The following is a 72,089-nucleotide window of genomic DNA, read 5'->3' as shown; positions in this document are numbered from 1 at the left end:
CAGAATACTCTGAAATACCCCAGTAACACGGTGTGCAGGTAATCATATTTTTCAGTGCTCTAACACTCAAAGCAAGTGCACAGTCCTCCTTGTGAGCACCCTGGCCTTGCTCTCCTTATCCCAGCCCTGATCATACACCCAAAGATGAACACTGTGGGTAGCCAAAGGAATCTGGCCTTGGATACTGCACCTTAGCTGAAACGTAAAGGACAACGTTTGTATAACTATTTCACCGTCATCGACTCTGTGTTGTTACAATTTCCAGCATTTTTCCTATGTTTTTTTATGGCAAAGTAGTCTGAGTGTTCTGTGATTCTTCTCCAGGAACGGGAGTAATTGTTCTTCTGGAGCACTGAGGACACTCAGGAGGTGCTGCTGGCCCTCAGTGCTAAACTGAGTTGGTGTGCACCCTCCCTGCAAAGTAGACAAGCTAAAAATCCCAAAGTAGATTTAAAGAAAGGTGGCCAGTGTGGGTTGAATGAACCAGTAATACCCAAGTAAAAGCATTTTGAGTATTTGGGGGAAAGTAGCTCTATAACAGCACTTAAATAAACATTAGATTTCTTGCATCAGCATTTTTGGAACATAATTAATGAGACACGATGGAGAAAATTATTGTGGCTTGATCTTACTGTGTTTCAGATATTAAAGTTTACCTGACAATGAGTATAGTTGGGATACCTAGAAATTATTATCGGTTAGCTGGACTTCCTGTCCCTCTGCTAGAGTTTACTGATGGAGAAAAAATGAATTAATGGTATAAACTGTTGAATTCTATAAAGTTTTATAAAGAAGAGAATATTTATACAAACAGCTGGATATTTCAGTTTATATTAACACCTGCAAATACTTGCACATTAACTCTTACAAACCCACACAGAGATAAATCTAAAATGGAGATACAAGTAGTAAGACGTTTTACATGAACTGTGGATTAACCACAACTGTCTCCATATTGTGTATTTCCAGATACAGTTCCACAATGAGAACACAATCCAAGTACTCTAAAAAGCATCCTTATTTCTTTCCCCAGAGTATACTCTGCAACACCTTGGAAATCAAGATATATCAGATACACATGTATGTAGATGTTCAGCTTCAGTCTCTCCTTTGTTGTGATAAATTACATTTGTACGTTGTGCCCATCTCTCCCTATGAAGGCATCATTTGTTTTCTTCCCCTTGCTCATGCTGGGCCTCAATACAGGCATCCACAACGACACATGCTGGAGGAAACAAGGTGAGAACGCTGGTGCAGACCTCTTCTGCTGTATGTCAGTTATGTCATTATTGGCACTTGATCTAGTGGTATGCATTTGTTTAATGAAGCATGGTTGCTTTAACCTTCTAGGCTGTCCCTCCCTGAGAAGCATCAGCTCTCTCCTAGAAATTGAGTCATGACACAGTAACGTGCCAGTTATTATTGTAATAATAACTGTCCCCCCACAGCAAAGACTAATTTGATAATCTTCTATAACTAACTGTACATGTTACTCTTCACGTGAAATGTTAACCCATTAGTAGACTATATCAAGCATTAGTTTATTGGTAAATGCTGAAGAAATCCAATCCTAGACTTCTAAATTTGTTTTTCTTGCATTTATCCCTTACATTACTGGATTCACTAGAGAAATGAAGTCTCAGTCTAATAAATATAGTAGTAATTTTCTTAGCAAAGTCTGAACCTAAAATAATGATAGGAACAAGCTTCCTGGCTTAATGTTACCTTGCAAATATTAGCCTGAACAAATACATAATTTACATTAACTAGTCCAAAAATTTACATATATAATTAGAAGTTGAGACCTCAGTAGCTTGGTATTAAGCAAGTATAGCAGAACAGCCCTATACAGTTAACAGATAATATAAGGTTTGTGTTATTTCTATGTAAACATCAGAAGTTTACTGCAAACATCAAAATCCATAAGGATTTTAAAATACTTGAAACAAAGATGTGTTTGAGGCAAAAATATTATTATATTTTAGGTGTTCTTTTCCTCCCCTTTCTTGAAATTTTACTAATCAGAAGCTGACTACTACTTTATAGCTAAATTTTATTCTTAGTACTTCATTCCAAAACAGATGTTTGTCCCTCTGAAAGAGGAATTCATCTAAACTTTAGTTAATACTTCATTTGTATACTCTGGCAAGTCACAGAACTTCTAACTTGACTATTAACATAAACCGAAAGATCTTATGAAAACAGTAGGCTATCTAGGAATTGCTAATGCTACAGGGAATATGGACTTGGAAGTAATGCAAATGTTCAGATATTTGCCTACCTTTCCTTGTAATCCAGATATCATGGACAGAAAGATTACAAAATGTAAAAAATGAAAATAAGTTGTTGACTACTTTTTGGTGCACCTTTTTGAGTTGGAGGCATTTTCTAATAAGGTTTTTAATCAAAGGCTTTGTGATACATGAATACTACTGCTTGTGGTTGTGATGAAAGTTCAGTGTTACAAAAACTTCAAAGGCAATGATTCAGTGTGAATTTCTCTGATTTGAACATTGGTGATAACCTTTGTCTAAAACACTAGACTGGAACACTTATATTGTTAAACACTCGTGCTGCACTGACCTTTCTCAGGATTGTTTGCAGTTAAATATTTCAACACACCATACCTGCAACTGTATTGACTTGAGTATTTTGCCTGTCAGGATTAAGTTAATGTTGTTATCTTTGGCTGTAATGGGTTTTGAGCCTGCTGATGCCTGCCTGCAAATGCAACTGTAAATTACTTTGCAGTAAGACATGATGATTTGCTAAGTCTCTTGATATGTTCTTTAGTCAGATTTAGTGTAAAATATAAGGTGAAAAAGTTTTTGTGCACTGATGTTCTGTGTTGCAGTTGATGTTTTCACAACCTTAACTCTAATATACATGAGAAATTTCACTAATTACCCAGAAATTTTAATACCTTCCAGAGGTTGAACAAAGTAAGAAAAGAGTAAAGAAAAAATAGATGGTTATGTGATTTCAATGTTTTTATCTTCTAGGTTTCATGTAAAAATATTTCCATTCTTGTGACTGAGCCCAGTTGCACAGATAATTGGCACATTCTCTTCAAGCACTTACAGCAAGATCAACCAGTGATTTCATGCTTCCTCATGTTTCCTCTTCCAAATCATATGGGTGAGATAAAAACTCAGGTTGGTACAGAGAAGCTTACACTGCAGCTGTCCTATGGCTGATATACCAGCTATGTCTCCTGCCCAACCATGAATGGAAAACTCTTGTACAAATTCCTATAATTTGCATCTCACTTAGTGTAATATTCTTCTGCTGCTCTTGACAAATGCAGTCCTAGCTTGTTTATGTTTGTTCAGGACAATTCTGTAAAAATTGCTTTGTTAGGCAGATATCTTACAGTTCTGGTGCCTTTCAGCAGTTGCCCTTTGCCTATCACACCAAGCATCAAGCTCCTAGTTTCTGATCTGAGTGGCTATAGGAAGATATCTACATCTTACTGATCATGCCAAAATTAATGGGAGATGAGACAAAATGGGTACTGGAATACAGTGACCAGTGGCATCCTAGAGATCTGGAAGGACATATTTGTCCTCAACAGGGTGACACATTGGGAAACACTGGAAGAGGAAAAAGGAACAGTACTCTGTAACCCCCCTCGAAAAAACACCCCTTGACATTGACTATGGCAAACATGAAAATATATTTAAAGTGAAAGGCAAATTTGGCCTGGTTTGAGGAATAAGTAGTGTATTTGAAAGAGATGTCTAAGAATGAAGAGTTAAAACTTAGAAATTTAATGAAATAAAAGTTCAGATTAATTTGGTTTGGACTACTGAAAAATCTCATTTCTGCTTCTTCTGTTTAGACATAGAACTTGAATATGTTATCTCATATGTACAATTACATATTACATACAATTACACTGTAGTTTATATTAAGTTATTAATGCCAAGTTTCCTGAATCAAAACATTACTGTAAAGAAGTTTTGGATTTTGTTGGGGAAAATATGGTTGTTATATTTATGAGGAACTGTTAGTTTATAATTAAACTTTTTTACATGGAAGAAACTACAGTGGGATGCTTTGGACTGGGTTCACAATTTCTTTGCCAATCATATAGCAATTTTTATCTCAGGGATAGGGCAGGAAAGTGTGTTCCCATCAGAGCAGCTGTGGTACCAATCAGTTGAACAGAATTCAGGTTTTATTCTGCTTCCAGTTCTATGGACCGCAGCTATTGGGTTCAGCTCATCTGCTTTTCAACACCTACATTATAGATGTTAGATCTGGATAGTTTCTTTCTTTATAAGAGGTACCATGTAAGATGATTGCTCCTCTCTACAGAATACAACTGGAGTCTAATGATTAGGAGCGATGCAGAAGTCTAAGATGAGTTCAGGTCAATGCTACATAGTATAAGCAAATTCTGCACCAGTGTCATTACCTTTTTTTTTTTTTTTTTTAATTTCTATAAGTCATTGGAGCCAAAAGGCAGTAGAAGTTTAGGAGTTTTCTATGTTTTGCTAAAAACAAATAAATAAACTTTCATGCTAACTGATGGCTATAGTGGAATCTGAATCAGAACTGGACACAGGCTTCAGGACAAATTCAGGGACTTCAACCCATAGGTTAGCAAATATCCCTTCATATCCTGCCACAGCTAGGGAAGTATGAAGAGTTAAAAACATTAAGGTTCTCATGTCCATCCAATGTGTAACTCACAGACGCATTCACAGATTTTTTTTTTTTTTTTTAAAGAAACAAGCAGTTATATTGTCGGATGGTATATAACAAAAAAAAAAAAAAAAAAAAAAGAGAAAATGTGAAAAAGACATCAGTACTTAAATACGCTACAGTATTGTACAAAAAGCAGATACTGTATATATCTCTACTAATAATTGTCCTAGCAAGCTTTACACTCTATCTGGAAAAAAAAAATGGATGAAAAACACAGAGCGGAAGGAAAGGAAAGGACTGAAGTTCTAAATTCAGAAAGAAAGAATCAATAAGGTAACAGGAGAACAACTGTCTCTTAGCTGAGTGAACATTAGTCATGACCTATCACACTTTGTCTTGCCAGTGTTTCATAAGCATCACGGATGAGGTGAGGTAATTCATATATTGCCAGAAAAGTAGCAGCACATCCTTGAGTTTTAGGGTCATCTGTTGAAGCCAAAATACCTGTAACTAGGTGTTTAAGGAAAGGAGCCTTGATCTGTTCTTGTCAGCTATAAATATTGAAGTGTCTGAGCTGGAACACCATGGGAGACAGTTTGCATGTAACAAAAGTTGCAGCTGCTATTTCCCTAATTCCATCTGGATACTTATAGGACGGTCCATCAGGTTTCTGTCAATGAGGGCTCTATAGTGGCTTTGCTTGGGAGAAGAGAGCAGGATGTGTTCATATAGACTTGAATGTTATGACCTAAATACTTCTTTCATGTTGACTAGAAACAGAAAGATTTCTAATACAAAATTTTTTTGACATTTTTGAAAACAAATTTTTCTGACTATAATATACAGTAAAATAAATATGCAATATAAATTAAAGGCATTTTCAGAAAATTTGTTAAAGAATTTTGAAGACAGATTTAGCAGAGTATTCAGCATACATGTAAGGTACTACATGTCACTTAAAAAAAAATAAAATTAAGCAAATGGAAACTTTGGGTAGAAAGAGTATACAAACCTCCTTGTGATTAATATGAATTTTTACTCCAGCTGGCTGAACATCTTGCAACAAGAGCTGATTGTATTGTAATATTTTTAGAAACATTATAATCACAGTTCTTCCTCCCTACCTGTAGAGCCAGCTCTTAGTCTCCATCTACTGCTGAACTTGTTTCACTGTTACTCACACCATTGTTAAAGTGCATGCTAAAAATTGTAGATTATTTCTGTTCAATGCACACTACATTGTTTTACTATGGATAATGTTTTATTTATAAGGAAAATAAATTGTCAGAGTTAAAAAACGCAGTGCATTTTGTTCTAGGCAACACATTGCTTTTATCACACAAATAATTTATTGGTTCTGCTCCCAGACGAGTTCTGTGCTGACCTTTCCAGGTACATTGAATATTGGTGCATAATTCGTCTTGTTGGGAAAATGTATTTATTTTAGCCATTAATACATGCTGTCATAACCTCTGTGTTGAGCAGAAAGTTTGTTGCTTTAATTCTGAGACATATTGTTATAGAGGGACGTATGGAAAACAAATCTTCCTACATTAATGCTTCTGTATTCTGAGGAAGAGAGACGGATTTGAATCTGAACCTATCATACAATCTCTGGTAATGGATTGAAGCCAAAATTAGAACAGTCTTATTTCCCAGTCATAGGGCTGGAACAATCCCATTCCAGTTCAAAAACAGCCTCTGTGAATTGTGAGCCCAAAATGGCAGACACATCTTCAGAACAGCTTGCTTCATATTAGTAACACTGAATGAGAGCTTGAATAACCTTCAAATGTTGCTTCATAGCATCACCATCTTATGCTACCAGATCAGCCACTACATCGGCCCATCTCTAGGTGAATATTTGCTTTGCAAGGTCTGTAAAAGAAGGGTCTTCAGGACTGTATGTAGTAATAAAGCTGCACCAAGCTATTTCTGTAATTTGAAAACAGAATGTGTGTTTTAGCAGCAAGACACTACTGGAAGTTCATTCCAGAAGGTAAAACTCACCAGTTACAGGTTACCAAAACCCATCTGTTTAGTCTTAAATGCTAGGGGAAAATGGTCTTAAAACAAAGAAATACCAAAAGTACATTTTTCTTAGTCTCAGTTTACAATGAACATCGCACTTTGCAAATTAAAGTTACAGTAAAGATGTCCAAAACTAAACCCAAGCTAGAGTAGCAAAGCCATTTAGAGTAATGAAATACATTTTGACTATAATGCATGTAAAGTTTCATGAAGGTGTTAGGTTTGAAGTGCTACCTTTGTATATTGTGAAATTTATGTCTAATAACTCATTTTTAAATAATCCATTCAAATTTTGTTTTCCAAATATTCTGAAATTTGCATGATAAAAAATGGTTCATTACAATAACTGCAGAAAGACAGTGTACAAGCCTATGGCTTACACTTCTGAAAGAAATAAATCTCTGAAAATGAAGTGGCGTCTGGGGGATTTTTTAACTAAACATCAATCACTTAGTATGTGGTGTTTAATTTTTGTAGTTTTCAAGTCCTTCTTCTATAGACTGCTCAAATTCTGGACTCATGCTTGGTATTTACCCATTCAATCAGTATTGCTGAACGTATTATTTATTAGTTTGTTAGTTTTTTAAGGAGAGGGAGAAAAATATTCTGAAAGCAGAAGAATGTTCAGGGCTGGAAGATGAGCAATGTCTTGCAAACATTTCCCACTTGAACAGCTGATCCAAGAGTTTAACATCACTTTGTCTTTCCTTGATTTCAATACAATTTCTGTTTAGACAGCTGCCTGAATACATTTTCATGTGCACACAGAAGAGAAAACTCTCCCATAAAATGTGGCACTGGTAAAAAAGGGAAGACTATGAGTTGGAACAGGCCTACCTCTGCAATTCTTAGCTGCACTGTAAATAATTTGGATAGTTTCTGAAATTTACTGCCTGAGATTTGAAAAATGAGCAATGTTTCCCTTATATGCATTCATGTTCAGTTTTGTTAACTTATGATATAGTTGTCAGGAAAAATAATTTCATTTAAAATTTTTTATAATTATGATTTTATTCTTGAATTGTAGATAAAAAATGAGGCATTTCCCCTCACAAAAAAAAACAACAAAAGAAGTGAAAATGTTATGAGAAAGATTTTAGTGCCTGTATTTCTCCTGTTCTCTCTCTGGCCCATTTATTTAATATTTATTATTTAACAGTAATATTTAATTATTTATGTGAAGTGGAATAGCATCAAGAAAAGAAGCTGTGGGAAAAAAAAAGGCTGACTTTGTAGAGCAGTGGTTATTATACTTGCCCATGATTTGGAAGATGGAAGTGCGAGTTTATATTTCAAAGCAGGGAAAGCAAAACTTGAAGCTGGTGTGTTCCTATCATGTTCCTATCAGGAGATCAAGCTATTCTATGAGACAGCATTATTTTAATTTCTAAAATTTCAGGGAATGGAGTAAAATCCACCACTGCAATTTTTTAAAATGAACATGACATGTCAATATAGAGAATGGACATGATTCCCTTTGGCCTGGAACATCAACTTAGGTGTCTCAATAGGCAGCTTCAGGCATCTCAGTGAGGTAGTATGGAACACTTACTTTTGATATATGCATTCCCTATCCAATCAGTGGAGAACTTTAGCCACTTTCAAAGGGTGGTAGGGAAAGCCTGCTACTGTACTAGGAGATGACTTGAGTTAAAGTGCAGAAAACTCAGATATGTTTTTGACTATCTGCTCCTCTCTAGAGCAGGTAGCACAGACCTGCACGATCTAGACTGAAGATTTCTGTTATTTCCAGCTTGTGAGTGCATGTTTATTTAGAAAGAAACATGATAAAGTAGCAGACAGACCTTGACACACATTTTATGTCCAGTTCCTTCCTGGCCTATTGGGATACAAAATTAATACCACGAGTTTTCTGATAGGATAATTTGGCCTGGGAAAGTGGGACAAAGAGAGAGAACAAAAAGCTGCCACTCCCAATTAGTGCTGAGACATCCAGAGAAAAGTCTCTGAAATCTGAAATGGTTTCTAGTAGAGTTTGGTCCTTAGGCTAAGATCATCCAGCCTTGGCAGCTGCAGTATCTGGAAACGCACTATCCAACCACCTCCCCATCCCCATCCCCACCATAGATCACTGTGCTCCTTTTCAAGGAAACAAACATTTGCTTTTTCACACCAGCAGTAGCAGCAGCTGTCACTAAGAAATCTATCCCCTCCTCTACCTGTCAGCATGGGTGGGTGGAATGGTGAAGAGAAGAGAGTCGCAGCAGCTGAGGTGAATAGCTGCAGTCATTCCATGGAATCCAGCTGCTGCTGTAGGTGAGAAGGTGGAAGAGGGAAATGGAGAGAAGCAGAACTGGGAGAAATCCAGGGCTGGTACTTCAGGATGCTGAGCTCAGTCCAGGCCCTTCTTCCAGCTTGGGTGATTGTAGAAGGTTGGTAGAAGAAAGACCAGTCTGCTAAAAGGCTACCAGGCTAAAGAAATGTTTCAGTCATTCTGGCAGTGCTGGCTGATGGAATAACCATCCCTGTTTCCAGAAAGATGCAGCAGAGAGGATAGGAAATTCTTGTGGGCTAGACTGGGCCTCTGGTAAAGCGTGCTGTTAGGCAAGCAGGGACTAGAGCCCAAGCCCTGCCCTCTAGCAGAGGAATACCTGACAGCCGGGATCTGCAAGCTTCACAATCTCCATTCATCTCTAGAAATCAGGACATTCAGTACTCTTCTGATCTCTCATCAGCCTCTTAGTGCTTCATGGTCATGACATACTCTGACCTGAAATTATTTGTGCTTGGAGTGTGGATGTGTATGAGTGTCCCGTATTATTTGTTCAGCAATAGGGCCTCTGTTTCCATGCAATATAGAATTAAGAAGACCCACTTTTTTCCAGCTGTATCCAGAATCCCCTACACTTGTTAGAAAATTAGATCTACCTCATTGCTTTCTTTAGTTCCATGACTGTTGTTCCTGATTCTCTGCTCCTCATTGCCCATTCTGATAACTGGAAAAGTCTTGTGAGTAAATATTTTTTTTTAAAGACTTTAAAAATAAACTTATAAATAGTACATATTTTTTAATATTTCAAAGGGAAAAACTATAGAAACATATGTCTATCACAGAAGAATTCTGATAATTTGTCTTATTTTATTCTGTGTGGATAATATTTTTTTCAAAATTAAAATTTCACTGTTATTTTCGAATTCTTCTAAGTAGCTTTATTTTAAATCTTTGTCATGATTTATCATAATGCTTAGAGGGCAGTCTCCCCTACCTCCCTTCTAAAATCAGCTTTGCTGAGTCTTTGTCTTGCTTGAGGTTAGATGGGCCTTGAAAATAGTGTATCAAATCAGGCCAGTTTTAGCATACCATTGCATTTAAGAAATTCAGTGCAGCTGCTTTGAATCACCCCTAGAAGATACTTGCCTGTCTCCATTGACTACAGGTCACTTAGGTCCCTAAATTTCAGGAATATGAATTGTAATCTTAGTTAGAAGTCTAAAGTAAACTAGAGTTCCTAGTGTATGTATGCCTTAATTGACAAATGATTTGAAGTTGGCGTATTCACTTGTAGGAACAGGCCCAGTCAAGATGAGGATATATATTTGTTTGAATTTGACCACAGAATGAGGACATGCTCTAATTATAATGTTCACACAGCTGCTATGCTTCAAAACAATTCCAGGCCCCAATCTTGGAAAAAGATTTGTTGTGAGGTACTCTTTGGCCTTGCAAAGTTTTATTGACTTCAACGAGCCTACGAGTATGTATTGGTGCCAAGCATTGCAGCTGCAATAATTAATTAAGATTCAGCTGTGTAAGAGTGGGAAAAGGTATAGTCTTTCTAAATTGTTTAATCCAGATCTGCTTTGCTGTCATGTGAAGATCTAAAACTTTATAACATGTGAACATCATGATTTTCATTATCATCATTTTGATGGTCAGCACACTATGTACCCTGCAGTAAGTGTGCCTAAATGCCATGGCAATGTTAATTCATCATTGAAACAGTTTACAATTTCATTCCTTATTCCCATTTTAAGTATGTACACAGTGATGGATTGGACTTGAATATATGCACCTTGTGCAAAATCCCTGGTTATTTTCATAACTATTATTTGAAAAACTTGAAATATTTTTGGATCTCTAATATTCTTGAGCTGTAGGAAAGTGTCAGGACCTAAAATACTGTTAAAGAGAACCACCTCAGAACCTGTCTGTACCCTCCTCTTCACTTATTATTTTTCACTCATGTTTTTTTTTCCTGAAGTTCTTCTTCTCATATGCCATTTATCTCAACTACTTCCACAGTCATTTGTCACCATCCTTTCATACCTTTGCCCTACTCTTGGACCAGCAGTGCTGGAAATACCAGCTGTGTAATAAAATTTCACTCCCCCTTGTGGGAAAAAGGGGATAGGAAGCAGCAACAGGCAGAGGTGACTGAGAAGCAGGTAGGCAGAAAATAATACTGGGTGTTTGCTGTTAGGAAAATGGAAAACACCACAGATTTGCAATTGGTTTTCTAGACCCCACCATAAGGGCTAAGAACAAAACATTTTCAAATTGAAAGCTAACACTCCAGAACACATGTTAGTAACAAGAGTTAAATTCCATGACCAAGGAATCACTCAATCTTGCTGATACATCTGCCTTGTTAGTAATAAATCTCCAGGAGTCATTATCTAAGTCTGCTCCAAGCTACATCCCCTGTGGTTAAAGTTCCTTTATTTCTCACAGGCTTGGCCAGGACATGTCTGATCAGGACACGGGCAAGAAAATTTCAAGAGAAATTCAGGATACTTAAAGACATTTCTTCTTTGTAAAACAGTACTGAAGCCATGTCAGCTGGAGTGGTAGAAAACCATACACTGCTGCTAGAGAGGATAGTTTGTCAGGCTGCATGCTAAACTGGTTTGTTATGTAATCTTTATCTCCATATGCTTGTAGCATGAGGAACATAAAATGTGTGTTCCCATTGTGGTAGACAAGTAGAAAGAAATATCCCTGTTCTTACTCTGAATGTCTTGCAAACTGAGCTAAGGACAAGCATTAACAGATTAATATAGAAAAACATAAAAGTTAGAGGAATGATAGGACAATAAAAGCAATGGCAATTTCAAAATTATTTCAGAATTTCAGAGCTCCATCTATTTTACTTTTTTTTCTTCTTCTTTTCTTGGCTCTGACTGTGAGGGACCGTACAAATGGTATTCAAACAGGTTCTTCTGTGTAACATCTAAATCTTTTTGGCATTCCATCAGAATGAAAAACATTACAGAAGCATAATATTATTAAGATGAATTTTTTAGCTTACCGCATACGTTATTCCTATTACAGCATCTGGAAAGAGGAGATCTGCCAGGTAGTTTAGCAAGTGTAAATTACAGTTGACAAGGATAATTGATACTCCTGGGCTGTTTTTTCTCTATGGTCAACTGGGAGCTCTGGGGTTACACAAGTTTTTATACATTCTTCAGCTAAATTGAAAATCCAAATGTAGAATGTTGCACTAAGAACAGTATGTGGATTTGAGGAAATTCCTAAAAGATAGCAAATCCCACAGTCAGTGAATAGTTTACACTGTCTTATATCTGCAGGGTATCTGTACGACTTCGAGATATGGCACTTTTAAGTAAGGTACAATAAGCACCATGCCTGAGAATTATGGAATAATATTGCATATATAAAGCATAGCAACATTTCACAGCCCACTTCTCAGGGAAGTGGAAAGCAAGCAGTGAAATAGCATTTAAGAATAGCTGTCATACTCTAAATCTTACCTCACTGAAAGAATTTTTCCAGAGTGCTTGTGAATGCATGCTGATGTCATACATAGGAACTCTAGTGTTTTGTTTATAAAAATGGCCTTGCAGATTTGTGCCTAGGACTATCCTTGCATATTTTAATAGATGGCCCTGGTATATATGACCTGAGGGCAGGACTCAGGTCACTGGTCATACACGAAGAGAGCAGCTTGCAACTCTGAACTAGGTGCTTGACCTCTGCAAAATCGCAGGAGTTGAGACAACTGTATTTTGTGTTGGTTTTGGCTGGGTTTTAAGGATCATTTTTTTCAAGAATCTAACCTCCAGTTACTGAGTGGGAAGTTTAGGTACTGTACTCCAGATTTTAGATTCTTATCTCAGAGACCCTTTATAAACCCTCAGGTCCCTTATGTTTTATTGCCCTGTGTTGTTCAGAACTCTAATAATTGCTTTTCATATGTGAAAACTAAGGAAATTTCAATTTTCTTGTTTATATATATGTTACATTGTATTTTCTTATGTTTTGAACGATAATACAGGAAAACAATTTCCTTTATATCTCATACATCAGGACATCAGTTGAAGATTTTGCAGATCTCCTGAGAAGAATTTATGACATTTGCAAGTAAGACAAAAAATGAAGATGATTATTTGAGTCTTGGGTTTGTGCGATATTTTTAATGCTCACAGAAAATCCTCTAAGCTAACTTTCAAAAATGGTACATTTTTAAGACCCTTGGCACTTTCTCCTAATGATTTGAGATAGAAATATTTTAGTACTTATTTTAAGTACTTGCTTGGTCATACATGAAGCAGTGTTATCTCTTTTTTTTTGAGAAAAAAGTCCACTGCATATAAAGAAAGTTAAAAAATTAAAAGGGCATGTTCTGCTCTTTCTTCTCTTGGGAGAAATCTGCTGAGACTTTGATCTTAGCCATGTTGTCCTATTACTTGACATAACATCAGCATTTTGCATAGCATTTCTAAGGATTTATAGAAGGGTATAAATAATGATTTTTTAAGAGCCTTTGTCAGTTTTAATATTCATAGTACCATTTAAAAACTATAATCCAATTAACTGATCCAAAGATTGCTTCTCTGATATCCAGAACTGTTTCTCTCGTTATTTAAATCAATCAAAAAGTATTCTCAGGACTGTCTTTCAGTTAGCTTATTTTCATCCTATCCTGATCTCAGCTAGAGTCTAGGAAATTTTTGAAGTTATATTAAAATTGTCATTGATAAGATGTACAATAGAAGATGGATTTGCTACTTCAGATGTGGTTTTTACATTGTAAAAGATGGCAGTGCAAAAAAAAAGTGAACCAGCATGAAAAACCACTGAACACTTTATAGTTAACCTGTACGAACAAGACATTTCCCACAAAAACTACATTCCTCAGCTGTGTGGGCAAATTATAATCTTCAGTCTGTTTAGGAGAAGATTTAGGTCTTGGAGAGACTATTCTGTTTCTGGAACCTTATATAAAAAATGTGTGAGGATGTACTACAAACACTTTGCAGACATCCTGAGTTATCTAAAGGAGAATATTTAGAAGAATTTATCACTGGCCTAATTTCCCTTTCAGTGACTTTCAGAGGCAGCACAGCTTAAGTGGATCAAATTAATTCAGTGAGTTGATCAAAATACTTTTTTTTTTTTTTCATTTATTTTTTTTATCTTAATAGGACAAAAGCAACCAACATTTTGATGCTGTCTGGAAATCCAGAGGCATTCAGGCACTTCAAGGATGAGACACTGTGATTTCAGTAAAACAAATTTGCCACCAAGGTGTTGGCTGTGAACCGAACCTACCCCTAGCTTCTAAAAGGTGCTACTGCATAATTCAGCATAGCATGGAAGCACAGCAATCCAGTCTCACTGCGGCAAAGACACAAAGCATAGCAACAAGGTCTCTATTTGAAAGAAATCACTACAGTGTAAGGTTCAGGTAAATGTAGGAGAAAAGTCAACAGGCCTGGCTGTTATTTTCCTGGACCCTATTTCATGATCCTCTAGAACATGTGTTTGATGCACGAGATGCAAAATTGAATATTAATTGACTTCTTTACACCTTTGCTACACAAAATAATGTCCTTATGACCTTTACTGAATATGCTGACTTACAAATCAGAGCTCTTCTGGACACCTTCTGAGACAACCTGTGGAATACTGAAAATATGGCCACTTTGAAAATTGTTGACTAAACTATTTTCTCCTCATTTAAATTTCTGGCTAAACAAAACCTCTGCTTTTCACGCACACAGAGCTCTGTTTTGATTAATTTCAAATTCCATGTTTTGATAAATATCCTGAAACTCTTGGATTATATTATTTAAAACTTTTGAAGACTACAAGTCTGCTTTTCACATTCTGGAGAAACCTGGAAAATGGTGTCCTTTATTCTCTAGTTATTGACAAGTCCCAACTTTGTCTTCTGGGACAGCTTGAAAGAGGTAAAATAGTTCACAGTGGGATTTGCTATTCAACTGGAAGATCCTGGTGTCAGGCTCTGTGTACAAGATGTCCACTTGTAAGAGGTTTTTTAATACTTTATAATGATCCCTTATGTCAGCCCATCACTACATATGAAGCTCTTCATGTCAGGAATCTGCTGCAGAAACATTATTAATTTCTTAAAAGAATTCCCTCCCTTGGAAGTTATATGTGAATAAATGCTAGAAATGTGAATGCCATCACTATGGTGTCTTAAGCAAAGATCTATCCCAAATGCCACCACGTTGTTCTACAGAAGACTGACACCAACAGAAAGTGGAAAATTTTTGGCTTGAATAGTGAAGAGAGAGGGTTTTTTTTGTTGTAATTTTCTTTTTAATTTTCTTTTTTTTTTTTTCTCTTTTCCTTTTTCATTTATTTTAAAGACAGGTTAGATCTATCCAAGTCTAGCAAGATGGTCAGGAAACCACATGAACACTGCACAGCAAGCGTATACTTCTCCTCTTCAGCTGTAACACTGTTCCAGAGCAGAGGTGCTAGTCCAAATTAGTGTTAGCACCAATTAATTTGGATCTGAGCTGTGATGCCTGGTATGGTTTTACGTCTCATCTCTTTCCTCTATTGTGTAATAAATATTGTCTGTTTTCAGAGAAAGGAGAACCTGTGTATGACATGACCAGTGACTTCAAGCTTTTGTACAAAGCAAATACAAACGCTGACTAAAAGATTGTGAACAATATCTGCACTTGTTAAGTCTAAATTGAGAATATTTGCCATATCAAGCATAGAAATCTCTCCTACATTGTGCTTTTTGTAGAGATGAAAATTAAAGTAGCAAATTTTTTCAATGAAGAATAAAAGGAACAGTCTCCCTGCATATAATGCATATAAATACCAGTTGTCTGCTGCTTTTCACCAACATAACATTGTTAACTTGTCTTTTAATCACTCTATTTGATATTTGATATGTAGCAGTAAAATGTTTATGTTGCAAATTGTACAGTAAACCTTCAGTTTAGGAGCAAATTAATAGTCTGGAACCGTGAGAATCTGACTATATCTGAATATTGATGATCTCACTTTCTGAGTCTCTCTGGGATTGGGGGTGTGAGGTGTTGATCATTGCTTCTCACTGATAAGCAAAATATTTCCAGAGCGTGAAGAATTCTGTGGTGTGTGAGAAGGATAAACCATAATCTGCATCAACACACTAACTTCTCCTCTGCCATTTGCATTGAAAATCAGGTAGAAGTTATGCTAAGCTCTCTATTATAGCCTCATGTATGTGAAAGGTCTTCCCCTTCATTTGAATAAGGCCTCTTATGCATGTGAAAAAAGCACATTTAAAAGGAACGTTCCTTTAATTAGGGTGGCATTTAGAAGCAGAATCCTTAAATGTTCACTTTTTGTGATGCTAAATTGTGGAGTATTTTCAAATATGTTGTAGCAGTCGTTTTCATTAACCATTTTTATTTTTATTTATTTTTAAAAGGAAATGACATGCTTTACAATGTGAAGGAGTAGATTAATATGACTAGCTAGATTAAGGAAAATTTAAATCAGAGTGTTTGATGAAATGTAGGAAAATGTTTAAATATAGGATTAGACTTACAATATAGAAAGCAGTCAAGGAGATCAAAAGAACTCTGTTCAGAAAGTCCTGTTAAAAAGAGAGGAAAAAATCTATTGAGTGAATTCTTACAGCTAAATGATTAAAGTGTTTTTAATATATTACATTCAATCTGACTTTAAAATAAAAATAAACAGTACAAAGTGTGCATGAAGTAGAGATTGTATTCATTTTTTTTATAAAGATGAAGTGACTAGGCCTATATGAAACTGTCATAAAACATATATATGAGACTATGGAATTTAACTTAAAAGGAGTTCCCTGGAGAATAATTTTAAATCTGGCATGCAGCTTTATGGAGACAGAAGTTAACTGATTGGCATCTGTATGAATATGGATTTCTTTAAATCCATATTTGATTTTCTACCCTTTACAAAATCAAATGTAACCTAATAACTACATCTTAAGCAAACCTTTGGAAGAACATGCTTAATCCTCTAAGGAGTCAATAGAAATGCCTCTAACTTTGGTATCATACAATTAACCAAGATTATAGGACTGACTTCCATAGCTGTCAGTGTCTTCTTTATCTCAGCAATCTAGGTTTGTTTTGGTTTGTTTTTAATTAATGTTAGACTGGGTTCTTGAATCATGGTTAACACTCAGTGTTGACAGGACCCTGCATGCTTCTTTTATCCCCCATTGGAAAACTTTACAAGAAATACACAGTGAATGATTAGGATTACAATATACTGTTCACATTAAAATGAAGTTTTTTCCTATTTTTTAGCAATCTGAGACTTTAGTAGGTTTTCATTATATAGAATAAACAGTGGACACAAATATTTTACAGCTCTATGTGCAGTATAAATCACTTGTAAAACACACTTCCCACTCTACTGATCTACTTTCTGAATTGATTCCCTAGTCATTTATTTATTCAAATAAATATCATTATAACAGTGATGAATTTCAATCAAAATTAATACAAATTTGTATTTCAAAGTTGTATTTTAATTTGGCATGGTTATTCACTAGTAGATGTGGACTTCTTTTCCTAGTTTCCTCTGTTTCCAGGTGTATTTGCTACAATTAAAAAAGAAAAAAGGGGTCATTTCATCACAATCTCCATTCCCATTGGTTCTTCCCAATGACATTTACAGCCATTCTTTCCAGTATCGTCTACAGCAAAACACAGTAAAACTGTTGATTGTTTGAATACTGGTGTGTGGAATGAACAGCTTTTCCAGTTGCATATTAGAACTAACTCTGCTCACAGGACAAACAGATGACAATTTGTTCTAATGAGTCAACAGTAAATGGGATACATTCATCCCTTAGGTCAATAACTACAAAATATAGGATAGAATAATTTCCCCAAAACATATATATTTTGAAAATATTCAATATAAATGTGTAGTTCCAGGTTTCCAGTTTTATCTAATGAATTTCAAGCAGGATTGAGGCATGATCAGTTGATTAGTTTATTAGTGCATACTGACAGTACTGAAGGGCTGCATTCAGAATCTGGGATGTCCAGTAATCAGAGATGGAGAGCCTTGTGTCAGTAAAATTTCCAGTTGTTCCCACAACAGCTTTGGTTCCACAGATAGGAGTGAATGGTGAGAATATCTGTGTATAGTGCTACCAAGACTTTAATTTTTGTGCCCTTTGGTACTGCTGTGAGCGCAGTCTAGTAATGCTGCTATGATCTAACAGCTGGCAGTAAAAACTATTCAGCAGAATGGGAAACATGCTGCCTGCAAAGTAAACAGAAGCAGCAGTGTAAGAAGGTGGGAAGGATGGAAAAAGTCCTGGAGGACAAGTGGTTAAAAGGAGCTCAAGAGTGGAAGAAATAAAGGTGGAGAAAAACTAGCATCAGCTTCTGAAAAACATAGTTTGAAATAATGGAAGATATCATAAATTTAAAAAGTATGGGGGGAAAAAACATCAGCAAAGACTGTGCACCTAGCAAGCCTGAAAGAATAGGTGGCTACACAAATCTCTGAAGAAGCCAGCAGGCTCTTGGTTTACAGTTAGTAAACACGACCCATCTCTGTTTTACCAGCTGTCTCTTCCTGGTAGAAGCTCAAAGGCTGGCTTACTCTTTACTTCTATTTCTCATGCTTCACTACTCACTTTATCACTTTCTTTTGCATATCTGCAGAACTTTTGTTTTACTCTTTCCATCTTGGCAGTTGAGAAGAGACTCATGATTCAGGGTTTTATGCATTCCCTCCTCCCATCCCCAAAGTTATCATTGATATTGAATATATTTGGCGTCTAACTATAGTCAGACAGATCTGATCTGAACATGACATACTAGCACTTTATTAACTTCAAGCAGTCTCATCAGTAACTTCCTAGCTTCCCATATTGACAAGCATTCTTAAAAAGCATACTTAATCAATCCCTTACTTTTTTTTTTTTTCTTTATCCTGAAACAGCATTAGGGAGAGGCATTCATATCATGATGTTCAGTCAATATTTTAGTGAAAGTAAAGAAGATAGTAATTAGTAGAACTGGAAATTGGAAAGGTTCCCAGGGATCAGGCCTGGGACAGAATGTTTTCATACTGACATTAATGACTTAGCACAAAAGAGAGGGTACTGATGAAGTTAAATGAAAATACAAAACAATATTGAAATATCATCTAAGGAGAAACAGATGTCCTCAAAGACAGACATGGCAGAAATAGGATAACAACTGAAATCAGAACTATTGTTTTTTTTCTGTACAAACACGATCATTTGATATATCAGACAAGTTATTTCTGGACACAATATATGATTCCAATTATCTATTTTAAAGATGAATTACAGCAATAAAATGCAGAGGACTACTACAGTAATCAGGAGAATGGAAAGGACAACTGAAGAAGAGTTAAAGGAATAGGGTTGCTTGTCTTAGCAAAACAAGGAGTAAAAGGATATAAAATGGATCACCGCTTTCTATAAGTGCACCAGGAGAAGGATGAAACAGCAGAAGATAGGCTGTAAAAAAGATCATAGAATCACAGAATGATGAATTACATAAACTTAAATACAGTTTTGGTCGAAGAACTGCAGGGCCATGAACAAGATCAGGGCATTAACAGGATTAGGAAATAGAAGGACATATTTTAATTACCATAGAATAATCGGTGGAAGAGAACTGGGTTTGATGACCTAAAAGTCGTTTCATGCCTCCTTCCTTTGCTAAGAGGCATTATTTTCCAATGAAAAGCAGCATCTGCTGCAGCTATCCTATATTAATTTACATGTTGTTGACTAATTCACTTAAACATTCTGGCCCTTCTCACACAATAGTGTGATCCCCCAACAGTGGGATTTTGTGAGTTTATGTACATAAACTTAGTGGCAGAGGCCACAAGCAAGTACCTGTTGTCAGTGTATGAGATCTGTGTACTATGAGAGCTCATTCGTACACAGTAAAAGAGCATGTGCAGCTGAATCACACAATAAATTACTTCCATGTGGATCTTCACAGTCTGCAAGGTAACTTTGTCTACTTTCATCTCACAGTGTGTTAACATTGCTGACATGGCAAATTACTCCTGACTAGAAAGGATGCATTAAATTCATACCTGTTGTACATTACAAAAAAGTTTTCCATGTAGATGTGTCCTGAAGTTATGAGAAATCTAACTGTAGATAATAAAAGTGAAGGGAGCTGTCTCTTGGGAAAGACTTCCTATGGCAAGCAAAAGGGGCAAATCACGCTGGCATACCTGATACTTTAAGAACTGACTTTCTAAACATTGTCTTCCCTTTACAGTGAAGTCCTAGGTATGAAACTTCATTCCTGGTGTTCAACACGTAAAGCTTAAAAATTTATAACTTGATTCACTTTTCTATTAGATCAGTATGAAACAAGGGTCACGGCATGCTATAGCCCTTCTAATTCAAACAGTAGATATGGTATGCAGTTAATGAGCTTTCAGAGAAATTGCATGAAAACTTACACTGAATCTCAAAACAGTGACGATGATTCATGAAAGCTGATCAAAACCTTTTAAATTGTCCTGTTGTAAAAGTCACAGGGTCAGTCTACGAAGTTATTGGTTGACAGAATGGATGAAAGATTGAATTTAGCGCAGATCTTAATAATTTCAGGAGCCTTATTTTGAATGGCAGTTGTGAGTTTAATAATAACGCATGGAAAATCCTCTTCCTTATCCACCACACTTAGCCCAGCAGGGTGGAGCATGCAGGTAAGAAAGAAATTCTTCAAAGGAAACATTGGCTCTCAGGAGGTGTATACGTTAGCTGAGTTCATGTACAAATCCTGAACTCTACCTGCCTATAAAGTAAATAAAAACATGTTAATTTTAAACAAAACTACATTTATCCATATCCTCCCAAGTGTAAAGATGTGTTAAAACATCTCTAAAAATAGAGTTCAAAGACAAATGCCTTTCCTATGGGGATCAATGAGAGAGAATTTCTTTTCATCTCAGTAAAACCTCAATTCAAAAGGAAGACTGGAGCCTTTGGGGAAATACCTAAAACCAGTGTTAAGATGTTTCAAAAACTGTTTTCCACAGTTTTGAAACAAGCTCACCTGAGTCTAAATTTCTGAGGTATGACAGATCTTGTTAAGTAATTTTAAAAAACAAAACCAGAAGTAACAATACAAACACAGTAAAACTCTCAGATGTCTGTTTCCTTTCTATGCCTAAAATCAAATACATGCCTTCAGCCTTGTTCTACTCCTCAAAATAAAGTTCTATTAGGGAACAAGCCCCACTGTTCAAGGCACTGCCTGAAGCTGGTAGGAAAATCTTCAGCATACCTCCTGCACTCTTGGAAAAGTTCCTCCATGAAGTCAAATCTCCTCCCCCTGCCTCTAGACAAAGAACTACAAGTAACACAATGAACAGTCATTGTACTCTGAAATCACAGACATGCTCGCTGTTAGGAGCACTTTACATTTCATGCTTAGCTGGCATTAGAGTTAAACCTTTACGAGGCAGACCCACACTCAGAACTAGTACCAGGCCTACATGTGTGTCTTGTTTACAGACCAGCTCTTCAAGATTCTAGAAAACAGTTATATTAACTGAGGAAGAATTGTCATCGGTAAGTACGAGCGACAGAAAACGTTGCCTACATACCCTCTGTTCATTAGCTCCCAGGAGCATAGCTTCATGAGAGAAATTTTTGTCATAAATAAGTAAGTTCACTTCCATATATGAATACTTTCTATACAGTCCCAAACAATTTTGCATTGTGCACACTTGTAGGTCACCATTACAAGTTACTTAGCACTTTGCTGAAACCTAAGGTCAGTTTCTTCAACCCATTATATCACTGATTTTTAATGTAAATGGGATGCTTCTTATTTTTACAGTAGACTTTGTGACCTGTCATTGCAGACTGGCTTTGTTATATCAGGCATTGAGTAAACATGGAACAAATGCATAATCCATATATTTAAGAGCTTCCAAGCTAAGTAATTTTAAGAGCTATACTTCATTTTGAACATACAAACTCCCATTAAAAAATAAAAAAGAGCCAATGTTATTTGTTTGGACTTACGCAAGACCTGTGTCATAATTTTCCAGCTCATTTCTGTTTATTTGTTTACCTCTAACAATACTTCTTTATCATCCTCTTTCATATACTATCTTTCTGAAAAACAGATTAATAAAGACTTGTATTAATATGATGGAAGAGTTTATAGTGTGTGGCACTCAGCCTTATGTGAGACACATCTGACTCATGAGAAATATTGTAATTGCAATTTAGTCCCAAAATCTAGCTGCCTCTGGGTTGATATTCTCCAGGAGAAGAAGATGAAAGACTTGTCTGTATGGGTGTGGGTTTATGGAAGAAAGTTTAATTTCCAGGTAGCTACTTCTCTTCAAAAGTAAGTGTAATCCATACAAAAAAGCCTGGATGCCTTTGTCTCCTACACAAATTTAACGCTTCTAGCTCTTGACAATTAGATGGTATGCTTGCTCTCACTCTCCTAAAATCCATGAGTGAATGCCATAATATTCACATAAGCTTTTAGTAAATTACTTTTTAAAGTTAAATGTATGGGGGAAAAAAGCAAGATTTCACACTAAAATTACTGAAGGTGAAAAGAAGGAAATATGTATTCTTCTTAAATGTCTTTGATTAAAATGTAGACTTATTTTCTTTTGAAGAAGAGAGGAATTTGATTTTGATTTTAAGCCTCCTGAAGTGTCCATGTGTGTATCTCAACTGTAAGATATGAAAATGAAATACAGGACAGAAGATCTAAAACAGAAAAGAATCTTAGAGCAAGATGATAATATTTCAAGAAGATATATATTCTGGTATTTTTAAAGAGAATATTTCATTTTCTATGAAAATAATTCATTGTACTTTTTCAAAACCTCAACCTTTAAAATGGCTGAAATTTATTTAATGATTTAAACTATTCAGTATTTGATATAGGTAGAGACAATTTTTTCCTTGACAGAAATATGCTGAAAGTGTAAAGGAGAAAATTGCCAGGCCCTACAAAGCACATGGTTGATTTTAAGTATATTGAAGGAATTAAATATATGTGTATATGAAAAGGAAGTAAAAAAGAAAAGAAATGGTCCTGTAAAGAGGATAACAGATGGTTCCATTTGCTCAGAAAGCTGGCTAGGATTTCTTTGCAATCACTATTTGATAATTTCTAAGAATTATTTCCTTAGTTTATTTAACTTGTGGATATTAATTGTCTGATTTTATACATCACTTACTGAACGTTTGATTTAATTAAATGGTAAAACAAGACATCTGTTGACTATCTTTGATATTTATAAATAAGTAGACATAATATAGAATGAAGATAGTAAATTAGAAGAAAAGAAAAATGTGATAAGAAGGAAATGCCACTTGTTAAATTTACTCTTTTCCGCTTCCCTGGGTGATATATCATGGAAAGGTTGTCTGAGCTGTCATTGTGGCATCACTAAGAGGATGTACACAACATCTTCCATTCAAATTACCTTTCAAATCAATCACCCTCATCAGGCTGCTATCTTCATCTGATGGCTGTAGGACAAATGTTTTGGCTTATAGGTAGGAAATGTTAGCATTTGAAAGAGCTCTGAGAAAGAAGGTTCAATGGTTAACTTTGATAAATTGTGTTAAAAAAGGACAGTAAATAATATGCTTGTTGAAATACTTCATGCAACTGGCTTGCAATTTCTGAAATAAAAAGGCTGCTCTATACTTTTTTTTTTTTTTTTTTTTTTTTTTCTGAACTGAGTAAAAAATACGTTCCTGAAAAACCAAGAGTGAATACTTTCTGGGTTTTCTCAGAGATGTATTATTCAAAAATGCACTAATGTGGCACACCCATGTATTAGTTGTAGAACTGTCTTCTGAATCTTAAATTACTTGGTTTATCTGAAAGACTGTGAATTTTCCCACTAATGTGTGCGTGTTTGTGTGTGTGTATAAAAGCATGAAGGAAATAGCTGGGATGGCATGGAGGTTTGTGTTATGTTCCAGTCAGATTAAACTATAAATCAGAAGCCTGGGTATTTTAATATCACATTAAATAGGCCCTACTCCCTTAGTACTGCATAATTGTGAGTTAAATAACAGCTTCAAATATTTTCTGTGGTATTCTCATTTTTTATACAGTAGCTTTTTAAATATGATAAATGATACTCAGCTTCAGATGCATTGTAAATACTGCATGCATATTACCAATACACATTTTAGAATTTTCTAATCTTGCTTTAACACATATGGTATTATCAATTACTTACACTATTTTAATATAATGTAATGTTAATATAATGTAACATTTCTTTAAAATGGCATATAATTTATACTAGTTGTCACTAGCCCCTACACTACCTTGGCACATATTTATACATTTCAGCCGCAATTTATCACTTTGTGAAATACACTTTGCGTAATTGAAAATAATGACACAAAAATCATCTAGTCTTACACACTGGTAGTATGATATACTATCCTGATAGCTTAGTGTACTATATGAAGTCAGTCTGCAGAGCCATGCCTTTGAAATATGATTTAAAACAGAATTTATAATGTCGCAGAATTACATAAAACTGTGTGAAATTGTGCAGATAATCATTTAAATCTCCCTACATGAAAAGATAATTGCTCCAGAAATTAACTGTACCTGGGGTTCATTCATTTGGTCATGGCTAGTTTCTTATATAGTGATGATTTGATATTACAGCTAATTAAGATCAGGTCAGAGTTGCTGAAGGTCAGACATTAATGCACAGGATCATTGAAATGATAATTATAAACAGATTAGGAAGCTACGGTCTTTTATAGGGGGTTATTAGATAATTACTGTGAGAGTGTACGGCTTACTGTAATAATGGATTATCGACTACTTACAGCGTTTTAAGGGTGAGAGTATATTACTTCCTCAAGGACTAAGAGGAATAATGTTGTTGGAACTCAGGGCTCTGTAAATAAAATAGCACCAATTGCTTTTCAATTTTCTTCTAGAGAAAATGTTCCCTTGTTGGAATAAACTGTATAATTTTATCTCAATAAGACTTTAAGTATTTGTGTAGCTGGGAAGGGCCTTTAATTTTTTTTTTTTCTCTTTTGGAGAAGAAAAAAGAAAAATAATTTTAAAACTAAAGATTTTATTCTGTTTTAAATACATAACTAAGAGACTGCCAGAAGCTTTACCAACAGCAGTAGAATGGGAACAATAAACGTTTTACAGTGACTCAGGGAATAGGAGAAGATTCATCTGAAATTTACTGATGTAACAATTGCACACTTTCTTCTCTTATTGCTGTGATTTTTACTCTAACATACCCTTTCACAAAAAAAACCAAAAAACCAAAAAACAAACAAACAAAAAAAAAACCAGAAAAACAAAACAAAACAAAAACAAAAAAAAAAACAAAAAAACCCCCAAATCAACAAATTAAATAATTAAATAATGAAATAATTATTGCATAGCTGTGCATAGCTGTAGCACACCTTGATCTACGATGGGTTAAACTCCATTTCATTTGGAGCTTTGAGCATCAGAGCATGACCTAATAATCAGTAAGGGGGAAGGGGACTTGAAAAGAACTTTTGGGAAGATAGCATCATTTAAATACTACAGGAGACACTCACAGACAGGTTCCAAAGGTGGCTAGTGTAAAGAAAAAGGAAAGTCATTTGTGCCACCTGTGGTGACAGTGACTATATGACCAAAAAGGTAAAACAAGCATGAGGGACACCTCTGTGGTCTCCTTTGAAAATAGGACTGGTTTTATTGTGTATTTCTTCTATGCAGAACAAAAGAGATAACCTTTGGAGATAAAGTACTTTATTCTCTTGCACAAAAATTGTCATATATAGTAGCAATATTAAGTTGTAGATGGAAAAAGATGTATTTAGCCCAATCTTTTTTACAGAGGGAAGAACAAGGCACATGAATGTGTGGCTTCCCAGGTGGGTACCACACCTGGTTGTAAAGAAGGCTGGAAAAGCTACAAAGGGGCTGAGTGGCACCAGCAATGAGGGAAGCAGAGCACTTATGCCTGCAGACCCCTGAAAATATTTTGGCACCTACAGTGGAATAAACACAGCACAAAATAAGAACAGACAGGGGGCTTTCCTTGCCCACAATTATGAGAAGAGATCTCCACCATCTGATTCTTCTCAGATCTTTCACCATCAATGGTAATAAGAGGACTGTTATTTCCCACTATGCCTTAGGATATGCTGCAATACTGGGCCAGTATTTCAGCATAGGAGACAGGAAAGTCCCCTCGCTGAATCTTGGAAAGAAAGAAGCTGGGAGGAGCTTTGAGACATTGTTTTTTCACCTTTCCTAGGAGACAAAGGCATTCTAGACCAGTGTTGTAGAGGCTAGAATCAAACAATTCTGGCTCTTCTAAAAGCCTTAAAAAATGTCAGCCCTTGTTGGATGTGAACTGATACCTGATCTCCATTCCTCTCAAGTTCAGACACCAAACTGAAAAAAAAACACTATCTGCTCAATTTTACTCCTAAGAAAATGTAAATATCATTCAGTAAATAAAGGCAAGCATTAGTAATAATTTAACATTCAGTTTAACTTTGTTATACAGGCCAAATCTACCCAACTAACACATATGCATATCAAAACCACTCAGGATGATTCAATCTTCATTTGTATATGTCTGAAATCAGCCTGTCCTCTATCTTTCTAATCCATGGATGTAAATCTTGCAGCATTGCCATATAACAAGAGTCATCCAACTCTAATGGACCATATCCTCAATCTTCTATTGAGCATCATAGGGCTGCTTGGAGCAATGGATGAAGGAAACGTCTCAGGAATATAATACAGGTATAACAGTATCTTTCCTGGATTAGGGGGAGCACATCGCTTTGCCCATCTCATCTTTTCATGTGAGGAAATATCTGGCACATCTGTCCAATTTTAACAGAGTAACTTAAAACTGAAGAAGTTCTGCACTGCCTGTGTGCAGATTTGCATGTCTATATGTGAAAGAATAAGGCCTCAAGAATAACATCCCATGCTATTTTTTTTACACAGAAAGCTAATGTTTCTGTTACAGAATAGCCATATTTATTATATTTAATACTGAACAATGAATACTGATGTCCCACTGCCTTTGAATGTTGCTGCACCATGAGTGTTTTACAGGTTTTCTTACTACACATTATTTCTACTTCTTATCTGAAAGTTATTTTAAGCTTCCACTAAATTTGTTCAGTTGTTGAAAATGGCAACATACTGATTTTTTCCCCCTAGCTACCACTGCTGAAATACTTTATAACTTACAGACTGTCATTTGCCTACTGCATATCAATTGATTATAGGTGCTGAATTGTGATGGATAGCAGCAAAACTCCATGCTATTTTTAATTTTTCTCTGTGTGTGTGTAGATCTATAGCTAGATTTAAAGAGCTCCAATAAAAAAAATCTGACTTTATTTTAAAAGAATTAATCAGAACAAAACAGATATCTGATCTTTATCGAGTTGTTTTTTTTCAGGGATTATTCCAAACATGTTTTAAAACAAAAGCACTCTACCTTAAAGGAGGAATCTAATTATTGCAGATATGTTAGATGAAGCTTTCTGTGTGTTTGTGAGTCACAGAGGTTTAACTGAAGAGAGACTTTTGTTTGTTGCTATTCAATCACTGAGACTACACTTTGTACAATGGAGGTGTTGAAAGAAGATTTACACAATCATAATGTTATACCATCTCTTTGTTCAGCTTTTGTGGAAGAAAATTACATACATCTCAACAGTTCCCGGAAGATTAAATCTACAGTTTAAATTTGCTATTTGAACCTTGTATTCAAAACAGAATTCCTCAATTAGTGAGCCATGCTGTGTGGCCTGGGGTTAAGCTAAGCAGCAGACAGGGCGAGGGGTGCCTAGGACCAGTGTTTTCAGGTAGGGTGTGTAAATAATGGTGCTTTGATATTGTAGTTCTTAGCCTACACGTGGCTCATTCATATGTGTCCATTTTTGACAGTTGTGCAGGTCAGAAAAGATTGTTTTCCATGGGTGAAAAGTGGCAGCACTTAAGAACAGCATTACTGCCTGTCAAAGAAGAGAAGAAAATCCTGCATGTTCGGATCTTCTCTGTCTTTCTTGCCTTGCATGAATGATAGTAAGATGGCCATGGAGAGATAGAAAAACAACTCTCTTTGAAGCCGAAAAAAAAAAAAAAAAAAAGCTGAATATTCACCACAACATGCAGGTCCTAAAATACTATTGACCATATGTGAGTTTTCTCTGTTTATAGCCAGTGAAGTCTGGAGTACACTTTTCCCAAGACATGAGGGAAGTGGGGACGGAGGAAGAGGAAGGGAGAAGTGGGACCAGAGGGGCTCTTGCAGACAGCAAAATCTTAAAAGGCACTCAGAAACTGCACATTACACTGACTGCTTCTGGAGGATTTCACAAGATCTGACAAAAATCTCTGAAAAACAATACATCTAAGGTTGTTAGGGTGGATGCACAGGCAATAGTTTATTTCTACCTCTGATATTTCTATTAATAAGGTCCTGGGATTATACTTTGTCTTTAATAGACATTACACACGGGTTTTACTTATAAATAAGGAAGTACTGATGATGTATGTAATTGAAAGGGTCTTTTGATATAATGCTGAGGTATTTATCCTATGTCAGCAATAGTAAAACACTTAAGTAACCCTAAATACAAAGTATATGCATGCTTGAGTTTGTGAGTTTACGTGTGTATATATTTATATGTAAATATATATATATAATGTGTGTATGTGTATATATATATATATAAATACAATGTTTTCCTGAGTATGAAAAGGCCAGACAGAGTTTAGCATTTTCCAGAGTAAGTGATAATAGGCAATTTCTCTATGCCCACAGCATCATCAGTAAACAATTCCAAAGCAATTGCTTTGCCCACTCCTTTTTTTGCTGTAGGACAATGCAGGTCACAGACAGGTTTAAAGCACGGGATGAAAAGGTTTGCCTTTTCTCCTTTGGACCCAACAGGATACTTATACCCACTAGCTACAGCACTACAGCAAATAATGTTGACACTTCAAAGTATTCAAATATTCAAAACACATGAATAAGAATCTCAAGAAATAAGATTTCAGATGAATCTTCTTCTGGATTTTTCTTTTATATCTGTTTTTGGTGGATTTTTTTTGTTTGTTTGTTTGGTTTTTTTTTGTCTTTTTCTGTTTGGTTGGTTGTTTTTTTTTTGTTTGGTTGGTTTGGGTTTTTTTGTTTGCTTTTTTTTTTTTTTTTTCTCCCAAAGCTACCTGCTTTGTACCTTTCACACAAATATTTCCACTACCATGAAGCTGAGAAGATTTTTTTCTGTTCTTGAAAATGAAATTCATAACGTACTGTGTTGGAAGTTGGAGTACAGATGAATGAATAAAGACTGAGACCTAGGACAGGAATAGGAAGACAGAAGTAAAACAGGACAAGAAATAAGATATATGGAGAGGAAGAAAAGCTGAAATAGGCTGGGAATGTAAGATAAAAGAGAAAAAAATTTTTTGGAAGTGCAGGACAACCTACTGAAGTTTGGCAAACAACATATACCTGAACTTGTAAATATTCTTCAGGGATCTACATCTTTATATAGTTGTTGAGCAGTAGTGTAAGCTACCAAGCCAAATGTACTTGTCTACATATCGCCACCTATTTGTCTAGAATTTCTCTGATAGCAGAAGTGCCATCACACTGGCATCCTAGCATATTGTACATTTGCTCAAGAAATCATTTGAATTTTTTTAATTGAATTTTTAGTTCTTCCTTCTAATGGAAAAAAGTTATCTTGTCAAAACTGTAATTTATTTTCAAGCATGACTTTAAATGGAATGAATATTAAAATGTATAAAAATATTCATGTTCAAAAAGAAAATGAAAAAAATCAAGGTTTCTTTTTTCAAAAATACTACTGTTGAGAAATTATTTCACTATTAAAATGATTAAACATTTCTAGGTTGATGCAAAAAAAATGAAACATTAAAAATATTTTAATTCATGCCATTTCTATTTTTTGAAAGTTAGGGATTTCAGTTTTCAAGATACATGTAGTATGGGAAACTTAAATCTCAGAAATTCTCAGAGGATAGAGAAAGTTTTTCTGGTTACTCGTCTAAATATTAAGTCAGTAAGGTGTCTAGTGAAAGGAAAATCTGTTACCATAGCTCAAAAGGGAAGATAACAAATTCCTGATAAAGTCCTGATTGTACCAGGGCATTGTGAGATGAAGATCCTAGCAAGGACCTCTGTCAAAATGTAATGGAGGTTGTGTCTGAAGGCTGTGATTCATGAAGACGTATGTTCTACTTTCAAAGGGAAAAAACTCTGATATTCCCTTTCTCTTATCCAACATCTTTTTTCTATAGGAAGAAGGAAGTTAAGTTCCTATTAGATCACCAATTTTTTTGTTTTTACTAAATAACCAAATAAAATAAACAAGCAAAAACCTTCAGGTTTTCTAGTTTATGATTTTCTCCTCCATAATCTTCCAGCCTATTATTCAGCAGTAGTGGAAAATGAAAAAACATTGGTAAAATATTGTATAACTAAAGCTGTGGCTAACAGACTTATCTGCATTATCCAGAAACTGTTGTAAGGATTTTCATAGTCCAGTCCATGCTTTGGTATCTCTCTTCTATAAAGCTGATGCAGAGGTAAGAGATTTAGAAATATTCAAGCCTCAGTGCTATTCAAGGTTTACATCTAAGGAGGACATATGCCTCCCTTAATGTAATTATATTAAAAAGTGAGAGGAAGGTACAAAAGAATGAGCCTGCCGTCAAAAAGAAGTTCCACTCACTCAGATTTTACAGTTTTCCAAGATGAGGCTTGGGGTAGGGAGGACAGAAAGGTACATCCTTACTACATGGTGCTAGGTAACTGGGAGAGATCTCTCATACAGTGAGACCAGGGAGAAATTCCCTGATGTACTAATGATCCAAAAGAGACTTGTGTTCAGAGGTATCTAAGTATTTCTGGATCACTAGGTTCCTCAGGTGCAAATTTTGTATCTGAAAGTGATGTAGCCTTCACTTGTCGCTCTAACCATTTCCTTATTGTTCTTTTAGGCACATACATACCTATACCAGCTAGTACTTGTAGTCTTCAGGACAAACATTTTTAGCTCCATACGTACTTTATCTCCAGTTTAAAATCCGGACATAAAGGGATACAAATCCTAAATACACAGGTTTTCAACAAACAATATGTTTGTTCTCCTTATATCATAATTTAGTCCTATCTCAGGAAAATAAGACATTGTAGAATTACCTTTTTACAATGACTTCATTTTATCTTTTTTTACCCCGTGCTCTATCTATTTTTTGCAGTTACTGATTATCATCCATTTAGGTCAGATACCCCTGATAATTCCTACTTTGTTTTCCATAGCATAATGCATCTAACAGTACAGTAAGAGAAATCCATTCACAATAAATACGTGCCGAGCAGGCATTTGTGTCTGTCCAAGTGTGGTGCTGCCAGGTGGAAGGTTCCTTCCATATGTTGATCAGCAAACAGGGATAAAATTTATTTTTAGATGGGTCAGAGGCAAAATATATTAGATGTAAGAGGACCTAGAGTGGTAAACACTCTTTCTTCTGTCACCCAAAATATAATCCAGCCTGGCATCCCTCACAGTGCAGTAGGGCAGCCCAGACACATGTACAAGTTGAGTAAAGAATCCCCTCATGTTAGCCAGGAAAACACGCTGAGGGTGGATGGGCTACTGAAACACCCGAGTTGCTCGACCCGAGTATTTAGATGAATGTATGGAGGGGGGCTCTGTTATTATGGAATTGATGGTTGGAATCCCATTGTGACAGTAGGCTTGTGCATCTTTTCCTTAAAATGAAGTAAGTCAGCCTCAACTTCTGAAAGGAATCATAAGTTGGGAAACTTAAATTCAAAGAAATCAGGTACAAAAATTTAGTTATTCATATGGCAAAAATAGATAAACCCCATTTGTTTAGTAACTATGGCATGCTCATCAGGTAGATGGGAAATGTGTTTGGGATTCTGCCCCAAGTTGCGAGATGCTAACCTAGGAGCCTAACCACTAGAGATTTGTATTTGTAGAATTATTAACTGCTTGTGACTCCATTGTAACTCCTGGAGAAGAAAGGCTTGGTAAAACAGATATATAAGAAATTTTGGTGATCATTTTAAATTTTATTAGAACCCAACAAAATATTTATTCTTCCTCACATCCCTAGTAAGGAATTTCAAGAGTTCTAAAGATGATCAGATCTTCTTTTACATTTGTCACAACTCCACTCACTTCCATGCAGAAAATTAACTTTATGTGTTGAATGAACTGATTGAAATAAATGTGGTGAATGAAAAAAATGGAGAGAAGACTTTTTTGGTTTGACTTTTTTTTTTTTCTTTATTAGAAATGACTTCCAGAATTAATTATTTTAATGATTAGAATTTTTATGATTAATTATTTTAATGATTAGAGGGTTTTTTAAATAACAATTTTCAAAAAAAAGGACTAATCCTGCTCTTATTTAAAGTAGGTGTTTTCTATTAGTCTGTTTCTGACTAACCTCACAGCTCAGTAGAAAACTTTAGAACATATAAAAAACATAAAGTATTGTGGTAAGTTTCACTTTTTTCACTTTCAAAGGCAATAAAATATATTTTAGGGCAATCATCGCAAACAAATGTTCAGTTTCTCTGAAACAGAATTCATTCTTGGCAAGCCATTCACTAGCGCATAAACATTTTTACTCCTTTCTTTAAACTGTTAGAAAAAGATGTTATGTTTCCACGTCTTGATTTTTATTCATTACAAAATTGATAGGTTTATAAGCAAATTCTACACCTATCTAGAAATACCTTGATATTTTGGTGAAAATAAGAGATTGATTCTCCTTCCTTGTCTTGACTAAGTCAGTGCTCACTGTTCAGTGTAACAAATCTTAAGGTTAACCTCAACAGAAGTCAATCAATACATCTTTATTATTCTGTGTATGTGTGTAAAACATCAAAGACTAACTGACAAGAGACAGCTAACATTTCATTTCTAGGACAAGAACCTGTGAAACCTTACTGTATGGTTAATGGTTGAATCTTAAATAATTTTAAACTCTTTTCTTATTTCAGTGTGTGAAGAGCTCAAAAACTTGGAGTACATATATGAAGTGAAACAGAAAATAATGTGAGTACAGGGAAAATGAAACATCAAAAAATATGGATAAATTTATAGAACTCTTATAATTGTCTTTCACTATTAGGATCTTCATTATATTAGCCACCTTTTGTGAGCATGTGCTTCTAGGCAACATTTGCATTATTCAGTCCGGTTGATTATTTTATTTGATGAAATGTACACTTCAGAAACATTTCTCGTTGGTTCAGAGGAATAAGAGAATCTTAAATGCCTGCTTTCAATTCCCATAGTATATTGTACATATATGTACAGTTGAAAGAACAGCTTTCCAAATGCATGAAATGATGCTGACAAATTTTGGCACTTCAAATAGGAAATAAATGAAAAACCTTGTCTAGTAAAATATACACCAACTGTCTATGTTAATTTGGTATGTCATTAGCATGCTTTCACAAGACAGTTACTCTATAAATAAGTTGATTTCATAGGAGAATTTTTACATGATGAAAACATAAGGATTTTCTTCAATAATATTTAAGTATTTACAGAGCATTGTTATCTTGTATTTTCCCCAATTCTCTTTTTAAACTGTACTTAAACATTCAAAATAACATTGTTCAACTGTTTTGTATTATAAGAAACTAAAATTAATATGAAAACAATTGATACAAAGTAAAAGATATTCTTAAGGATTGAGAATGTTGTAGTAATGTCAGATCTTTTGGTGTTACCTGTTCCTACAAAGATTTCTGACATCACCCTTTAATTTTTACATTATATAACATCTATAATCAAATAACTTTGAGATTTTAGCAGGGTAAAGCAACTGGCCTAGTGTGATATAAAACAGAATTATTCAACTGAAGCTATAGAAGTGAAGACCTCCATTTATTGCATTTGAAATCAGTGGGGAACTTTTCCATTTCAAAGGTGATAAAAATTCCCAGGGAATGCATAGTTGTAGCTTAGAGAGCTAGAACCTTTTAATTTTTGATTTATAGAATCAAAAAGGTGTCAATGGCTATGTAGTTTAAATGAAAACAGGTACTAATGTTTATTGTGTGACGGCAGTAAGTCTCAAAATGCTTAGCTATAAGATATCTGAGCCTCTTCAGTTTAATAACTACTTAAAAATACTTTACACTCTGAAAAAAACCCTTTCAGAGCTTGTATTTGACTATTATTACTTGAAAACCAAAACTGGTTATTAGAAATAACTTCTTGTATAGAATTTTACTCTTTTAGTTTTACTGCTTTATCTAAGCATTAAAAAGACACACTCTTCAGAAATCCAGTTGTGATTATTTAAATGTGTTATCTGTGTCTGTTTTCTTCTCAGCCATCTTTGTAAAGCTTCTGGTCTTCATTCTGAAGGTGCTTTCTGCTGTTGCTCATCTCCATGAGACCAGTCTTCAGCTATCCAGGCAGTTTACCCTTTTGCATAAATGCCTCTCTTGTTATATTCCTTAATTAATTAGCTACTCCCAAATAGCTTCTCTACCCTTTCTCCACAATTCCTTAATGGCTGTCACAGTGCCAGGTATACAAACCTCACTTCTCTGAAAAAGTGGTGTTTCTCTATTGCTACTCTTTTCCTACAATGGTGCCTCTCACAGCTGCTAACTAGATGGAAGAGGTTGCCTAACACACAATAGTTCTGAGATCTGATAGATAATGTCTCAAATGAGCATAGCTTGGCAGGTCTGCGACAGCTTCTTTTGCTGTACTGTGCCAATCCACTGAATGCATTGTTAGGAAAAATCAGAAATCTGTAACATTAACTGGCCATGGAAAACATCAGTTTTTCTGTGGAGCTTTCTAATAGCAAGAAGTCTACTGCAAGACTGAGACTTCAGAAAATATACCCAACAGTGAATAAACACAAGCTGCCAGTAATATCCAGTCAAGTCTCCATTTTGGTTGGCTTTGGACAGTTTCACTAGATCAGTAGCTTGTACTCAGGGTACTATCCCTTCTGTATTGTCCTGGTTTCAGATGGGACAGAGTTAATTTTCTTACAGCTACTCATAAAGTATCCAGAGTTATATGCCATGGCAAAAATAGCCATTTTTGAAGGAGCTTACAATTAAACCATTTTTCTTCACTGTATGCAGTACTGCTGCCACCTTCCTGTATTCTAGTTGTCAAATATCTTAATTCTTGTGTTTCATCACATTTACATGAACAGTACTAAAAGAATACCAATGCTACACTTCCAAATTCATTCTCCCTCAGTTAGATGTCCTTTCTGTGCTCTGTAGTTGTAGCAGATGGACTATGGTGGAAATCTGTTGTTTATAGTCACCTAAAATCTTCTCTCTCTCTTTAAATACATAGCACATAACAATAGAGCCGATTTTCTTCAGCTGACTCCTACTAAGTTAGATATATACATGTGCCCCAATCAAGTGTTTGCACACCTCTCAAATTAGGTACCATGAAAATATATTGTGTTTGTTTCCCAAATGGTACAGGACATATGCATGTTAATATATTCCCAGAAGTCTCAGACTCGTGACCAGCATCCATTTCAGACAAGGAAAGCTCATTAGCTACACAGGACTAAGCATGACCCAAATTGCACATGATCATAATCTCTGTCACTGATGCTTGTAGGGAGAGGTGGGTGGGAAGGGAAAAAAATCACCAAAGATGAGGGAAGTAGGATTGTTTAAATAAATTTGCAGCCTGTATTTGGAAGTGCTAGCTGCCCAATAAGTAAGGAGGCATTTTACTAGATGGTTTTCTGTCTGAGCCAGGTAAAATCTTAAGTTTAAGAGAAATTGTGGTGTGTGATACTCATTGACAGTCCTAAAATGGTAGAAGAAATACTAATAAATGATCAGTAAATTATATGAGGAAACATAAGCCTAACTGTTCACGAAGAGTGAAGGACCTGAAACTATTATCACTGAAGAAAGAAGTCTCAGAGTTATTGGGCATAGTGCTTCAAAAACATCAGTTTAACGTTCAGTTCATTTGACAAATAGATGCCTAAGATGTGAAGGATTATTAGAAACAGAAGAGAAAACACAGGAAACCACAGTGTAAATCTAGTGATCTCACTTTTAAAAATATTGCATCCAGATCTATTTCTAGTTCTAGACACCATATCACATAGCAAAAGGAAACCATCAATGATTTATGTCAGGAAGGATGATTTTGTGAATGAATCCTGGATGACCCAGTTTTTGAAGGTAGGACATAGGGGAGGAATTTTAGGTGAGGTATGCTGAGCCATCTACAAAAGAGGCCTGTACAATACAATAGCTGTACAATACAATAGCTGTATTGTACAATAGCTGGGATTTTTGATGTGTTTTATTTACTTTTTGTTTACTAATTTGCAACTAAAATTCTAACTCTAAGTTTTGCTTAATGCATGCCTTTTCTCTTTTTTTAGCATTAAGCCAACTAATTACTGTGGAAACATGATTAATTGGGATAATTTGTCAAATTAAGGCACATTATGTCTTTAGAGATCCTAAATCAAAATAAAATGGTTTGTGGAATTGCTCTTGAAGAACCAGAGCCTCAAGACTGGGCCTGGGGAATGTCTTCTGCAACAGTGAGAGACACTTTAGGAAAAAAAAGAGATTAAAGCCTTTGCTAACACACAGATTCACAAGAGCAAGATGCAAATAACATGGAAATGCTCGTTTGTTTATATTACCAACCAGAAAATGTTCAGAACTGATACTAAATATTTTGCTGTATAAAAGGTGTCAGGAGGTTTTCACCAATGACTTTGCAGGGACCATGGTATGCAGTTTCATTTCTAATGCTCAGGTAGACACTGTTCCCACTATTGTAAGTATACAATACCATATTGTAAGATGACAACTGAGATACGTCACTGGAAAATGTGAATGGTGTAAAAGGTACTGATATTTTGATCTTCAAGCTGGGGCAGGGGAAAATGTCTAGTTTGAGGGCACCTTTGAGGAGAGTAAAATGAGTAGTCTGAATGTAGACAAGCAAAAGTACAGGTCTTCACCTAACAGCAACAATGTATATGGGGAAATTCATGGCAGAATGAGCAGGCAGACCACCATAAGGGCATTTCTACACAACCAAGAAGATGATCAAAGTTTCAGTGGAGCACTAAACAACGTAGAGAAATGTGTGACTAATTAGTGCTAATTACTTACCCAAACAAGTACCTAATCATGCTGCTATGCAAAGCTGTCCACTGAAATGGTCAAAAAAGTATTAAGATTTACCTAAGTGAGGATTAAGGAGCCTTATTTGTGAGATACTTTGCCAATAAATGTAAAACTAAGTTGCTCATTAATATCTTTAATGAAGATGTTGACAAAATTATTGTAAAGTCAAGGCATGAAAACTGCAGACTGTACATTCCCATGTCAAATATATAACTAACATTGCGAAGCCATTTGTTAGAGGAGAAAAGGAGCCCTTGGCCCAAATACAGATGCAAAAAAAAAAGCTTACAATCTTACAGAAAAGACATGTATCTTAATTGACATCAACTATATATAGATGAATGTTGTTGTCATATGGGACCTGCCAACCCATCTCAAAAGCACAAACCTTGGATCTGCACACTGAACACAAACCTGGGGAAAGCGGAGATGCTGGTTTACATGTTCTCTTGGCCACTGGATAAGCGAACTTTGATATGGAGCTAAATCCAGAATTGCTTTGTGTATGTCAGTCTAGTCAATACAAACAAAAATCATTAACTATGGATTATGATTGTCAGAACTGCTGAGGATAGGAAGTCAGTGAAAATAATTAAGGTTACCGTTACAAGGTGGATGAGAGCCATATTTCTAGCTGCTTCTACTACACTAGCAAGAGGAAGCTTTTTTACACTAATCTGTATTTAGTACGAAGAGATGAGGATAGGGATACCTTGGTTTGGGATGATGTTATAGGTCATTAAAAATTGTTACCTTGTTTAGGAAAAAAAAATGCGTGGAGATCACTTAAAAGTTGGAAAGCCTTAGACAAGGGCCAAATACATGTAGTTCACATTAGACTCCAATGAGTCTGTGACATCAAAAATGCTATAGTTTTTGACATGGTATGGTAATATGGATCAAACGTGGCAAAAGAAGACCTTTGCTGATGCACAGGAAAATCTGACTCCCTGGAAAAAAAAGTAGGACAGCTAGAGTGCAAAGGAAAAGAAGGTCTATGCCCTCTCACTGCATCATCATTTTCATTTCTGTAAACTAATCCCAAGTGAGGTGTGTGCTGTACTATTGGTGCTGGACAGTAGAGGGCACTGCCTATTTGTTCTGAAGTGAAGGGAAAAACAGGCACTCCTGAACGCGTGTAGCTTCGTGGTGTACCCTGCCCCTGGGGCCATGCTGGGCTGCTTCAATCTTTTTCCTGTGCAGTCCTTTAAATTACCAGAAGTTGATGCACACTTCCATTGGGCAGGACAAATTGGTGATAAAAAAGAAATCCCTCTGTCTCCCACATCAGTACGTATTGTTTCTGCAGCTCCAAGGCATGCCTACAATCCCTTATAGTACTTGCATCTGTGTTGGGAAACAACGAACTTGTAATTTGCAACACAGCTTTTTGAGGAATGAGTGTTGCTGCTTTTACATTGTCTTGGAGCAGAAACCAGCATGTACTCTCTACTCACTCTTTGCAATTGTTAAATATTGTTTCATTTATGTTAGGTTTTTTCTTCCCTTGTCTAAAGGACTCACCTTAGCTGAATGCTTTTAAGTTCTGTCAACACAGACCTGGTCCAAGAATCTGATGTAAGGAAGCTGATTCTCCCATGCAACTTTGGAAGCTAAAACAGTCACAGAACATGGCATATGACATAATTACAGTAACACTATGCATTAGGGAGCACTTATTTCTTGAATCAGACCTACTGCAAGTGTTGCAACTTGGCTGGAATTAGAAAAGCTTGAGATTGAGAGCAGAGGCTGAGGAAACTGGCAATGATTCTACATTTGTAAAGCTGTAAGGTTGAGAAACTCTTAACATACAAGGAACACTGTGATGTTGATGAAAATCTACACAAAACCTGAAAATTATTGTGACCTTACCAAAGAAATGCAAACTTTGGGCGAAGGCTAGACATTATCTTCTGGCATTGTCATAGATTCCAATCTAAAATATGTGATGTCTCCAGGAGACAGGGTTCTGTTTTGAACATGAATAGCTGCAATCATAGGTGTTCTGTAGAAGTGCACTATTAATGTTTTTGTTGCACTGGTGAAAAAACCCCAAACCAATCTCCTCAAATCCCACATGTGCATACCAAATCAGCCTATTGAAGTAATATGTAATAGTGTCTCTATTTGTTATATCTATCCTGAAGAACAATATCAAATGCATGCCTGCATTTAATTCTGTCTAAAGATCATGCATTTATGTGTGGTTTTGTGTGAGAACAAAGACCTTATAGAATAACTAGTCCAATAAATGTAAAAAATGCTGTATATTTATGTATTTTACAACCCCTACTTTTGAATACTGATGTCCATGATTCTCTACAGGCAGCCTGGACTCCAGAATTGCCTGGATGACATTACTACACTTGTAAAGATTGCTGGAGGTCATGAGAAGCATACACAAGCATCAGTTCAGCTAGGCTGAAACAAAATGTTGTCCAAAACTATCTACAGAGAAACATGCATACCTTTCTTGAAGGGGAAGGAGGAGCAGAGAACAGCATCTCAAACAAATGATTTCTCTGCAATTACATTCATTTCATGAATACCCATGAATATTCATAGACAATTGTGTTGTAACTAATGTCCTACCTGGAAATTATATTCCAATTACACTGATTTGGAGCTGCTGCAAGCATCTCTTCATGGACCCACATGCTCATCCTGGACTGCTGTCAGCTAGTTCCTAGGGATAAAAAAAAAAAAAATCTTTGAACATAGTCACCCAAGATCATTATTTCATTCTATGTTAGTAATATCTGTGATGACTGGAGGCTCAGACTGACTAGGAATTTTTTTAACCAATAATAATAACCATTTTAAGAGGATCATTGTGTTTGATTTCCAGATAAAGTACTTTTGAAAAGAAAAAAAAAAAAAAAAGCAATATTAAGAGAAGCATAAACACAATAAAGTGCTTATTTGCATATTGGCTACACAAAAGTAGAAATATTGTGGAAGACACAGATTCAAAACATCCATAGATAACTTTGTGATAGTGTGAGAAAACAAAGACTCACAGGAGTGGGGATCTGAATTATCACAGAGCTGCTGAGATTTCTTCTGCTCTCATACAACAAGAGTTATATTCTGAGAACAAAATATATAAGACAAAATGTCACTTTGAGTGCTTGTTCTTCATTAGTCACTTCACCAGAAGATTGAAAGGCAAGGGCAATTATTGTATTAACAGAATTTTAAATATAAAGCTGTTTACTTAACATGTCTAAATTATCAGAAAACAGGTGAATTCTTGACAGTGATATGCTTAAAAATACTGAACAACTTGGTTTAGGGTTCACTCTTCCATATATCATATGATAGAACAGCTATGAACTAAATATGTGATGTGATATACTCATTTGTTGTGCTGAAGAGAATAGAGGAAAAAATATCATGCAGCCTAATGGAATATTAGATCAAAATTCTGACTCAAAAGGAGGCATCATTTGCCACAATAAGATATTCAGATTTAAGGAAGTCTAAACTCTTGGGTTAATTCCTAGTGGCCATTTGACATGCGTGATACCATGAAGTAATATAACAATCTTCTTCCCTGATCATCAAATCTCACAACTTGTAGAGTCAATCTATGTGACAGTGTAGCACTTGAGTGTCCTGAAATAACCATTATGAGAAATTATTTCAGAAAAAGCCAGAAGTAGCTTTCATATCAATGTGCTCGTTCACAGTTTTCAGGAAGTACACACTGTATTATCTGTATATTGTCTTCAAGCTAACTGAAAAGTGGAATATGCCAGTATAACTTTGAAATAGAGTTTACAGATGACTAATCTGAAAGGAAAACCTTTACTACAGACTTTCCTTCATTTGGCGTCTTCTGAATTGTTGTTTTAGGTGAAGGTCTAGTAGAGCTCTACTAGAATTTCTATATAGAATGAGATGTGCTAAATATTGTTAGGCTATGGATGCCTAAGGCTAGAACATGAGTCCAGATGGCTGAAGTTCAACTGATGCCACAGAACTACAGAACTTGCATAAATACGTGATGTCAAATGTGGGAAATCAGAATGAAGTTTGTCTGTGCAAAAGCCTGAGTATTTTACAAAAAAAAAAAAAAAAGGAGGATTGAAGTTCCCAGTTTTTTACAGTTGTGTTAAAAAACCAAAAAAGACCATGTTCTGTGTCTCTATCCCAGCTATCAGATAGCTACGAAATGTTTCTTGCAGGTACTTGCAAGATGTTGCAGAATATCTATTCTAAAATATTAAAGACAGTCTTCATTATCTCCAATCAAATGGGCTTCTGAAGATTGATGTCAGGATAAGAGACATACCAAAAAGGCCACATAGTCATATTCAGCTCTCAAAATACAATACTGCACTGCTGAAACACAGGGATTCACAGTAATATTTTCTTCAGCAGATAGTGAATGAAAATAATCATGCTTATACCATGAGAAAAACCATGCCAAAGATTTGGGACATCCAGATGTACTAAGTGGCAGAGCATGAAATAAAAAGCTAAATATCACGTATGTTTGGTGCCACCACCTCCCAGAAATGGATGCTGCATATTTGTAATGAGAAACAATGGTCACAGGCAATGGTGATATGCTGAGAGATTAGTCCTGTGGTCATATCAAGTCCTCAATGCACACAGATACATTTGGCAGGGAAGCAGCCAGCACTTCATCCAAATTACAAAAAATTACTAGAGACTCTGAGAGTCTGATGCAAAGAGCTAGAGCAGGTGGAAACAGCTGAGCCATAGGATGGATCACAACCAGAGGTAACTCCTGACAACAGTGCTGAAGTATGAGGGTGCTTCAGAGTAACAGAGTATTATTGTGTGGGTAATAGTTTGCTCCTTTTTAGCCAAACAAAATACATTTTCAGGTTCTTTTAACCAAACAACCATCTCTATTATCATAATAGTAAAATTATTTGGAGAGCTTATGTCTGAAAGTCTCTGTTAGGATGCCTAGCAGTGAGGGGTTGGATGCTGATTAACTTCAGCATCTAGACCTGCTGGAAAATTCCTAGGCTCTGATTATTGCATGACACACATTGCTTATCACAAAACTCTATTTTAGGACCTTAACCAGAATATTTTTCAGTGTACTAGGTCTATGCCTTGATTAAAATGAGGTTACTGCCTCCTTTTCATCTTTGTGATATGCTCTTACATTTTTTTCCTTGTGAAGTTTGTGGTTTCATGTCTCAAAAATCCATGCATTTCTACTTCTGTCAGTCTTCTACTGGGAAGTCTCCAGATTCTCTGAAACATCCTCTGTCCATTTGAGACTCTGTTTTTATCTTCTTTTGTTGGTCAGTCACCAAGAGGAAGAAATTATTGGCCTTTTGTGTCTATTGATAATTCTAAATTAATATTCTAAATATTAAATATGTGATGATGAAAAAATCTTACTATCAAAGGCAATCTGATCAAAAATAGTTTGCTATACAGGCATGAAATCTGAAATATAATTTCCAATGTCTTTATCAGACAGAGTGCAAATTCAGTTATACTGATGTAAATAATATTTAATCTCTCTAGAAAACAGGTTTCATCAGTGATGTTGGTTTTGTACTTTAGTCAGTAGCCACTACATTTGGAATCAATGACTACATATCTTGACTTTTGCCATTAGTCATCATAAAACAAATATGTATGGATTTTTTTTTTTACAGTGAACATTTTACAGGACATGAGTTCAACATATGTGCGGCTCCAGATAGAATGAACATAATCCAAGCGTAAAACAGCACATTATCTCTGAAGTCTCACATGTTCTTACTTTAAACTTTCCAGTTGGCTCTTGAAAAGCCCTGTTGAAAAAGGACATTTGTGTACAAATAATAGGAAGAAGAATGAGGATTCTTTGTTCTTACCTTCCATAGTGTAAAAATATTTTTAAAAATACAGGAAATTATGAAAGCAGAATAAAACACTGTAGATCCTCTCTTTTGATAAAAATGAAGACCCATTGATGTTAATAAAAAATTAATCGCAGTCGTGGAGAAGTAGGCCCTCTAGCTGGCAAAAAATAGTGTCTGACTAGAACTTTTTGGAATTCAGGTATTTTAATGAAAAAACATTTCAGGCTGTCACTTGAAAGTTAGAAAAGATGTTCCTTCTTTAATCCCCATCTTTCCTTTCTTGGTCACCCCCTCTCAAGAAAGCTGTTTTTCAGTATTTACTTTCTCTTTTTTAGAATTGTAGTTGGAGGTAGTAAAGTTATATACTTGTAAGCATGAACATTTATGTTGTATAAATTTATTGAATTGGCTAATTGTTCTGCTTAGATTCCATAATATTTTTTTCCAAGGCTGAATCATCCTCCTTGTTTTTCTGCTGTGTTTTAATATTAACTGAAGCAACTTATGAGAATATTATCTGAATACGTATGTCAAGTCAAGCAGCTGCTAAGAATGGGATGGCCAAGAAAGCTGTGCAGAGAAGAGCCAGCATCCTTTATTTTTCTTGATGGAACCTTTTTGTGCTTTCACTACCTCTGAATATCTGAAGAATTTAAAATTTTGTCGGATGTCAAGTCTGCACACTTCATAGCAGGGAAGACAGACAACTGCTTCAAAAAATATGCCATGAATGGCAAATGATCTGGTTGAGAATGAAAATGTAGTAATTTCTCCATAAATGTGATAGTTTAAATAACTTCCATAAAACACTTCTGTGCAACTGTTTATATCATTAACCAGATGTACATAATGTGTGTACTTAAAACTGAGATATCTAAAGTGGCACTTATTAAAAAGACAGAACCAGACTCTTCCTGGGCATGCAGAGCAAAAGAGGCAAGGAAATACTACGTATGAGGAAAAGAAAATTCACTGTGAAGGTGGTTAAAGGGTGGAAATGGAGATTTTCTAAACCTGACTTGACAAGTTCATGAGCAACATGGTCTAACTCTGAAGTTAACCTTCCTAGATGATTTCCTGAGGTCTCTTCCAACCTTTTCTATGACATATATACATATGTATACATACATAAGTATATTTATATGTGTGTGTATTCTATAAAATATCAATTACAGTACATTTTCTGCTGAAAATCCCAATAAGGAAGAGTAGCATCATCTGCCCATAGTTTCCAAATGCTAATCTGAAGAACACTCTAAGAAAAAAGGGTATCCAACCAAGAGATCAAAGGCATGAAGAAGCTATTGAGACATTTCAGGTGCATATCAACATCAAGGAAGGAAAACATACTTTTTATTGTTTTGTCTCAGTAAATGCTATCTATTAAGAAATCACATGAAAATAAAGAAAAAATATATTTTTTGTATTTATAGAAAAAAAAAAAAAAAGCACATTTGGACAAGGTAAAGCCTAGAAAGACAGTCTGTCTTACCTCACAGACAAAATTGAAATTAAGTGATCTATCTTCTTTTCTATTGCAGGCACTAAAGCATATTTAGCTGTATTATCATAGAGTGTATAAGCATTTGTCAATTCAGAGAATTTTTAATCTGCAATTTAATACTGAGTTCCCTTTCCTATTTAATCCATTCTTCTCAAACAAAAAAAATCTTAGAAATGTTTTTGGATTTCAACAAGTTGGAATCTTGAATTTTTGGCTTAAAACCATCCTTTACAGTTCAGAAGCTCAAAGTTCTGCAATTCATGCTGTGAACCTTTTTCCTCACTTATTTTTTAATTGATCAGAATATTTTGCATCAGTTTGTTGAGAAGTGCTCTTGCCGAATCTCACATTTCTGTTACTGGGAGTGCAACATTACTACAAGAAAGTTTTAAAGAGAGCTTTTTGACTGGATGAAAGAATGATTGTCTGTTCTGAAGTTGCTTTACTGAAACTTGTTACTCATTCAATCTTACTCTGAGAAGAAATAAACATAGCATAATTAAAAAAAAAATATATAAAAGAATTTATAAGCACTTCAGACTGACTCTTAAACAAAAGCTCCTGTATAGTTTTACACACATATGCTGGTAGTATATAATTCTGCACCTCTTCCAAGAGTAATGCCTCATTACCTGAGTCATACCTTGGGTGAAGACCACCTGAACAATGCTAGATTTAGGCAACATGGAAGTGAAAATAGGGAAATATTTAGTAATATAAATCACAACTAAGGCCATCTGTCCTGCAATTGTCAAGGCAGTAGACTGCCTCAGGCTCCTCCTGGGCTCTTCATCACTACCAGCTACCTGAATAGTAACAGCTGCTGCACTTTCTTTCATCTGTGGATAGTGAGGAGGCAGTATTCCAGCTTGTCAGATGCTAGTGTGCCCACAGTGAGCCATATATTTTTTATCTTTTGAGTCAGCATATTACAGTAACACACTTCACACGGGAATACATTCCTATATATAGAAAATTTTTCAATGTTTTAACATTTAAATACAGTAGATGCACTTCAACAAGCCACTTTCTTTCTTTGATTAAATGCTGACTGTTCCTCAGCTCCTCAGCTATCAAATCAAATTTCAGTTCTTAGTTCTTGGTTTTCAAAGCTCTCAAGAGAGTGGATAAATTTAGCAATATAAACATTATAATCATAATAGGGCTGGAAGGTTACATGAAGAGATCATCTAATCCATCCTTCCTGCCAGAAGGCATAATCAACAAAGCCAGCATCACCTCAGGTATATATTGGTCCAAGTTATTTTTAAATATCTCCAAAGGAAGAGTTTCCCAAACTCCCTAGACAATCTGTTCCAATGCTTTGCTAACTTTGATCATTATAAAAAAATTTTATATTACTAACCTAAATCTTCCCTATTGCAATTGAAACCCATTATTTCCTGTCCTATCCAACTTGAATGTGGAAAACAGATTTTTCCTTTCCTCCCTGCAGCAGCCTTTTGCATAGTCAAAGACTTTCTTGTCTTTCTCTCTTAAATTTCTTCCTTAGGTTAAACAACACTGACTCATCAAGTCTTTCTATATAAGTCTGCTCATCAGTCTCAGCGTTGTCTTTCAGACTCTTTTCAATTGGTTCAAACACAGTGATGCAACTAAAGCTTTACTTTAACTTCTGAATAACACAATTAAAAAGGGTAAAATAATAAAAAATACAGACAAAGAACATGATCTTTGCAGCTTACTTCTGATTGGATAGTAGTAAGGTAATACTTTCAAAAGGCAGATGAAAAGATGTTAAGAAGGTTGAGATACAAGGTAATAAGAGCATGAATAAACATGGAAGGACATATTAGACAAAATATAATGAAAGACACTACAAAACAAATGCCATCTGCATCTGAAGTGTTCAATGAGAAGGCATAATCAGAGATGCACAAATAACTATGAACCTAGAGAAGGCCATAGCCACAGGAATACTCAACCACAGTGAATAGTGGAGGATCTGAAGTATCAAGAGTAAATGATTAGGAGTCTGCTTTAGCCATGCTGAGCTTTAGGTGGTATGTAGGTATCCATAAAAGGTATTAGAGAGAGAATTGTGACAGGAACTGAGAATTGGGCCAAGACATCTGAGTCTCGATTCTGAAACCTACAAATGTGGCCATCAGTTCCATTCACCAGATATTTTTGCACATCCTGTCAATGGAGCTAGAAGAAAGAGGAATTTATCTATATTCCTAAAACCAATGTGGCCTAATTCCTATGGACACCTATAAAAGGTACGTGGTTGGTTTTGTCCAGAACACTCTGTGGACTCAACCTTCTCTTCCTCCATTAGAAGTCATCCTGAGAAGTTAAGTGTTTTCTGTGAGATTTTTCATGTTTCTGTTTTACTGGGCACCAAAGGTGATGGTGATCATTTGAAGTATGGTAGTCTACCTTTCTGAAAGGTCAAAGATAATTATTATTATTGTTATTATTTCTTTGAAGGAAGACTAACAAATGACCAAAAATCCAAAAAAAGTTCTCCCCTTCAATAAGCTCTCTTTTTCATACAGAAAGCTGAATCTGTTAGCTGTATGTTAAATATACCAACCATTGGCTTTTATTCCTCTACATGCATTTCAGTCATGTAGTACAGAACATTTTCTATAAGCAAGTAAATAAAGACAAGTATGCACTCTCAATTTTGAAGATTGTGGAGAAGTTTTCCAGATGTGAATGAAGCTGTACCTGAAACAGCAGTGTCTGTTCACATCCTAAACCTATTTCTAACAGTGATTTAGGGGTATGAACTCTCTTATCCCCTATTAATAATAACAATTCATTGCCACCATTATCTATTGAATTGATTCACTGGAAAGCAAAGTCAATGGATAAAAGGTAGACAGGTGAGAGAGAAAACATGGAGAAACAAGAATTTAGAACTGTTTCAGAAAAGAAGGGGAAGGGAAGAAACAGAGCAAGAGGAAGGTAATACAGCAGAAGAGCAAGCAAGTGGTAGAAATAGCAGTGTCGTTAAGGGGTCTTTTTAAATTGAATTTTACTGAGTGTACCAAACATCTGTTTGCATAAACTCAAAAAAATTAGGAACCTAAGCCCAAAGGAAATCTGTTTATATTACAATAAATTAAAATGTGATCACTGACATTTTGAAGAAATCTTTTTCAAAAATGCAGTAAATCACATTGCACTGACAGAGCATTTCAGATATGTAATATTAATGAAAAAAAAATATTTTCTAAAATGAGCAATCATATGGGGGGCAAATCTAGTTCATTCATCAGCCCTTAGAGTTTTGGCAGTGTTACTGAAAATGCTTGGGAATGGTAATGTCTATCTTTTAACAGCTACACCACTCCTATACCCTCTCAGAGATTCCATCTGAGAAGGTAAGACCAGGTCAAGCAGGCAGTGTATTTCTGCCTAGATGGTTGTGAATTTTCCAGGATGTCCTCCATTTAGGAATCTTTTGCCTTGGAGATGACTATACTTATATATCTTATCCACTAAGATCTTGAGGAATTTTTCTTCCATTAATCTATATAAATCATCTCCCTTCTGCCCCATCCCCTCCCCCTTCTTTCTTGGAATTTGTAGTAGCATAACAGATTTCCACAGGTCAGTTGAACAATACATGAAAAAAAAAAAACGTTTATTTTGTTTGATTTGTGCCTGCAATTGGTAATCTCATTTGATACCTCTTATCTTCCTTACCCATCCTATTGTTTCACTCATTATTTTATAGGCCATGATCCTGTACTTTACCAATTACCTCTCTGTGGATTCCTTACATGTAATTTCTTAATTTGGATTAAAGAATCCAAATCTTTCTAGTCACTCCTTATAGAGTTTTTTTAACACCTTTACTATCCTCCCCTGTAGATTTAAAATCTTACTGTATACTTCTAAGGTGAGTGAGCTAGAAATATAAACTGTGTTCAAGTTCTGGAGTAGTCTACATAACTTAATCGAAATGCCTTCTGTTTTGTCTTCCATTCCTTTCCTTATAACTCTTATAATTTGTTTGCTTTTCTAAGCACTTCAATATATTGGCCTGAGGTTTTCAGAAAACTAATTACAGGAAATCCAGGATTTTCTGAGTTGCAACATAAAGTTTAGAGACCATTGATGTATATGAACAGCTAGGATTATTATCCCATATACATTACTTTGCATTTACCAACACTGATATTGTCTACCATTTTATCTCCCAATCATTCAGTATCATGACATTGTCCTGCAGTGTTATCACCTAATTATTCTCTTTTTCAGATCATTTATGCAAGTTATAAAAAGGAGGTCCCAGGGCTGTAGTAATAACCTTTTCCAGTGTTAATATTAATCACTTTTTAACTCATTTCTTTCTATCTTTTAATTATTTGTCCATAAGAACTTAGTTTTATTACAAATTTTTACTGAAGTATCTTGTCAAAAAATTCCTGAAAAGACAGTGTCAGATGACTATTTTCCACTTGGTCTTTAATTCTTTGAATAAACTCTGGAAACATATTTACAAGAGTCAAATTATGTCTTCCACTTTATACTCACAACTATCCATAAACTTACCTAGTCTATTTTTTATTATATTTTCTGTATTTCTCAAGTATGGAAATCTGGATTTCTAGTGTGAAGTTCCACAATTCAGTCTGAGAACCTCTCTATGAACTGAAACCTTATTTGTCACTACCCATGCTACCAAGGACATTTTATGTTTTAATTGAATCACTTACTGCAGTGCATCTTTTTCATATTTTAGTCCCTTTGAAACTCCTAGGTGAGTACCATCTGGTTCTTGCTATTTGCTGCAACTCATATTATTGATTTGTTTTTCATAAAAATGTAAGAATGACTACACTACATCAGACCAAAGGTCTATCTACCTCAGTATCATCCTTGGCCAACACCAGGTGTCTAGGGAAGATTATAAGAAGGAAATGTGTAATGATAGTTTCTCTAAATTCTCCCCTGGCCTTCAACCATTTATGGGTCAGAGACTGCTGGAGCTCAAATTGCCGGTTTATTTTGAAACTTTTAATGAATTTTTCTTCTGCAAACCTTATCCTAGTTGAAGAGAAGGCTGGACTGACTTCCCACTATCTACGAGACCCCATGGCAAAGAGTACTGTACAGTAACTGTATACTGTGCACAAAAAGCCAAATCCTTTTATTTTGTTTCATGCTTTCACTTGAGCAAGGAAACTTATTCCCTTTTCAGCACTTTTCCAAACTGAAACATTGCAGCTTTTTAGTTGTTACTTCATGGAATTCTTCCCATATACTTCCAAAACTGTACTGACTGTCTGTCTCTGAACTTTGTTTTGTGTTGCTTTTTCTGGTCTGCAAGCAATATCCAAGCTACCTGTAAGTATTATACTTTTTCAAATGCACCTTCTATTTTCTTTTTAATATACTGTCATATTAGATAATTTTCCTATTGAAATTAAATTTCATCTCCCCTTACCCTTGCTCCTACCCATGGATGAATGTGTGATTACAGTCTATCAGCTATTGAAGAGCAGTTTTTTGGCAGTAAACTTTTGAATGATACCCTAGTCAGTGCTGGGAGTAAGGCAAGCACTAGCTTTCTTTTCTTTATATTTGCTAACTAGCTGCTTCACAGAGGTGCTTTTAGTATCTCTGGATGAGACACTGGAGTGTCACCTCGTCGTGTCCTAACCCAATATTTAGCCAGGCTGTCTGTGACTGAAGTATCCTATCATTCTTGAGTTTTCTTCTGCTACAACCTTTCTGGTTTACCTTTCTGTGTCCCTAGTCACTGTGACTATCATGATTTGGAGAGGAATAGGGAAATCAATAACATAACCTTTGTATTACTCACTTTCTATTATTCAGTCATAGGGACTGAACATTACTGATTGATAGAGTTACCTTATGCCCTTTCTCATTTCATCCTGTTTATACTGCAGTGCTCCCAGTATGGCCAAATACTTGAATAATTTGTACCTTGTAATTATGGCCTTATTATTTATTTTCTTTACATCATGTTTGCAATATGATTCTTAAAGCAATTTAAAAACAGGCATTCTCATAGAATGATCTTTCTTTTTAGAATCATCTGTGCATTTGGACCCAGTGAAGTGTCTTTGTGGGGCTCTGTTGAACTAGAATGAAAATTGGATTCACTGCAGCCAGGCTATATGTTGTATGATGTGGGTGTGATGCTTCTGGGAATACTTTTTTATCTGTCCTTCCCTACATTTTTAGATGCATTTTCTTGCTCTCTTTCATTTGCCAACTATGAGGGTAACAGATAACACTGATCAGGAACTAACTCCCCAGAAATGGAACAGTTACCTGTTCAGTCAGTGCCTCACCTATTTTACTTATGGTAATTTCTAGGAAAACACACTTGGAAGAAAGAAAGCTTTTCTGCCTATCTCTGGAAGATACTGAGTTCCTCCAATTGCTCTTTACGGCCAACCTCTATCCTCTCTTCCTCCAGCAGAGATCAAGATTTTGTTGACCATTAATTTGGTCAATCTGAGAAAGAAGGGGTGGAGAAAGTTCAGTCATCAGTCCAAACAAAGGTTGGGGATAGTCCACAGTAGTCCATAAGAGCTCTCATGGAAAATTACACAAACCCCATGCCTGCAGACATAGATTAAAAAAGACTAGTTTTAAATTAGTAAAGTTCTTACTCAGCAACCATGTGAAAACAAGATATTTATCTTGGATCACCTCCCTTTTGAACAACCAAAAAATGAATGGGAAAAAATATTCAGGATAGAGAAACTTAACAGGGAAAGCAGTGTGTGAAAACTGGTGTGAAAAAGCTAACTTAAGGAATTCACAAAAAGAAAGAATGAAGAGCTATACTGACTAGTGAATTGTGTAATGAAGATGGATTGTTTGATGCTCTTAATTTAGTCTCATAATGTGAGAACAAGACAACACTCAATTACTCTGAGTGTTAGCAAATTTAAAAGTGATAAAAGGAAATAATTCTTTATTCTTTAAATAGTAAATCTTTGGAACCCAAATGTTCTAACATCCAGTTACCTGAGCATTGATTTGAACTGGGCCTTACTGAATGAGAAAAAGCATAGCTTTAGTTGCTGTTTTGAAATAGGGGAGCATAGTGAAATAGCATCACTGTATCTAGCATGCTTTTTGGGACATTAGAGTGCATTTGCAATTTGATTTCAAGAGCATGTTCTGTCTAAAAAAACATTCTATAATGGACTGAAGTGTTAGACTTTCACAAAAAGTTCTGACAGATTTTGGTGCTATTATGGTCTCTCAAAGAGCAGCTATGGCATGCTGCTTATGTTCTCACCTACAGTGGTGGATTCATTCTCTTGTGCTAGCTAGAGAATTAGAGCCAGCATACCACTTTTCCTGTGAGGACTGTAAGAAAATCCCTTGGACAATTGAGCTGACTACTATAGCTAAGTCTTAGATAAACACTATCACTTTTTTAAGGCACACAGAATTAATCTTTTTTACCTTATTGGCATTATGCTTGATGACATTGCTCCTCATACTGAGGAATTATAACTGAATTCTTGTTCACTGGACAGCTAGTTTATCCACATGGTGTAAGGATCTATGAGAAGTGTGCTTGGTAGAACAAGGTGTGAGCGGATTAAAATGAAGAAACTGAGGTGAATGTCTACAGCCTGTCAAGGGCAAACTTCAGACATTAAGGCTTTCAGACAAGTTTACACTATTGGAGTGATGATCAGGTATTCTCAGGATTAGCTTCAACAGTCTGTTTCGGTCATTGACATAGTACAACAGACATTGCAGTGTTAAGATTCTGCTGTTAATGAGAAATGCCCTGCCTAGGGCAGGCCAGCAGTCCATTTAGCCCAGTGTCATGTCAGGGACAGGTCAGAGGATGCTATTTAAGCAGAGTACATAAGCCTGGCCAACTTGCAAGCCATTGCTTACATATTCCCCCAACTTCCACAGCTACTGTATTAGGAACACTGCAAGTTATATCTTAACACATATTTTTATTATCCATCTGTGAGCCTGTTGTTTATGAATTTGCCTGGTCCTTTTTATTTCAGCTCTATCTGCCTCCTGGGGCAGCAAGTTCCAGATATTCTCCAGTGACTGATAGAACTGATATTTTATTTCAAATTTGTCTTGTACTAGCTTGATGCCACCTTACTCACTGCCACAGCATTAATGTATTGCTGAGTTCAGTGAGTAACAGCTTTCCACTTTTATCTGCCCCTTTGAATTCCTAACCCCTGGTCATATCCTTTCCTTAGGCTTCTCTCCAGAAAGAATTATAACCTGTCCTTACAAAGTAGTTGTTCTATCTCCTTGATCATTTTAGTTTTTCTTCTCTGTATGCACATTGTCTATATCCACTACATCCTTCTGAGCTGCAGAGACAGAGACACAGTCTACTAGGATGTAGCCATGCCAGATGTAACCGTTGCCACAGAAATGGACTTAACAATCCTATGTCTTCTGCAATTGTAACTGCCAGTTCAGAGAACATCCTAATTCACCTCTCACAAGAAGTCAGCAGCCTAGGAACACAAGCCCATCAATTATACTCCTGCTCAGACTCTAAAATTACTTACACAGGGCTCGTCATTTACTGCCAGTCAAAATTCCACTTTAGAGACCCCTGTGACTTTTTTAGTTTCCACTGCTGACAGCTTGGTTCTGTTACAATGAGGGTGCAGCCAAGTCTTTCTAATATAGACTCACTCTTTGCCATACATGGAGATTATGGGTCCCTGCCTGCCCCTCGCATCATGCAGGATTTCAGGGAATGTTACCACGCAGGTTGAGGACATCAGTCTGCAACCTAGCAGCCTGAATTTAGCTTTCAGAGTTTCCCTCCTACATTTCCTCCCTGGGATTGGACCAACAAGAACCAAGCTTCTACCTTACAACTATAAGCAGCTTAAGTATTTTAATCTACTTGATTTATAATATAATATAATGACCTCATATTTGGAAGATCACCTTCAGTTTTGGGAAAGCTAGTAACAAAGACAAACACTGTTACAGTAATGTGTTTGTACAGGAATGTGGTGGGAGGGGTTCTGTGATGGGTGCTAGAGGATTTTGATGTTAAGGAATATGTTGACTGAGGTTGCTTGCAGAATGTAGTTAGCTGAAGGAGAACGGTGAATATAAATACTTAATAAACATTTCATATGCACTACATTCTTCCTTACTCTCTGAGGAAATAATGTTCAAATGGTCTGCAATCTTAATGACAGAAGTGGTGGTAACAGATCTTCAGCTCATCTGTGGAGATAGGCTCAAAGGCCCTATAGTATTCCCACTGTAGCATAGGATGTTTTAATGTTCATCTCGTTTACGGTTCCGCTTTGTAGCATTTACCCAACTCTCTGATTCCATGGTCACCATTTCATGGCAATTCTCTAAGGAATTTCTTTAGCACCTTTCTTTTACTTACAGAGTCACAGATCTCTCCACTGGCATCACTGGACAATTTTTTGCTCTGCTTGCCCTTTCTGCTACCTACCCCTTTGCACTTCTGGGGCCAGCACTCAGGTTGTTACTACAAATTAATATTTTTTTTCCTGAGCTGCACACTTTTGCATGCATTGACATAATTAACATACACAAATCATAATTAGCATGTTGGAGTGACCTCTTGGGCGGACATCTTCTCAGGTTTGAACAAGCAGGAAATATGCATAGCCATTTTTGAAAATCCTGCCACGCATCGGATGTTGACACTCCTGTGTGCACCCTGAGGTGCCCAGAACTGTCAGTGCCCTGTGCTCAGGGTATTAATTGGCCAACCAATAGCAAAGCAGCCAATCAAACAGCTTAAGTAACAAAGGCAGCATTGTATATTTACTCTGATTATCTTACTTTTGCCTAATGAAGCTGCTTTAAGGTTTCTCTCCTGGCAAGCATCCAAAATGCTTTTATCTGCCTCCACGCAGTGGGCTGTCAAGCTGAGAGAAAAAGCCTCCTTTGTGTGAACAGTCTGTCTTTTTTTTTAGAGGAGTTGCTGCAGAGAAAAGGGTGGATATCTGTGTGGGTGCCTTGACTTTCATATATTGAAGGAGGTCTGTAAGGGTGTCTTTTTCATAAATGTTCTTATTTTTCTTAGCTTTGATCCCAATGAATGGAATGTGTGTTGAGACTGCATCAGGCATACAGTTTTATCACCATGTGGCTCCTCCACTTTGGTTAATTTTTGTGTCACTAGTGATATTACTGGGCCCATTTGTTATTTACTTATGTACCCTAGATCTGCATTTTCTGGATGTCTTCCCATGCCCTCATCCCTCTCAAAAAGAACAGATGGATTTAAATGCAATTCTTACATTAGAAATTTCTGAAGGGGGAAAGAAAAAAAAAAAACCAAGAAATTAACCTGAGGTCGACTCCAAATTGTACATTGCCTTAATTCCAAGTACAATATCCAACACAGGAGTACAATTCTGTATGAAAAACGGTGAGAACTGGGTAGAAGGTGTACACAGCAGATGAGCAGCCACAGGTCTATGTTCTCAAGATAAAAAGTTTCACTAGTTTGTATATTTATTCCTCAAATTTTAATCCCAAATAAAGCCTGCTCTTGATTCACAGAAAATTTTTTCTTCAATTCTAAAATGATTTAGAATACTTTAAACAAAACTCTCTCCTAAAAGTTTGCACAGTTTTCTTATATTACAAATGAGAAAATTATATATTGGAGATTTTTTTCAGTTATTTTATAGCTGAAAATATATGTTTACACTCTTGTTTGCACATGATCCTATTTTTCGTTTAAGAAGTTCCTTGAATAGCCAAGTGATAACAACTGTAGTAACTATAGGCCTTGGAAATAAAATTGTGCTGGAGCAAGTCCATTCTAACTTCAACCAGGTATGCCATTTTCGCTGTTGTATGTCAGAGTACTTCAGTAGACTTGATTAGATTTGCAAAAATACTGGTTTTTCACTGATTTTTTTCTTATGTTCACATAAACATTTATAAAACAGGGCTGCCTGGCTTCATGTTTACCACAGAAATACAGCCTGTTAGGGGAAAAAGTAAAACTTATGGTATCTATTTATCAAGTGCAACTTCTATCATAAAGTCACTCTGATAGTGTAGTAGCTGGGGTTTGACTCTTTCACCATTGCTTCTAATTAATAAACAAGTACCTTTTCTCCCAGGAGTTAAGCACATCTCTGAGTTGCATCAGACTATTTAAGATTTCACCAATTGTCTTTTCTTCTTGTTTAGAAGCTAACTTCCCCACCAAAATGAAATTCATTGAATTTGTTTAGGATTGTTTCCCAAACAGGTGCCGAGGTACCTGTGCTCATCATCAGCAAGGATGGCTGCCTGGGGCTGTGCTGGGCCTGAGCTGTCCCTGAGCTCCAGCAGCCAGATCCCTGGGAGGGATGTGCCAAGGACCCTTGCACCAACGTCCTTAAAAGAAATGCACTAACTTGGAGAAAATGCAGGAAGCTAAAAGAACAGAGATCAAATTAGTGGAAGGCGGTACTGACTTGTTCTCTGCTCTTTCATATTCAGGATTGTTCTGTGTATTTTACAGTCATGACACCTGAATTTACAGATTTTTTTGAGTGGTTTGGGAAGAGCCCAGGGTCAAAATGAAGTATGAGGTAAGCTCCAGGGAAGCTGGCATGGGGAGATGCATGGTGCTAGGTCATGTCTCAGCCACCTCATAAAAGCAACTATTTTATTTTCCAGCAGCAGAGGAGAGTGAGATGCATCTGGGAACTTGAAGGAGAAGAAAGAGAACACATTGATGCCAATAGTTCTTATGCTAAAGTCACCATTTACCTCTATTAATCCAGCCAGGCTACAAAAGTGGCTGAGTTAAAGAGGAAGGAAGTAAGATGTTAATGGATGCACTGGAAAGCTAATTCCAGCCAACCAACATTTTGCCTTTGGAGACCCCTAATCAATGTCAAATCATCCTCATATCAAATTAAAGTCCTTTAATATATGCAATGTTCTTAACTTACAAACTCACATTTTTTTTCCTACCTAGTCCCTTTGATTTAACTTCCCTTGTACGCCTTTGCATTTCTATCCTAAGTTCTTAAGAAAGAACCTTTTATGTGTCTGTTGTTTTTATGTGTATGTTGTTATTATTTTATTATTATAGGAACAATGTTTTCCCTCATGATATAATTTGACACTAACCATTCAAGGCCAGATGAATGAAGAATCTGTTTTACTTAAAAACAATAAAAGATAATTTTTCATTAATATACAGAAGTTTTCATTTTTACTACAATACTTACCTAACCTTTCCAAAGTTACAATTTTTTAGGAACCGCAGTATCACACGGTGTTAGACCAGTTTGCTGTGTTTTATAAAAGAGATAATGAGTACTCTTCCTTTGAGTATTCAGTGTAAAGTAATTGTAATTATTTTGTGGTTTTAAGAAATATTCAGTCACCATAAACAGCGTATTTCATTTTATGAAAGACGTACCATATATGTCAATTTGTGTTTAGTGTGTGCCTATTCCAAGATACCAAAGGAGCTGAAGTAGGTTCATAATGGATGTCGATGTTTGCTGTAGGTAAAACAAACACTTTTTTTTGAGACTGTGTGTATGAACAGAAAATACTGTGTGACAAATCCATAGATAAAAGACATATGCAGCTGTTTCTCAGTATTTCAAGCATGGTGCAGTGCAAATAACTAATCAATTTTCTTTTAGGTCAGTAGCAAGTTATGTATTAATGAGTAAAACCTGTTTCACAGTTACGTGCTATATGAAAATTTATCCTCTGGAAACATAATGTGGTTGCTGGACAACACACAACCTTTCTGCAGCAGTCAGTGATCTATGTCCAATACCGTGTTAAGCTATTGATAATCAGCCCAAACACTCAAATATCTTAGGTCATTAAAACAGCAACACTTTTTACAGAAACTCTGTTACTGTATCAATAATGATCCAGAATTAAGATTTCCTTGTGCTTCTTATGCAATGATAAAACAAAAGAGGAAAAGAATAGAAAAGCAAACCAAAATCCCCACATTATGAGAATATAATTTACTAGTTATTTCTGCATACCTGTTACTGAGAGGTAAATATTAAGTGCTGCATCAGAATGGAATGTTCCCTATAGTGAAACTGAGATAGATTACTGCTCAACATACTCAAAATCTAACTAGAAAAGCTTGACCTTTTTTTGTATTTTGACTCACTTTCAACATTACAATATCTTTACCCACATACGTGTTAAGTATAAATTTTCATTTGGAACGGGTTTATTTCACCATGAAACTATTTTAGGAGTTTGTACCTACCCTATATGAATCTTTAGAAAGTAAGAAAGCTTTTTTATCATTGATTACATAAAAATGATAATACATTTTTTCTCCTGTACAGAGTCAACATAAGTGTTCTTAATCACAATATATCATCATCTCTATATATGTATGGGTATGCAGGTGTGAGCTTTGGTCTTAGATTTGCTAGAGAAAAATGTGAAAGGTAGTTGGAACTATCTATCCATATGTTATGTCTACAGTAGCAAGCGGTGTGGACCAGTAGAATCAAGATCTGTAGTATGAAACACTTGGTGCTCATGCCCACACACCATGTATTTTAATGGGGGAATAAGCTCTAGGCTGTCCTATAGACTGCAGACCATTTGCATCTGGCATGCATTGGTTACACTCCTTGTTTAGTTTCATCTAAAAGGATTTCAGTTTATGTGATCTATGGCAGGTCCATGATGCGAATCAAAGTACAATAAAGAGGGACAGTTGACAGTTCAAAAATGCTGTCCTGATCCTGAATTAAAACACAGATGTAGGCACTCGTTCTGTGTCTCAAAAACCATAATCAAGCCACAACTGAAAAGAAAGGAAACAGTTTTGAAAAGGCAACAATATGACCTAAGATATGGCAGGTTCAAAGGAAAACTATACCTATTAAGGATATCTGTGTATGAAACCAATGGAAGAAAATGAATGCTGAAACCTGAGCAGAAGCTACAATTTGTAGGGAAAAAAGAAGCAAATGGACATCTGTTGATACTAGAGCTAAGGGAAATAAGTATCTTCTTCAGAATATTAAGGAACAAATGGAATTGAAAAAGAGCACTCACTGGTTTATAGATGAAGAAGGTCTGTCAACCAAAACACATAAAAAGCACATTCATGAAAGAAATCTGAGTAGGGACAAAAAGCAACATGGATGTAGCACACAATTCCAAAATCGTCTAAGAAAAATATTTAAAAACCAACCTATATAGAAGTTTGTACAAGTAGGACTGGAGGATTTGTGAAAAGATGTAGTGTGCAGAACCATCTGCTGATGAAACAGTGAATTTACAAACTGAAATTCTCATGAGTCGTGTTGGACAAGAGCCCCTTTTCTTCTTCCCACATACTTTTCATTGCAGTTACATGTGTAACAGCATGATATATGAGTGAAAGAATAATAAAAAAAGCAGGAGGCAAAGCAACTCTGCACAGATGTATTCTCACTGCCCCTCCCCCTGACTATTCCTACAAATTCTGTTTAAATATTAGACTATCTATTAATTAATTGACAAGAGTCTGTGCCACCTAATGAAGAATAATTACTCACCAAAGGAAGACTTTATTTCTCGCTATTTGAATGGGAAATTTTCTCATAGCAGAACATTTGTTACAGTGTAAACATAATGCAATAAACAACACAGCTAATATAGTCCATTTTTTATTTCTTGGGCAATGTGTTTACTGTAATTTACTTGAACACATATAAATCTATACTAATAGTTTTTTACTAGGTGCTCTGCTTGACTCAGTAGGTGTTAACTTTGATTTAGTAGATTAAATATCTGATTCAGTAGGTAATTCACATGTTTCAACAGGTTGTATAGCTGACTCAACTTGTGAAGTGTCTGGCAGTGTTTGTTTTTTCCAAAGGTTGGTTTATCCATTTTAGGATGAACTTTGTCCAGTTCTCCATATGGCACATTAATGTAAGTGCAAGTTAAATATTTTACTGGGAATGTATATTGTAAAGTGTTCATTTAAATATATTTATACAGCCCTTCTGAATTTTAGGCAGAAGAACATTCTCTTGTGAAAAGTTTTTTTCTAAATGTTACCCTTCTATTAGTTTTTGTTCAGTTGTCACCCTGAAATGTCAGAAACAAAAAAGGTACTATATCTGGAGATATTTCATACCAAAAGAATAACAAAGAATAAAAGGATAATAAGGGAAAGATTCAGGTTTCAGAATATGATGGTTCATCTTTGACAAATGGATATTTCTTTTTTCTTGTAATTTTACGTCTTACAGGATACACAGCAGATATTAATTTGAAAGAAACCTTGAAAATAAAGCATAAACAGGAGATTTGGCATGGAAAAATATGTAGAAGAAAGAGTAAAAGGAGAAATTAAAAGGTAATAAGGTTAGCACTGTTTGAATAGCTGAGGACAGGCTTTGGAAGAACATGTTACAACATACTTCTGAATGAAATGTTTTGGCAATAGGTAACATTTAAGTTATGTTCGCAACGACTGTGTTGATGAATGGGAAATATAGATGAATACAGAGGAGAACCATCGCGCTTCATACTGACATGTATCACAGCTAACAAACAGCAGATCTTTTAGGAGATACCCACAAACATCCAAGGAAGAGAAGTCGCGGCACTGTCTGTCATACTACCATCTAGTGGTTCCTACTAAGATTACCACTATGCACAAAAATGAAAACTTTGCTAGTGGCATGGATTACTTCTCAATCTTTTATGAACTTTTAGGAATAGATTTATCTAGATTTTTATTGTTAAAATCATGAACTCAGGCAAGCAGGAGTTGATGACTAAGGTCCTAAATACACAGACCGATCTTCATCATGGTTAGGTACGTACCTGTTTTAAGGCACATCAAATGCTCAATCTTCTGTACCTGTTTTTCATTTTGCATGTTAGACTACTGATGGCAAGATATAAACATATAATGAAAATTATAGGGTTTTATTTTGTCTGACTTAGAGATTTCACTGAAAGTTATCATTTCATGCAACTTGGGTATCCCATGGTGGCAAATATTCCTTCGTTAAATTGGACTTCTATTGTTTCTCACTTAAAATTATATTTGCAATCCTTCATTGCAGGTGGATAACCTTGCTTGATTTTTCTATTCTTGCTTTATTTTGATTTTTGTTATGTAGGAAATGTTTTCTAGCACAAGTGAATGTTGGATAGTGCTGGAAAATGCCAAGCATAGCATAGAAGCTACAAAATAATAAATAGATAAAGCAAGTGAAAAACCACTGTTGATCTATTGTTAATGTGTTATGCATTTTTAGCCTTTCAAGCTTATCTTGGTTTATTTTAACTTTGCATTTCATAGTCGTTGTACTGAGTACTGGCTGTATTTATATCTGTATGGATTGATAGAATAATTATGTAACTATTTGATCTCCTTAACTTTTTTCAAAATGTAGAAATTAGGATCTGCTAGACAAGGTGATTTCATTTATTGAAATTGGTTTTGAATGTTTCTTGAAGGATACTTTAGAAATAATGGTGCTAAATAACTGTAAATATGATGTTGATGTACTATGCTGTTGACCTATGCTGGAATGGGCTCTAATTTTACCTTTGTAATGCATGGCTCCTTAATGTATGTCTAAAGGTATTAGAGGTAAAGAAAGCATGAATATCAATCTGTTTCTGTACTCAAAATGACCCCTAGTTTTATTAGTAATGGAATCTAAGTGACATCATCTTTTGACAGTCATGATCTTTAACCCAGTTTGATCTAAACCAGACTCCTTTGGAATGATATCATTAAGGTAAATCCCTGAAAGGAGAGCAAACCATTTTAGTATAAACCATTTAAAGGTATTAAGTTACTGGGAATGATTTCACTAATTTTTTTTCTTATAAAGGACAAACAATTTCAAGGTTGCAGGTTAATATCAAGACACAACTGAACTTTCAATTTTTTTGCAGTTGAATTAGTTTTAAGATCCTCAAATACATTATAAGTCTTCATATCTTTTAAAACATGGTTTAGAAGTCATAGTTGATTATTTCTTAAGTGGACATTTCAGTACAAACTATATTATTATTAATAACATTGCACTGAAATAAAATCAAAACAAAACAAGTAGATATTTTATACAAGGAATCTTATCCTTTCCATCCCATCCAGTCTCAACCCATCCCATATGTCCTATAAATTCATGGTTCTTTTCAAGAACTGACCATGCTAGGTTTGTTGTCCTTTTCTGTCAGATACTGACTGAGTTTTAATGAATTAACCAAGGTCTTTTGGGTATGATGTGTTATGCAGGTATATTTAAAAAATCAAATATTGATACTAAATGAAGACTAATAAACTTTTGATTTGACACCAGAAAAATAAGTCCATATTGTCCAAATTACCCACTTAAGGAAGGAAAGTTGTGAGCAAAAGATGTGTGGTTTCCCTCTGTGTCTGAAACAAATTTTTGCAATTAAATTTTTCCATTTTAAAAAGCCTTTAAATCACTGAATGGAAAAGAAAATAGCTAAAACTCCTCCAATAACAAAAATACACAAATATACATTGAAGAGCATTGCTGTTACCAAGATGAAAATTATCTTTTAGTCAACTGATTAGTTTTGTCAATGTTTTTCCCCGAAAGCAAATTGCTTACAGACAGTGTTATAGTGGTACTATCTTGAGCTTAATCCTGATATTTTTGGTAGCATTACTTTTGTTTTTATCTTCCAGCCAGGTGTTTCCAATAGTTTTGACTGTAAGATAACCCAATAGCTGGTGATTAATGTAGCCATCGTAAAGAATATAAACAATCCCAGAAACAGAACTCAAAGTTCAAATATGGATGCTAAAAGTAATTGCTTTTAACAAGTGCACGGAAGAAGTGAGAGGAAACCTGGTATTGAATTTTGTGTTGCCAAAGAGAAACTGCCCAGCGATAACAGAAGCATCAGAAACACAGAGTGCAGAGAGGTAGCACTTTGCACAGGAAGTATCATGAAACAGCCCATGTCAGCCCAGTAGTAATTGGGTCTTTGAAGTTTCAAATGTGAGAAGAGATGAACATTCATCTTTAAAGTGTGCTGAGTCTCAGGGATTACTTTTGGTTAAAGTAGGAATGTGCAGTTATTTGAAACCTGACCCTGAGGTCTCTAAAAAGTTTGGCTTAGGTTGTGCTAGAACTGACCTTGTAAATTTAGACAGCTGCTAGACTACTGCTAGGAGCAAATTATTACAGCAATTGTGATTTTCATGACTAGCATAAAAGCAAAGGGCACCTATTCAAGACCTGTGGGGTCAACTTTCACATTTACTACATTGCAGAGAAGCAGAAGCAGTGAAATCTCGCGAGAATAAGGTACCATGGAGAACTTTGAGATTCAGCATAAAGCTAGAAGAAAAAGAAAAAAAAACACCTATGTGTAGCAGGATAGTTCTTTCAAGACATGACTTATTCTGGTGTAAAAAATGCTACTTAAGAATATTTTATTTTAAAAAATTTCTTATTTGCAAACAAGTATTTAGAAAGAATATGACAAATATTAAAAAAATAGCAAACCTTGAAATTATGACAGATTTTTTTCTTTGATTGTTTTGCTTATGTTACTTTAATAAGAAATAGTGCAGTTATATAGTGAGTCTTTTACAAGAGCAAAATGGGTTTATCAAAATTCAGTTAATTTTCTTTCTGAGGTTGTTATAGGTAAAGGCTTGATATAAGCCTAAAGTCCAAATCTAGATAAGATTTTGTGGTCATTTTATTTTATGCCATGTCTGTTGGCCATAGTCTGGATCATTCGTCAGAGACTAAAATCATGTATGCAAATTCATTATTTGAACTTTGGAACAGTTGTGATTTGATATACTTAAGTTGCTTGGGTGATCTGAATCCAGTGGTTTTATTTACATGAAGATACAAAGTTGTGAATTATTTCTTTATGAAAGATTTTAGAATTTCCTGTGGAAGCAAGTTTGATTTTTTTTTCTCTTGACATTTGATAACAAAAAGTAATAATAATTACTGTTATGATTTATAGCTTGTTCATATCTCTACCTAGCATTTGATCATGTGCTTTCCTCAGAACACTTAATCTCTGATGGACCCTGAATTTACATACTCATGTACACTCATGTTTCCTTATTCAACTTACTGACATGATAATTCATCTGCCTACCTGGTTTATTTTCACCTTTGTGATTCAGATGTTCATCAGGAATCAACATGACTCCTTAAGTTCACTCTAAAGAAAAATATGAAAATTATTTTTTTTATGTCTGTAGTGAGATGTGGTGATTCCACAGAAATGTGGGGAACCCAGAAAGGTAATTCCTTCCAGAATGTTGAAAGAAAATTTTTATATGTAAAACATTACTATAATTTGGAGCTCTAATTCATGAACTTCATTGTGCTGAATACTATACTCATAAAATGTAGAGCTTACAAACCAGACAAAAAAAGCAGCAGCAAATGAGATTTTAAAGAAAGAATGAATGATATTGGTTACAGCAGTCAGATGTCAAGTTTTGGGGATGTTTTTGTGAGTATCATGTTTAAGAAATACTTTGAGGAAGGACACACTAACAGAGCAATTGAATAGGTTATAAAACAAACTTGAAAGTAGTAATGAAGGATAGTCATAAGATGATAGAGTTTTCTAAAAAGTTTTGAGTTGATGGGTAACTAAGAGAACAAGGAGGAGAGTGAAGACTAGTTTTAAAGTTTGCCTAGGAAAATGCCATTAGGCATCTGGATGAGAGTGGTTTTGATTTATTTCAGCGTATGGTAACTTGTTTGAGAGAACCTAGGAGGGAAATGCATCTTAATTTGAGTATAGTACATAATTTTATTTCACTCAGAGGTGCAAGATAGATGGACTAGGTAGGCAAACAGATCAAAAGCATTTTTTTTGTGAGATGGAAGACAGTAAGCTATCCATACATGACAAAGAGAAAAAGCCACAAGAGAGTTAGAAGTGTAGAGAAACAAGAAAATGCATAGGAATGAACTCAGGAAAAATCAGCAAATGAACTGGATTAATTAATGAGAATATAGGACAGGTTTCATCTTGGGTTTTGTCAGTCACTTAAATTGGTTAACTCCTGTGTGCTGAAACAGAGATCTGAAGAATAAGCCAAACGTCAGAAATGATGACATGGAACATGAGTTCCACTAGGAAGAAAAGCAGATCTGTTTAGCATAGGCATGGACCTGTTCATTAGATAAATGCCAGAAGTGAAGAAGAACACGAATTTAGATATTTCTTAGAGACATTCACTAATGGTAAGAGTACCATCAGAGTAAAAGAGTGCAAGAATGAGCCATGGCTAGCAATTGTAGAGCAGACCTTGTAATATAAGAAATGAACAGGTGAATGGACAACAGATGAAGGTGAGGAATGTTAAAAATCATTATTTAATGATGACCATAGGCTGCTCTTTGCCTTCATATATGCTCAGCAGTCACCTCTTCACTATTTAGGTCCATTAATACAGACAGAAAGGGTTTTGTGTATTTTATACTATGACTGTTAGTTCCCTGAATCTAAGTAGATCTAAAAAACTTCTTTGGTGTCCATTATGTTTTCTAGAACCGGAAGCATTCCTGTATGTCCATTCTGAATCCTCTTTGGGTTTTCAACACTGTTTTAAACTGTGGGTACAGAAATGATATTTTCCAGTAGGAATTTTAAAAATTTATATCCAGTCTAATGTCACATCACTATATATTAGCATTTTCTTGGTGCATCAAGGAGCTAAATTCAGTCTGGATATTCTAGTATTTTCCAAAATTTGCAAAACTGATTTTTCTATCTTAACTGTTGGTAAGGTAGAGCTTTCATTTTTGTGGAATTCACATGTTTTAGGGAATATACTGAAGAAAGTTTATGGAATTCAGAAATCTTTGGAAGAATTAGTTCACTGACTGTGCTACCAAAAGATTTAGGATGAGTATAGATACCCATCTAGGAGCCTCAGTTGTCAAGAGGAGAAGTTAGCAGGTCTGAGAACCATGTTTTCAGGATGCCATGGTATAATTTTGCTATTGATTCCAAGGGCAGAAATCAGTGCTTGTTCATTAGGATTACTCAAGTGGACCCTTACCCTGTGCTGTTTACTGACCTTTTTGTGTTTGAAAAATATTAAATTTCTTTGTGAAGCTTACACCCTCTCTCTACTGATTAAGTTATCATTCTAGATTTTTCTAAGAGTTTTATATCTGTAAGGAACATTAACAAATGTGTATTCTGCCATTTCTGACTGGCACTTCACACATAGCCCTTTCACTTTCATTGCAGAAGTTTAACAATATTGTTTACTATATTTTGGTTGTCAGTGCAGATGAAAGATTAGGCAAAAATCCTTATCTGTCAGTGCTATAGCATGGTACTGACCCAACAACTTTAACATGGTGCATGCCATCCACCTGTGGTACATACACAGTGAATATGCCAGTTGGACTTTTATTTGATACCTAATTCTAGTGCTGGCAACTGTAGTAAAATATTCCTGAAAGTGAATTTATTTGTGGTCAATTATTTGCTCTTCTACCTATAGAAGCGCATGGATGCTGTATATATTTCTTTATAAAACCTTTTAAAATGTTGGTCCACTTATTAGCTAAAATATAGATGTAGAAGACGTAAAGACTTCAAAAAAATACTAAGTTCATCTCAACTTTATGGACATCTTCTAATGGTTTTATAAAAGATGTAGATTGAACTTGTTGTTGCATTTCACTTGGATAGTGTAGAATAGAGTCCAGTCTCTCTTTGGATATTCTGCAGCTTTGGACTCATAGATGGTTGCATCCATGTTGATCTAGTTTCATTGTCTCTGTCAAATGTACTAATCCTGATGAGCAGGCCACAAATGCAAGGCTGGTTTAGACAGACACTGTCAATAATTCTTTATGGTGTAGAATATTACTTTAAATGGCCTCCACTGTATGATCACTGTTTAGTAGGCTGAATGTTCTTAAAGATGGGGTGCTTTACTTTTGATCATGGCTTGCACTGAAGCACTGGATGTGCTGATCAAACTATGGATTTAGGTGGGAGAAGATAGAAGGATTTGTAGTCTCAAAGTAAAAAAAAAAAAGAAAAAGTCACTTAGCATTGTTCTCAGATTCAGGAATGATAGACAATCTTTTATATACATGGAACATTAAGAAAATTTCATGTTTACTAGCAACGTGTTTTTCAAAAAGCCTTGAAGGCTACTAACTAAACAGAACCTTCATAACTATGGGAGATATCCTTTGTACCCACACTCATTGAATTATTCTATTTTTGTAGTACTTCCATGCATAGCCTTAGTGTTCGTGTCAGTGAAGAAAGAGACAGAAGAAACAGGTGTAGAAATAAAGATTTTGAGGAGATGCTACAGGAAGTGTGCCACATCTGGGTTGAAATAACATCCAACAGATGGAGAGCAAGAGCAGCCACCTCTTGTCTCTGAAAGCATTTGGTGAGATGTATCTTGTAAGATGGAAAGAGTAGAGGGATGGATGCTAGAGGCAGAATCAGAAGAGCAATAAGAAAAGAAACATCAAAAAAGCACAAGCCAAAAACTGTTTCTCCTCTCTAGGGGAAATATTGCCTAAAGATTGGAGAAACCCACATAAAATGGTCAGTTTGCCTTGAAGAGTAGGGCGAGTCTAGCAGGAAAGAGCCTGGGTGTAGCCTGGGAGCAAGCTCTATGCCCTACCCCTGCAATTACACCCTGTTCCCTACCTGCTCTCTTCAGTGTGGACTGGAGAACATGTTCTTGTGTTACACATCTAACCCAAAAATGAAATAAGCCAAGAGTGGGTTTCCTGCTTGGACCACTCAGGTCAGACTTCTCCCACATAAAGAGTGCAGGTGCCTGGCATTACAGACGATCTGATTTGGAACACCTCTGCTTCCCTTGTTTTCCTTTCATCTGACTTTGATTCAGTATTCCCTGAAGGACTGTGGCCCAATTCCAATAGCTCCTCACCTACCCTCGCACTTCAGTAGTTCACAGGAAGTTTCATGGCAATCTCTGCAGATATTTTAATTTCCATCTTTTCCTCCTTTCCTGCCTCCTAAAATAGAGCCAAACGTTGCTCACTTCTCTTTTTCTGGGCAGCCAAGGGACTGGCCCTGTCATCTGTGAAAGACTTTTGGGACAACTTTGAGAAGTGACTTTTGAGCATGGCATGAAGTTAAATGTCATCTCACCAGGATGAGGAGGAAGGTAATGGGCTGTGTTGGTAAAGTAGGTGAGAGGAAAGAGGTGATCCCTTCAGAGGCCAGAATGGCATGGAGCCTAGGTAAATGGGTAGTAGCATTTTGTGTGAGGGAAGGCATTTCTGTAGGTTGAGTAAAGAAACAGAGAGGGCATTTATGAACCTGGATCATCTAATAATTTCTGAAAACGTTTTTTCTGTTGAAATATATCTTTCTTGCTCCATTTGATGTCCGCAGTTCTAGTCTTACATTAAGAGAGGAATTTCTGTGCCTCCTCACTTCTGAAAACTAGCTGCAAAATAAGTTCCCAAGCATGTTTGAACTGTTCTAGTATGACTGGTACAACTTTTCCATTGGAGTAATCACTATGTTTCTGAATAACATTCACATTAGTCCATTATTCTTAATTTTAGTAATGTCAGAATCTAGTTACGATTTATGCATCCTCTCAAAATTAAACAAATGTTGTGCAGCTGTGTGAGCGTATCGACTAAAATGCCTTCAGTAGACAGTAGCCCATGTTTCCTAGAGAGAATACAGAAATTAAAATATCACAACTAAACTGTACCTATATAACAATGCAATAGTTTTACTAGATAGACAAAACACTTGTCTATTAGTTGTTTCTTTCATTGCTCATTACTTACTAACGAATTTTTCCAACTTTTAGCCTTGATTGACTGGACCAATCTTGATTCACTTTAGGAAGGGGATGGAAATTGCAAATGCTCAGGAACAGCAGCAAAAACACCAATATCAAAATATGTATATTGAGTGCATGAAGCATCTGAGATGTCTCAGAATGGTTGACTACAAGACTATAAGATAGTTACTGTAAAAGTATTACAGCTGGTAAGATAAAAAAAATGCACATCGTTTTTCCCAAAGTGATTAATACACCACTGAAGTATTTTGCCTTTCAGATATCCAGGAACAGTTCTAAATAATCTTAATTATTTTATCATATATTTTGCACATTTGTAACTTGTGCTATGCATTTTCCTACAGAATGAGAAATAGCTTTGTTGTTATGCCAGGTAACCTATATATGACCCCCTCCCCCATCAATTATTAACACTGTGCTAATTTAAAGAACTATTATGCATTACAGTTTTGCTGTTTATACAACACCTGAAAGCATGTTTACATTGCTCCATTTCAAAAGAAACTCACTGCTCTATGAAATACTTGAGGTTGACTCAAGTCCAGTCAGGGCTCACATCATTAAATAAATATCAAAGCAAACAACTGAGTTTTGTCTTTGATTGGGAAACTTCAAGGAATAAATATGCCAGTATACTGTAGTCCTGCCATAACTTTACCATGATTGCTTATATGCTTATGCAATGAAACAGTCTATTAGTACAAAGTAAATGTTAAAAATGCAAACCAATATTTATCTCAGTCATTAGCCAAGCTGTTTCTTCTCCAAACTAAACATGTTTACAATTGTATCTGCCTGCTGTGACTGATAAAGCTTGATAGCACATTTTCTAAAAGTGCCTCAAAGTTTTCCATGGTGTTGTGGTTTGAGCCTGATCAGCAGCTAAACGCCCCGCAGACACTCACCCACCCTCCCCCCACTTGGGAACAGGGAGGGAATCGGAGGGGCAAAGGGAGACTCGCAGGTTGAGATACAAACAGTTTAATAACAGTGACAGAACAACACACTGACAGCAGGATCAGCAGGTAATGTACAATACAGCTGCTCACCTCCTGGCCGGCCATCCCAAACACAAAGGCCCCACAACCACACTCTCAGAAGTGAGAGCCCCTCCCAGCCCACTCCTGCCTTTATATAGTGAGCACAACATCACGTGACATGGGATATCGGCCAATCGGGGCCCAGCCCTCCAGCTGTGCTCCCCCCGCCCCCGCGCACAGGTGAGGGCACTGGGGCCTGGGGAGCCCCTGGGGTCTCAGGGGGCTGCAGCACTCCTCCCACTGCCAGACCAACGGGAACTCTAGGCCAGCCCCTACCAGGACAAATGGATATTGACTTTACAACCTCCTGAGTACAGAGCAGCCGTAACATAAGCTACCTGTAAAAAAGGAATTGAGAAGTTATTTGTCAGTAATAGCATTCTATCAATCTGAATATTACTAACCTTGTGAAAAGGCAAGTTTGTATGTATTTATTTCAAGAAAAAAAATATATTAGATTTCCATCACAAACAATAGATGGTAACCCAATGGCCTAACTTTTAAGCTGCAACACTTCCTACTAATTAATCTTGCGCACTTCTGCTGCTACACAGAACTATAGTACAGGTCTGGGGGAATTAAACTGGTACTGCTGTACTAATGACCCAGAAGTGTATACAGAAGTTTGGGAAAAATCTGCTACATTATCTTCTTTATCATTAAAGACATCTCCTGAAATTTGGAATGCATAAATTTGTTCCAAAATGGCTTACAATGCTTTTTTTTCTCTAAATATTTTTGTCACCCTTTAATGCCTCATTTTGCTTTGCTAATTAGAAAAGCTGTTGATTGCATCCCTTTTGGTGGTTTGCAATGCTCATTGAGAAGTTGAAGAAAATATTCTTATTGTCCATTTAAATTTTTAAGAACAATGTGAATACTGCTATAGACAGCATGGAAAATGTACTGTTTCATAAAGCAAAGAGATACGAAACAGGAAAACTGAGTAAAAGAGGAGAACTGGGAGCCTCAGAAGTGTCAGGGTTTTTTCCTGGCTTTGCATGAAGCTGCTTTGACAGGTTCAGATGTTGATTACAGCCTTGGTCAGAGCTGTCAAGCCACCTTTTTTTTTTAGGACTTTGAGTTAAGTACGTGTTTATAAAGTGAAAAGATAAAGCATTTTGGATAGTCTGAATAAAAATTACTCACCTTCTCAAAGTTCTGTTTACATACTTTTACTGTTACTGTAAACTTTCTAGTTCAGTTTATTGCTATGAACATTATCTTTAGCAGTCTTGTAGAACAGTTGAATATATTAGTTAGATAGTTCTGACTGATTTTTCACTAACAAAAAAGTACTCTAAAATGTAAGAATTAGGGAAAACTACTATGATTCAGATGGCTTTGTAAGTCAATTGCAACTATTCTAACAGCAGCTGCTGAGAAACTTCTTTGAATTCTTTTGATATGATATCCTGACATTAGAAAATCTGTCATTGTGATATATCTTGAAGAGTGGAGTAAAATATAGTACAGACTGCTTGCATGGCATGAAAAGTTTCAGTTTTATGACTATACTGTTATTCAGCCTTTCATCTGCAGTACAGATCAACATTTCTGAATTTATTACATACATCTGTCTGAACTCTTGCTGCTCAGTGGGGAAAAACAACAGTTGAACATAGGAAACTGGAACTCCAGTTCTGGCAGGTTTTATTCTAAGTAATCAGAAAATATCATAATCTTGTATGAGACGGATGAGCTAAAACAAAATGAAGCATAATGGAAAACTAAACAAACAAACAAAACACCCATGTTTTCCCTTCTATAAAATTAACAGAAAAGGTTTTATTTTTCTCCTTGAAAATAATTTGGGTTTGCAAGATTTTTGTTCATAGCTCTATGATCTTATGCTCCATGCTCTTATTTTTAATTACTTTCCCACAAATGTCTGAAAATTATCTGAAAAGTTGTCATTGCCATCTTCTGTTTTTAGCTGTTCCTGAATAGCATAAATTAGGTAATTATAGTCAAAAGTAGAATTTGCTGCTTTAGTGTATTCTCCAAACTTTTATGTGTTTCCGTGAGATTGGTTAAAATACCCTAGGTAGCTTATCATCTACATAGACAAAACAGGCAGTGATGTGAAGGATAAGGATGTTGGATAGAAACAATTCAAGGAGTGAAAAAAAGCAGTTTCTAAAGCACAGCCTGCTGAATCACTTGTATCAAGAGATGCCTTTGCACCTAGATCTTTACCTTCTACTGTTGTACTGACTTCAGCTCTTAATGGAAAGCAGAGTGTTTGTGTTCTTGTTAAAATATCACTCCAGAACTGTCTTTCTTCCACAGCCTGTATAAATGGGGAAGAGCACAAAAGACAGAGTATAACACAGATCCCTAGGAAGACAGTCAGTTTGGATGGCAGGGACATTTACTTCAGGTTGCCTCTGTTTAGTCCCTCATGTACACTATTTCTCAATGCTAGATTTTTCCTATTAAAGTAAATGGTTGTCTGCATATCTTTGTCTCCACACAGATATGATGTCAATCATCCAATATGAGAGGCTTTATATAACACATTTCTTCAGAGGTCCCTTTGTAGCCCTCTTTTTGAGGGTTTTCCTTTTCATTCCTTACATCTGGTGTCTAACAATCCACTTCTATATTAATTTATTATCACTTACTGTGTATTTGGTTGCATAACTGAAATGGTTATTATTCCTCTCTTTCTTTCACTGAATGCTCTGGTTTT

This window comes from Tyto alba, unplaced genomic scaffold (assembly GCF_018691265.1).
Source record: "Tyto alba isolate M040663 unplaced genomic scaffold, T.alba_DEE_v4.0 Super-Scaffold_27, whole genome shotgun sequence".
NCBI classification, from domain to species: domain Eukaryota; kingdom Metazoa; phylum Chordata; class Aves; order Strigiformes; family Tytonidae; genus Tyto; species Tyto alba.
The sequence above is the reverse complement of the archived record's forward strand: the minus strand, read 5'-3'. Positions refer to the sequence as shown.